Here is a 62,190-nt window from a genome sequence, read left to right on the forward strand (position 1 = left end):
GCGCCTGTAGTCCCAGCGACTCGGGAGGCTGAGGCAGGAGAATGGCGTGAACCCGGGAGGTGGAGCTTGCAGCGAGCTGAGATCGCGCCACTGCCCTGCAGCCTGGGCGACAGAGCGAGACTCCGTCTCAAAAAACAAAACAAAACAAAACAAAACAAAACAAAAATCGGAGGCCTGGGGATCTTAAATGGTTTGCCTGAGGACACTCAGGGGCAGTAAAAGCCAAAAGCATTAGCAAGTGGTAGGAGAAGGTGAGGGTCCTTCCAACCCCCCCGGAATCACATACCACACAGGTTTTTGGAGCCTCACTTTGGGGTCATTCTCTCCCACACAGGACCCAAGCCCTCAGAGCTGCTGGGGACCCGAGCCACATTCTTCCTCACCCGGGTCCGGCCCGGGAATGTCTGGAGCGCTTCCGATTTCACCATTGACTCCAACTCTCTCCACGTTTCCCTTTTCACACCAGCCAATGCAGTTATTGGCCATTACATTCTGAAGATAGAGATCTCTCAGGGCCAAGGTCACAGTGTGACTTACCCGCTGGGAACTTTCATCCTACTTTTTAACCCTTGGAGTCCAGGTAGGATGTGCTCACAGCTTGTAATGCTAACCTGATCCATTGGGAAGGCCCTGCGAGGTTCTTTGGAAAAAGCCCAGAAAATAAATCGCCACATAGCTATGCAATGTAGTACCATGTGCTCTACAAAAATCATCCTTACAAAGAATTTCTAATGGCATGAGGAAAGTATTCATGGTGTGATGTTAAGTGAAAACACTGGAACATTTCCTAATACGGTCCTAATTGTATTAAGTATGCAGGTACAGAAAGAGAGAGTGGCTAGAGCACACCAAAACATAATGGTGGGTGTCTCTGAGTAGTGGGAACATAATGGCGGGTGTCTCTGAGTAGTGGGAACATAATGGTGGGTGTCTCTGAGTAGTGGGAATGAGCAGTTTCCATTGTCTTCTTTCCATCCGTCTGGATTTTCTGAATCTCTACAAGAAACCAACCCTACAATCCGTCACTTTTACAATCAAGAAAAGATCGTTGTTTTTTAAAGTACGCATTGTATTTCTGGCTTCTAGAAAAGCATATAGTAGACCTTTAAGGGGGTCCAGTCTTAATTTCTGTTGCTATCAACCCATCAACTGCTCCTCCTGTTTTCCAGAAACACGTTGTCATTACTGTTTTTAAATTTTATTATTCTGTTTTTCGGTTTGGGGTTTGGGGTTTTGCCCCCTCCACTACTCTTAACTGCCCAGAGGACGATGTCTACCTGCCAAGTGAAATACTGCTGCAGGAGTATGTCATGCAAGATTATGGCTTTGTTTACAAGGGTCATGAAAGATTCATCACCTCCTGGCCCTGGAACTATGGGCAGGTAACACTGTCACCCAACGTGGGCCTGGGGTGGGCTCCTTAAGGCTGGTCCTTACACAGCCCTATTATGTAAGGCTGTTACATTACACCGCCCTCATGGAGGGCCACTAATACAGGTGAGGGTGTGAGGGGCTGGGCCAACTTCACATCCAGTGAGAGGGGCAAGGAAGGGGTAGATGTCTTTCCTTTTTAGCTTTTAACATTTTATTATGAAAACCTTGAAACATAATCAAAGTAGACAGGCTACTACAATGAGTCTGCCTGCACCCACCTCTCGGCTTCAGTAGTGATCGATGTATCATGAGTCTGTTTGATCAACACTGGGGGTTTGTAAACTACAGCCCACAGACCAAATGTGGCCTACTGCCTGTTTAACCCACGAGCTGAGAATAGTTTTCATATTTTTTAATTGTTGAAAAGGAATTTTAAAAGAATAATCTTTTGTGATGTGAACATTATATGAAGTTCAAATTTCAGTGTTCACAAATAGCATTTTATTGCAACATAGCCATGTTTATTCATTTAGATGTAGTCTGTGGCTGCTTGCATGCTGCACTGGCAGATCTGAGTTATTAAAACAGAGACCTTATGGCCTGCAAAGGCTAAAATATTTACTATTTGTTTTTTTACAGAAAAAGCTTGCCCTTCTTTGGTCTGTACTCCTCTGCCTCCACCCTCGCTCCCCACTCTACCACTAGATTTTTTTTTTTTTTTTTGAGGTGGAGTCTCGCTCTGTTGCCCAGGCTGGAGTGCAGTGGCATGATCTCGGCTCACTACAACCTCCACTATCTGGGTTCAAGCGATTCTCCCGCCTCAGCCTCCTGAGTAGCTAGGACTACAGGTGTGAGCCATAATGCCCAGCTAATTTTTGCATTTTTAGTAGGGACGGGGTTCACCATGTTGGCCAGGCTGGTCTCAACCTTCTGACCTCGGGTAATCCACCCGCCTCAGCCTCCCGAAGTACTGGGATTACAGCCACAGCTCCCGGCCAATTTTTTTCTTTTTTTTAAAGCAAATTACAGATACCATATCACTTAATCCAGTAACACTTCAGCATATTTAATCCAATAATACTTCAGAATATAGTCGTGTAAAAGCTTTCTGCAAAACTTAATCAGAATACATGATTGTAACTGAAAAAAAAAAAAAAGAACAGTAATTCTTTAATAACATCCAATATCCAGTCAGTGTACAGAGGGGGACCTTGGCTCTGGGCAACGTCTCCACTCTCAACCCCTGCAGGCGTGGTTTCTCTCTCCCTCCCACTGGCACCTCAGTCCTGCCCACAAACTCCAAAAGGGAAGAGGTGGGGGAAGCCTTGCTGAGGGAGAGCACGTTTTCCCCATTCTCCAACCGTGGCGACCTGTGACCCTCTTTGAAACTGAGACAAATACCTGTGCATTTGGCAGCCAAAGGGTTGTGGCAAACATTGTGCGCGTCTACCATGAGCCCACTCTGGCTCCTCCAGGGCCGCAGTGTCTGCTCTGAGCTCCTCTACCTGATTTCAAGACTGCCATGCCTGACCCTACATTGATCTCTAGACTTTTCTGCTCTGATCCCTTCCCTGCTCCTTCAAGTCCTCCAGATAGGAGTCTGTGTAAATCCTTGGTACCCACCATGCTCAAAGACCTCAGGTAAATGTGCCCACTCTCCTCTTCCTGTCCACCCAATCCGTCAAAGCCCATTGGCACCAAAGCCTTCTCTCATCTATTCAGCCAACGGGGATCTCTCACTCTCTGAATTCTGTTTCCATTTTTCATCAGAGCCACACAGTTTAGTTTTTCAGAATTTCAAACCTCATACATTCCCAATTTGATTTATAAGTTATTCAAAGGCAGGACCTTGTCTTATATTTAGCGCCCTCCCCCCGTCCCCACATCCCCATATACCTGCCATCCCCAAAAGTCTGTTAGTGACTTAAAGTTTCAGAAGTCTAGATATTTGCTCCTCTTTTTTCCTCCCTTAAAATCACTGGGAAGTTTGAAGAGGACATCATAGACATCTGCTTTGAGATCCTGAACAAGAGCCTGCATTACTTAAAGAACCCGGCCAAAGACTGTTCCCAGCGGAACGACGTGGTGTACGTGTGCAGGGTGGTGAGTGCCATGGTAAGGATGGATGCTTCCCGCCGTCTGAGGACAGTCTGAGCTTCCCCGGGAGCTGTGGAAATTCACCCATCTGTCCTCTGCAGATCAACAGCAACGATGACAACGGCGTGCTGCAGGGGAACTGGAGCGAGGACTACTCCGAAGGAGTCAGTCCTCTGGAGTGGAACGGTAGTGTGGCCATCCTACGGCAGTGGTCAGCCAGGGGCGGGCAGCCTGTGAAGTACGGACAGTGCTGGGTCTTTGCATCTGTTATGTGCACCGGTGAGCGAAAGATCACTCACTTAGGGGTGTGATTAACTTCATTTTCAGAGAAGTTAACTGTGACTCATAAAGGTTCCGTAGCTTGCCCATGGCCCCACAGCTGGGGGTGGTGGGCACCCAGGCCCTGAGCCAGCACACCATACAGTCTCAAGGGATCCTGTGCATTTATGTGAGAGGGGGGTTGACCTGTGGCAATCACCTCACAGTATCCTTGATGGGTCAGTCAGACTGTTATAACTGTCGTCTGGATAGACAGCTTGTGGTCCCAAAACAGAAACCCAGTGGCTTCTTTCTGCCGCCAGCTCAGGCATCTCAGCTCGAGATGAGCCTGGCACGGAGGGGCAAGTGGAAGTAGATGGTGTGAGAGAGCTGACCTCACCCACAGGCAGAGCTAGCAGCTCCCAAATGCTTCACTGAGAGATCCTTGAGCAGTTATCATTATAGACTTACCGCTTTGCTGACTACCCTTAAAGAACATCAGTGTTTTATGCAGTATCAGTTATTTACAATTCAGTGCAAAGTCGTTGAGCAGATCATCTGTGAAGATGAGAGAAAGATGGAGAGTACTTGTCTCACCCTTGCAAGGCCAGAATACCTTACACAGGCCTGTCCTGCTACATGATGGAGCTTGATAAACGTTTGCTGAACTAACAGGGTGACTCTGAGTTGGAGAAAGGAGAAGCAGAGAATGGGGAGGACAGAGACAGGAGCCAAAGACAAGGGCAGAGGCTTTTTGGAGAGGGGCAGCAGAGGCTGGCAGTTATATGCAGGTGCTGCAGACACAGAGGAGGTTTAAATCTGAGTGTTTGAATCCAGTGAGCTCACTTTGCTGAGGTGTGAAATGAGGCTAGGGCTACTCTGGCACTCAGTATTCTCGGTTGTTCCGTGGGCTGGGACGTCCCCAGGCTGTGGCTAGGTAGGTGTTGTGGAGGAGGCCTGGGATGAGCAGAAGGACAAGGTCCACCACCGTGCTCCATTTCCAAGCCTCTCCCCACTCCCAGGCCCTTGAGTTATGGGGCCACTGCACACTGGGGGAGCTGCCCCTGCCAAGCTTCCTCTGGCCGCTTCCAGCCCGGGTGTAGCTCCCACGCCTGCTAAGGATCTGTGACAAGCCAGGAGCTGTGCTGTGAGTGGGCAGGTGACGGTGGACAGGCGGCCCTCTTGGGGGCTCTTCAGTGAACCAAAACAAAAGCATTGGTCGCTCTCATTAGTCCTTTTACTTTTCAAAGCTGTGTAATCCTCCTGGCAGCCTCAGTAGGCACTGCCTGCCCCTTCTGGGAGGGAGAGGAGTGGGATAAACCTCTCTGAACTCCTCGCCGTGCCGGCAGATATCAGGACCCACGTCCCTTCAAGGTCACACCTGGCTCTTGCTGGCTCTTGGCTTGACTTCATCTGGCTCTGGGCAGGCAGGTGTGTGTGTGTGTGTGTGTGTGTGTGTGTGTTTGTGTGTGTGTGTGTTTTGGGGGTAATGTCTACACTGTGTGACTAGATTTGCAAAATCGTAACTCAGCTTTTAAAAGCCTTTGTAGCAGTATCACAAGAAGCCACAAGAGGGAGCTGCTACCTTATTAAAGACGGTTTCTGAGTCTGTGGTTTCCCTTTGTCTCTGCTGACGGTTTCCCCGGTCTCTAGAAGTCTATCTTGTCCCTCTATCCATTCTCTAATTTCTTTCATACCTCCCCCTACCTCTTGTCTTTAAGTAGAATTCCAGATCCCAAATTTCAGAACTAGGGTGGGAGGAGGGCGATAAAACAATCTGTACAACAATCCCTTGAGGCGTGTTTACCTATGTAACAAACCGTCACGTGTACCCTCAAACCTAACATAAAACTTAAAAAAAATTGTCAGAACTAAATTTTCAGCCTCCTGAGTAGCCGGGACTACAGGCACGTGCCACCACACCCAGCTAATTTTTTTTTGTATTTTTAGTAGAGATGGGTTTTCACCATGTTGGCCAGGCTGGCCAGGCTGGTCTCAAACCCCTGACCTCGTGATCCGCCTCTGCCTCCCAAAGTGCTGGGGTGACAGGTGTGAGCCACAGCGCCTGGCCCTCTGTTTTTAACTTGGAAAGTTGCTGAGTGGAAAGACTCCTGAATGATAAATTGGATTATTGTTAACTGTTGTTTTAAGTGATCCTCAAATGATTCCTTTCTCCTTGTGGGATGTTGACCACCGATGGGGCAGCAGGGCTCAGGGACTGGGTGTGGGGCTCTGGGAATAAAGGAGTTACTGGTGTGGTTCCCTAAGTGTCTTGGCTTTCTCTCCTCCAGCTTGAAAGTTACAAATTATCCATGGAAAACCAATAATTTTGCCTGAAATGAACTGAGCGATTCTCTATACTTTATTTTTCTCTTTAGTAATGAGATGCTTAGGTGTTCCAACCCGTGTTGTTTCCAATTTCCGTTCCGCGCACAACGTGGATAGGAACTTGACCATCGATACGTACTATGACCGAAATGCAGAGATGCTGTCAACTCAGAAACGAGACAAAATATGGTGAGAGGCACTGTCTTGAACCGCTCTCTGCTCTGTCCCAGGGAGGACAGGAAAACTTTGACCTGGTTCTCCCTGGCTCTTGAGGCAATGTTGCAAGATTGCCCTGAACATTGCTGCTAATGCTCAGAGAAGAAGAGAAGAATTCCCCAACCCAGGAGGCTGTTCTGGCTAATTAGGTCATCACATTTAACTCATTTCAGAGATAGAAAACAATGGGATAACATTCTGAGGCCTCAACCACATGACTAGCTGGGCATCTTCTGAACACTGACCTCAAAAATCTTTATTCATCTTCTTCTTCCTTCTCTGAGTCTCTGTTTGTACCGTTCTGTTTTCCCAGAAGTCAGACAGAACTTGGACTGACTGCTTCTGTAGACCTCTTCTTGTCTCTCTTGACTTCTTCCTCTCCCCACCCCACTCCCTGTCTGCGTACGTGTGTGTGTGTGTGTGTGTGTGTGTGTGTGTGTATCTCTGTGCATCCCTTTACTTGTGTCTCTCTGGTTTCTTCTCCTGGTTCCTTTGTTCTTCTCAGCTCTACCCTCAAAACTGGTTTCCTGTTTTTCCTTTTCTAGCCAGTTTCCAGATAAGACTCTATTTTTTTTTTTTTTTTTGAGATGGAGTCTCACTCTGTTGCCCAGGCTGGAGTGCAATGGTGCGACCTCAGCTCACTGTAACCTCCACCTCCTGGGTTCAAGTGATTCTCCTGCCTCAGGAGGCAGGAGTAGATGGGACTACAGACATGTACCACGATGCCCGGCTAATTTTTGTATTTTTAGTAGAGATGGGGTTTCGCCATGTTGGCCTCGAACTCTTGACCTCAGGTGATCCACTCGCCTCGGCCTCCCAAAGTGCTGGGGTTACAGGCCTGAGCCACCGCAGCTGGCCTCCAGGTAAGACTCTGAGTTGTGTGAGAACTGCCTGCTGTCCTAGGAGCCCCCTCCCTCTCTGAGCTTCGATTTTCTTGTCTGTAAAATGAAGATAACGTCTACTTCACAGGGTTGCTAGGGTGAGATGAGATCAATGCTGGTAAGGAGGGCTTTTCAGCCTGGAATCCACAGACAGACTCCTAGAGGTCTGAATCGTCTCTGATTCAGGAAGCAGTGGTGTATCTGAGGATATGTAACTTAGGTACAGTTCTGTCTTTGAATGCGTATCTTGAGTCTAATAATGAGAAAACATCAGGCAAGCCCAAAATGGGCGCTACTGTGGTTTTAAAAAATAGATAAATAACATAAAGACTGTTTTGATTAAAAGCCCAAACTTCACCACTAGGCGATATCTCCATGAAACAAAACTACATTTGTACACCTTAAATTTACGAGAGAGAGAGAGAGAGAGAGAGAGAGAGAGAGACTCTTTTCAAATCCCAATGTAACAAAAGAAAGAAAGGTGGAGGAACCGTTCCAAGGTCAAAGCAGACAGCACGCTGCGTAGCTGAATGCAGTGTGTGACCACAGATGGCACTGCGTACTGCGTGGGAGAAGGCGGCTCTAAACAACATCGTTAGAGCAACTGACAACATTAAAATATAGACAGTAAATTAGATAAAGGCATCACATCAATACCCAATGTGCTAGGGTTGATAAACTATACGATCCCTATTCTTAGGAAATACACACTGAAGTGTATATGTGTAGATATCTATTCATGTCCACACTGAAAGAAAGCAAATGGGGCAAAATGTTAACAACAGATGACTTGGGTAATGGGCGTTCTTTGTACTATTCTTTTTGTTTTTGTTTTTTTGAGACAGAGTCTCACTCTGTCACCCAGGCTGGAGTGCAGTGGCGCGATCTCAGCTCACTGCAAGCTCTGCCTCCCGGGTTCACGCCATTCTCCTGTCTCAGCCTCCTGAGTAGCTGGTACTACAGGTGCCCACCACCACGCCCGGCTAATTTTTTGTATTTTTAGTAGAGACGGGGTTTCACCATGTTAGCCAGGATGGTCTCGATCTCCTGACCTCGTGATCCACCCTCCTCGGCCTCCCAGAGTGCTGGGATTACAGGCGTGAGCCACCGCGCCGGCCTGTACTAATTCTTGTGACTTTTAGTATGAAATTACTTCCTAACAAAAAGTGAGAAAAAGAAACAATGATATAAATCACTCCATATAGTGCCTGGTATCTGGCAAAACCTCAGCTAACGTGAGTCCTTGTCTCCTTACTCCCTCCTGCAGGAACTTCCATGTCTGGAATGAGTGCTGGATGATCCGGAAAGATCTCCCACCAGGATACAACGGGTGGCAGGTTCTGGACCCCACTCCCCAGCAGACCAGCAGTGGTGAGTGAGGACCACTGCAACAGGCTCTGGCTCTGTGGGGAGGCAGATTAGGGTGACTGACCGTGGGAGCAGGAGACCAGGGAGGAGCAGCGTTTTCCACGGCACCCTCTTCCCGAGGTCCCAGCTGACACAGCTTCAGATCAGGAATCTAACTCTACCGTTGACAGCGGGGTCACCTGGATGGGTCACTGGGCCTCAGCTGTGTCCTTACCTGTAACGTGGAAAAGCTGATGATGAGCATTGCCACTTCACAGGGTGGCTGTGAGGGTCAGATGAATTAATGGGAACAAAAGTGCTTGGTAAACTGGAAGATATCCCATGGGTGAGAGTCAGCAGTACCACTGCCTGTCCCATCTCCACCTCCCACAGCCACAGCCAGCTGCCCCTTGCCCCCACGTCAGTAGCCTGTTGCCTCCACAGGGCTGTTCTGCTGTGGCCCTGCCTCTGTGAAGGCCATCAGGGAAGGGGATGTCCACCTGGCCTATGACACCCCTTTCGTGTATGCCGAGGTGAACGCCGATGAAGTCATTTGGCTCCTCAGGGATGGCCAGGCCCAGGAAATCCTGGCCCACAACACCAGTTCCATCGGGAAGGAGATCAGCACCAAGATGGTGGGGTCAGACCAGCACCAGAGCATCACCAGCTCCTACAAGTACCCAGAAGGTGCCGGGCTGGGTATTTGGGGAGAGGGCTGGTTTAAGCTTCTTTGTGATGCTCCCTAGCTGGGGTGGCTCCAAGTTGAAATCGTCAGCATCTAATCACCTTTATCCTCATGGCAAACTCCTAGGGGTCCTTCCTGGATCCCAGGCATGTGACCCTAAGTAGGGTTACCAGCAAATAAAAATATAGGATGCCCAGTTAAATATGAATTCCAGATAGATCCAAGTAAACAAATATTTTATTTGTGTAAGTATGGGACATACAGCATTTGGGACATACTTATTCTAAAAAGTATTCACTGTTTATCTGAAATTCAAACTGGGTATGATTTTTAACGTATAAGTATGTTCCAAATAGTGCATGGAACGTACTGTACTAAAAATCATTTGTTGTTTATCTGGAATTCAAATGTAGCTGGATGTCCCGTATTTTTTTTTTTTTTTTTTGAGATGGAGTCTCGCTCTGTCGTCCAGGCTGGAGTGCAGTGGCCGGATCTCAGCTCACTGCAAGCTCCACCTCCCGGGTTTACGCCATTCTCCTGGCTCAGCCTCCCGAGTAACTGGGACTACAGGCGCCCGCCACCTCGCCCGGCTAGTTTTTTTTGTATTTTTTAGTAGAGACGGGGTTTCACCGTGTTAGCCAGGATGGTCTCGATCTTCTGACCTCGCGATCCGCCCGTCTCGGCCTCCCAAAGTGCTGGGATTACAGGCTTGAGCCACCGCGCCCGGCCAGGATGTCCTGTATTTTAACTACACCCAGAGTGGTGCCACTGTCTCCCTACGTCCATGGCACGAGGGGTTGTAGCAAGGAGATCGGTGGAGTCAGGGAGATGGGCCCCTGGGCCTGTGGACGGGGTGGACACCCCCACGGAGGGCGCGTGTGTGGAGTCAGGCTGCCTGAGTACTGAACAGGGCTCTCCCGTACCCTGTGTAAGACTGGACACAGTTTACCACCCCTGTGCCTCCATTTCCTCATCTGTAAAACGGGATAACAGTCCCCTGGACGGCTGTTGAGAGGGTTAAATGAGTGTCCACAGAAAGTACTGGGAACCGTGCCTCTGGGACGTAGCAACTGCGCCAGAGAAGTCCACAGGTGGGGTAAGTGTGGGTTAAGCTGTTGGAGGCCACACAAATGTTTCTTATGATAATTGAAGCCTGTCAGTAACAATCTGAACCTGTGATCAATTAAGCAGCTGACTAATCGTTACCTCCTCCTCCTTGCTCTTGCTACCCAAATAAATATGAAGGGCGGTAGACGCTCAGCGGCTGCCTTTGCTCACTAGAAGCAGGGAGCTCTTTTCTTCTTTTCTTCTTCTCTCCTCTCCTTCTCTTTTATTCTTCCCCAGGCTAGCCTTTCTTTAAAACAGTTTCTTTTGTTTTTTACCATTTCTACGTTCATCCCTTCCTTCAGTCTTGTAATGATGGTCTCACGTAGTAACAGCTGTAACTGTGGTAATGATGGTCTCAAGCGGTAGCAGCGGCAGTCAGCCACATTAAGCCTTCACGTTGAGTAGCCCCCATGGGCAAGAGATGAAGCTTTTTTTTTTTTTTTTTTTTTGTAAAGATGGAGTTTCACTTTTGTTACCTAGGCTGGAGTGCAACGGCGAAATCTTGGCTCACCACAACTTCTACCTCCTGGGTTCAAGTGATTCTCCTGCCTCACCCTCCTGAATAGCTGGGATTACAGGCACCCATCACCATGCCCAGCTAATTTTTGTATTTTTAGTAGAGATGAGTTTCACCATGTTGGTCAGGCTGGTCTCAAACTCCTGACCTCAGGTGATCCACCCACCTCGGCGTCCCAAATTGCTGGGATTACAGGCATGAACCACTGTGCCTGACCGAACCTCTTTTTTATAAGTTTTGAGCATATATTTTAGCTGGAGGGATGCTGGTTGGGGAGAGAAGCCTCTGGCTTCATGACGGTGATGATAGTGATGCTTGGTGGTTGTAGCGATGGCAGAGAACAGTGCTGAGTGCTTGCAGCTGGCAACTCACTTAGCCTGACGTTTTTGGGATCCCTTATAAGGAAAGCAGATATCATCCCCCGGTTACAGACGACAGAACAGAACACTGAGAGATTAAAGCACTGTGACAGAGCAAGGATTTGAACCCAGCAAGTGGCACCTGAGCCGCACCACCTCCCTGTGCTGCTATTCCTGTGCCTTGGTGCCCCGGGAAAGTCACTGGTCCTCTCCACCCCTCCCCATGCGTGTCTCCCCCGCCTCTCCCTTCTGCAGGATCCCCTGAGGAGAGAGCTGTCTTCATGAAGGCTTCTCGGAAAATGCTAGCCCCCCAGAGAGCTTCTTCGCCCTTCCTGGATCTCCTGGAGTCCGGGGGTCTTCGGGATGAGCCAGCGCAGCTGCAGCTTCACCTGGCCAGGATACCGGAGTGGGGCCAGGACCTGCAGCTGCTGCTGCGTATCCGGAGGGTGCCGGACAGCACCCACCCTCAGGGGCCCATCGGACTGGTGGTGCGCTTCTGTGCACAGGCCCTGCTGCATGGGGGAGGCACCCGGAAGCCCCTCTGGAGGCACACGGTGCGGGTGAACCTGGACTTTGGGAAGGGTGAGTGTGAGGCAGGCGTAAGAAGGCACCTCCGGGGAGGGGAGCTGTGGGGCCGTGAACACAGTGGGGCGGGCCCAGCCAGATCACACAGAGACCCCGTCCTCCAACACACACACCTTCCGGGCAGTGAAGCTGCCAGCTGCTGCACCTCTGATGCCACCCCACCAGGCAAGACGCAGCAGTGAGCCCTGGGGGCAGTGTGTGCGTGGTGGGACACTGTCTGTCTGTCTCTCTCACACACAGTTTTACCTCTCACGTGAAAAATTCTAATTTTTCCTCTCTCACATCTACATGTCCCCCCTCTCTCTCTGGTCCATGTCCTGGACTCAAGGTATCTTTTGTATGTCCTTAGAGACACAGTGGCCACTCCTCCTGCCCTACAGCAATTACAGAAGCAAGCTAACGGACGAAAAGCTCATCCGTGTGTCTGGCATCGCCGAGGTTGAAGAGACAGGGAGGTCCATGCTGGTCCTAAAAGATATCTCTCTGGAGCCTCCCCACTTGTCGATCGAGGTAGGTGGGGGCTCTGAGGCTCTCTGACTCACCCAATCCAGGGGCTGGGGTGCAGCAGCCAACAAGACACTGTTCCCACCTCATCCCACACCGATGGCTCCAGCACAGTACGGTGTGGTCTTGTGCTCTGACCAGTGAGTGGGGGGAAAGGGCATGAAGGCTTCTCAAAGGAGGTACTGTTTTTCAGAGGATGCATAGGAAACTGTATAGAGAAATGAGATGGCTGTGAAGGCATTTTAAGTAAGGAAATCATTTTGCAAAGGCAAAGAGACAGGAAAGGCAGTGACTAGGAGATGAAGTAGAGAAGACAGATTTAGAGACTCCACAAAGTCAAATTCAAATGATGACCACTGGCTAAGCATGGTGGCTCACGCCTGTAATCCCAGTGCTTTGGGAGGCCAAGGTGGGAGGATCGCTTGAGCCCAGGAGTTCAAGACCAATCTGGGAAACATAGCCAGACCTTGTCACTACTTAAAAGTTTTTCAGAAGTTAGCTGGTGTGGTGGTGCATGCCTCTAGTCCCAGATACTCAGGAGGCTGAGGTGGGAGTCCAGGGAAATCAAGCCTGCAGTGAACTGAGATCGTGCCACTGCACTCCAGCCTGGACAGCAGAGTTAGACCTTGTCTCAAACAAAACAAAACAAAAAACAAAAGGTGAGTATTGACAAGATTGAGGTGACAAAGAGGGAAACAAATGAAAAGTGAACTTCGGATGCCTGAGGGGCCAGTGAGGCCACTGCACAAAGAAGGAGTTTCAGGCGAAGGAAGGGTGAATGGAAGAAGCGGGTGCGTTCCCCATCTCCTCTACCAGGGTTTTCCTTCCCTGAAGCCTCATTTCCCCACCTGCCCCTCCCACTCGAAAAGACTTGCCCACTGCCTAGTCTAAACCTGGCTCTGTACCTGGAGGCTTCTCCAACAGCACGCCCCTCCCCACCCCAAATGAGAACTGGGCAGCTCCAGACCATATATCCGCTGGCCTACCCCAGGGTTTTCACCCAGGCACACTGTCAGGCTGTCAGGCCGGCTGACGCCAGGCAGCCTCTGTGCTGGGGCAAACCGCGGGCAGAATTGCAAGTGCAGACAAAAGCCGGGGGCTGCGGCCAGGGCCCTGCCGTGTACCTGAGGCAAACATGGCAAATGCCAGGTAGGTTGCTAATTGGTCCCCATCAGTAAGGGACCCACAGATGATTCCACAGTTATTTTAACCTGTTCTACTTTGACACCCTCATGAGGGTACAAGGGACTTGGTATTTTTGTTTGGATCCCAGGTAAGTCAGGTGTGTTCTTCCTTTTCCCTGAGTCTCTGGCCCAGCCAGAACAAGCCCCTAGTATGATCTGGGTGGTCAGAGCTCATTTCAGTTCACCACGTGCTTACTGATGTCCATCATCTGGCCAGCACTGTTCTAGGAACAGGGGCTCCAGAAATGAGTAGGAAGGATGCCTGCCTCCCACTCACAGGCCACGGCTGTGCTGCCCCATGACACAGCACTGAGCACACCTGGAAGAACTCGAGTGCATGCCCTGCTGATGTTTGTGAAGACACAGCAGTATGGGGAAAGATCCTGGGCTGGGACACCCGGGTCAGGTCCTGGCTCTGCCACTAACACATCATGGGGCCTTGGCCTCATGGTTTCCTCGGTGATGAGTGTAAGGGCAGGATGACATCACTGATGGCACTTGGGTGGCACACATGACACCGCTTCCTTATCCCCCACCTGTGTTAGATAGGAATCAATTGGGATCCTTTGTCCTCAGGATCCTTTTTAACCCAGCCTTCCTGGTAGCCACCCACTGGAGCTGGCACTCCCATTGAAATCTTGTGGACATCTTGAACTAGATGGTGGGGAGGGAAACGGGTTTCAGCTTGGTGGCAATTGCTGATTGGTGGTGGCTCCTTGGAGTATTGTGACCTAAGACAGGCCTGTATATGTGTTAATCTCAAGTACTCTCAGCTCACATTCCTCTCTCCCCACTGTAGCACGTTAGCTCTAAGCTGCAGTTCGTGGTGGTGGCCAGGGACCTGGGGGTGGGGATAACTGAACCAGAGTGCAGAAACGAGGCCAGTTGCCCGTGGGATCACTGACCTCTCTCCACACAGGTGTCTGAGAGGGCTGAGGTGGGCAAGGCACTGAGAGTCCACGTCACCCTCACCAACACCTTGTTGGTGGCTCTGAGCAGCTGCACGATGGTGCTGGAGGGAAGCGGCCTCGTCAATGGGCAGATAACAAAGGAGTAAGTGATGCTTCTGCCTACCTCCCCCTTGCTGGTCTCAGAAAAGGGGCGCCCCATGGCATCACAGGACCCTCCTCAGTCTCCTGTGCGGTGCCTCTCTCCCCCCACTTTCTCACCCTCCTCAGGAAAGGCTGAGCTCAGTGGTGGTGGCGAGTGGGAGCTTCTCACCCACCCAGAGGGGAACCAGATCACCCCTCCTGCCAGCAGGGACTCCTTGAGGCTCTCACAGGCCCTTTCTGACTTTCAGCCTTGGGACTCTGGTGGCCGGACACACCCTCCAAATTCAACTGGACCTCTACCCGACCAAAGCTGGACCCCGCCAGCTCCAGGTTCTCATCAGCAGCAACGAGGTCAAGGAGATCAAAGGCTACAAGGACATCTTCGTCACTGCGGCTGGAGCTCCCTGAGTCCCGCCCTCCAGCTGCCCTGCCTGGCACCCCTGCTCCACCTGACTCCTTTCTACTCCTGACTATGTCATCTTGGCTCCACCTCTGTCCTCTCTCCAGCCTGCCTGGGAGTGAATGAAGCTCTGTTAGAAACATCGTGTGCTTTGGGAAGAGACAATAAAGACGTCTTTATTTATCACCAGCATTCTCAAGCCACTTATTGCTCCTGGCTGATCCTCTTGGCCTGGCTGCCAGCTCTGTGGCTGAACCCACCCTTCCCCTCCTGTCCTTTCTCTCCTCCCTTAAGAGCCTCAACCACAAAATAAGCCCACCACCATCCCCTCTAAAGCAGCCTCTCTGGAACTAAGGATCCCAGGTCTCTCCATTTACTGTCTTGGTGAGCCTGCAGGCAGACGATGGAGGGAGGCCTGGGGAGGGCAGCTTGGATGTGCTGGAGGACAGCAACCCTGCGCCGACTGGCCAGAAGCTGCCCAGCAGGACTACTCTGCCCCCAGTCTAGAGTATCCTGGGAGGCACAGGCAGCCACCTTTCCACACACGTTCGTTGACAGACAGGATGACTGGGAAGCACTGCATAGCTGGCTGCTGTCTAGCAACAGCCTCACCTGCTATTCCTGTCCCCGCCTTCGCCTCTCGCTCCCTCACCCTCATCTCGCGTTCTTCCCCATCATCCCAACTCTCAGCCTCTCTTCCTTTGTGTGTGTGGTGTGTGTGTGTGTGTGCTCTCTCTCTCTCTCTTTTTTTTATTTTTATTTTTTTTTTAAGACAGTTTCCCTCCTGTTGCCCAGGCTGGAGTGCAATGGCGCAATCTTGGCTCATTGCAATCTCCACCTCCCAGGTTCAAGCCATTCTCCTGCCTCAGCCTCCCGAGTAGCTGGGATTACAGACATGCCACCATGCTTGGCTAAATTTTTGTATTTTTAGTAGAGACGGTTTTTCCCTATGTTGGCCAGACTGGTCTCGACCTCCTGACCTCAGGTGATCCACCCACCTTGGCCTCCCAAAGTGCTGGGATTACAGGCGTGAGCCACCGCACCCGGCCTCCTTTGTCTTTTGTTTTTGTTATTTTAAGGACAGAGGGAGTCACTCTTTTGTATTTCTTTCTCCTGTGGTTACCAATATTATTCCTGCTCATTCTAGATGATTTGGAAAGTGAAAAAATAAAAATAAAAAACTAAAGAAAAATCACCAATAGCTCCCCCATCCCAGAGAAAATCTTTGCTAACATTTCTCAAGAGATCATTCTAGCTTTCAGCCTGGGACTCTGGTGGCTGGACACACCATCCAAATTCCCTTTTTCCCCTTTTATTATGTTGTTGAAAAGTCAGCATTACAAATGGATACGTCTCCGTCATAGATAATTTAGAACATTCAGAAATACAGGAAAAGAGAACGTCTTTCTGTAGGTCCGCAGGCACGTGCACGCCTCACCTGCTCCGCCACTCGACAGTTTTGACCCCTTTCCGTCTTCCCTTCCCTTCCCCTCCTCCTCTCCCTCTAGCTCCTCTTCTCCCTTTTCCTCCCTCTTCCTGCTCTCCCTCCCCCTCTTCCCCCTTCATGTATTTTTTTCTTTGTATGCCCCAAGTCCTCCTTCCCCCTTCTATTTTCTCTCTCTATCTCTCTCTCTCTCTTTTTTTTTTTTTTTTTTGAAACAGGGTCTCTCACTGTCGCCCGGGCTGGAGTGCACTGGTGCGATCTCGGCTCACGGCAACCTCCGCCTCCCGGGTTCAAGCAATTCTCCTGCCTCAGCCTCCCGAGTAGCTGGGACTACAGGCACCCGCCACCACGCCCAGCTAATTTTTGGAATTTCTTAGTAGAGACGGGGTTCCACTGTGTTGGCCAGGCTGGTCTCAAACTCCTGACCTTGTGATCCGCCCGCCTCACCTCTCAGAGTGCTGGGATTACAGGCATGAGCCACCGCACCCGGCTTATTTTTCCTCTTGGGGTGGCCCCCAGCCCTGCCTGCACGCAGCTGCTTGGGTCAGGAAGGGTAGGAGCCTACACGTCCTCACTCCGCCCCGTGTGTCAGCTGCACCCGTCCCCGTGAGGAGCCGTTGGGCATTTCCGTGGTGCCCTGTCACTGCCCTGTCATGCTGTGTTCCAGGTGGCTCCCTGCCATCAGGAGAGGGCCACCTGAGTTGCCCTTGCAGGAATGTGAAACCTCGCTTGTCTGCCAAGCACTAGGTCCTCATGTTTAGTCATGGCCGTCCTTCCCTGTCCCTGGCTGTGTCACTGGAGAAGAACAGCAGGCAGGCTTCCTACTGGCCTGGGAAAGGCCTCCCAGGGGGATGTGGATGTTGGTCATTTCTGTCTTTCCAGCCTACCTTTCAAATTATTTTTCCTGTCCCCAACTAAAAATTGGCTTTAAAAATTATTATACTCTGGGCCAAGCGTGGTGGCTCATGCCTGTTATCCCAGCACATTGGGAGGCTGAGGCAGGCTGATCACCTGACGTCAGGAGTTTGAGACCAGCCCAGCTAACGTGGCGAAGCCCCATCTCTACTAAAAATACAAAAATTAGCTGGGCGTGCTTGTGGCACCTGTAATCCCAGCTACTCGGGAGGCTGAGGCAGGAGAATCACTTGAACCCAGGAGGCAGAGTTTGTAGTGAGCTGAGATCCCACCATTGCACTCCAGCCTGGGGAACAAAAGTGAAACTTCGTCTCAAAAAGAAAAAAAAAAATTATACTATGTATCTTCCCCCCACCCCTTCCCCTCCTCCTCCTCCTCCTCCTCCTCCTCCTCCTCCTTCTTCTTTGTTTCACTTATGTAAGCCTGTCTGGCTTTCTTTCCCCACCTCAGTTGAATAAGCTAGATCATCTCAAAGCTCCTGTCCAGCTGGACATCCCCCAGGCCCTGGGACACTGGAATTCCTTCATGCCTGCTGCTATAGTGCCCCCTGAGACCAGCTTCTAAGCAAGCCTCCCCTGACCTCACAACACAGTGAGGCTGGCCACCCAGGCCAGGCAGTAGCTCCTACAGACAAACTGTGACTAAAGAAATGTTCCACTGTGGAGCAAGGAAGCAGCACTAGCCAGGCAGCACCCTTGGCTCCTGACTCCTGGTCTTCCCGTCCCCCCACAGTGTGCACAGAATCTGTCATCTTCAGATCCTTGTGGCTGATGGTTTTGGGGTTCACGACACCCAGCGTAGTTGTGTGATACAAAGCAAAGAGCCGTGGACTCCCTCATGGTGTGACCCTGGTTCCCCCAGGGGTAAAATGATAACATAATAATAAGAGTGTCAGCCCGACCTTCCCTCATAGGGTTGCTGTGAAGATCAAATGAGGAAACGTATTCTAAACTGCTTTGTGACTGGGCATGGTGGCTCACTCCTGTAATCCTAGCACTGTGGGAGGCCAAGGTAGGGGGGATCACCTGAGGTCAGGAGTTAGAGACCAGCCTGGCCAACATAGTGAAACCCTATCTTTGAAATACAAAAACTTAGCCAAAAAATTATACACAAAAAAATTATATACAAAAAATTGTATATAAATTGTATTATATTACAAAATATATAAATTAAATATTTATATATTTATTTATAAATAAATATAAAGTATTTGTATATATAAAGTATACATAAATAAGTATGTATATTTGTTTTACATAAAAATAAATATAAAGTATTTGTAAGCTGGAGTCATCACATTATTTAACTTCAAACTATACTACAGGGCAACAATAACCAAAACAGCATGGTACTGGTACAAAAACAGGCCTATAGACCAATGGAACAGAATAGAGAGCCCAGAAATAAGGCCCCACACCTACAACCATCTGATTTTCAACAACACTGACAAAAACAACCAATAGGGAAAGGACTCCCTATTCAGTATATGGTGCTGGGATAACTGGCTAACCATATCCAGAAGATTGATACTGGACCCCTTCTTTACATTGTATACAGAAATCAACTCGAGATGGATTAAAGACTTAAATGTAAAACGCAAAACTATAAAAACCCTGGAAGACAATCTAGGCAATACCATCCTAGACATAGTATTGGGCAAAGATTTCATGATGAAGATGCTGAAAGCAATCACGACAAAAGCAAAAATTGACAAATGGGATCTAATTAAACTTAAATGCTTCTGTACAGCAAAAGAAACTATCAACAGAGTAAACAGACAACCTACAGAATGGGAGGAAATATTTGCAAACTATGCATCTGACAAAGATCTAATATCCAGTCTCTATAAGGAACTTAAACAAATTTATAAGAGAAAAACAACCTCATTAAAAAGTGGGCAAAAGACATGAACAGACACTTTTCAAAAGAAGACATACATGTGGCCAACAAGCATGTGAATGAAAGTTCAATATCACTGATCATTAGAAAAATGTAAATCAAAACCACAATGAGATACCATCTTATACTAGTTAGAATGGCTATTATTAAAAAGTAAAAAAACAACAGATGCTGGCGAGGCTGTGGAGAAAAGGGAACACATATACACTGTTAGTGGGAGTGTAAATTAGTTCAACCATTGGGGAAAGCAGTATGGTGATTCCTCAAAGAGCTCAAAACAGAACTACCATTTGACCCAGCAATCCTATTACTGGGTATATACCCAGATGAATATAAATCATTCTATCATAAAGACAAATGCATGCAAATATTCATTGCAGCACTATTCACAATAGCGAAGACATGGAATCAACTAAATGCCCATCAATGACACATTGGATAAAGAAAATGTGGTACATATATACCATGGAATACTATGCAGCCATAAAAAAGAATGAGATCGTGTCTTTTGCAGGAATATGGATGGAGCTGGAGCCCATTATCTTTAACAAACTAACACAGGAACAGAAAACCAAATATGTCATGTTCTCACTTAGAAGTTGGAACTAAATGGTGAGAACTTAAGAACACAAAGAAGGAAACAACAGACACTTGGGTCTACTTGAGGGTGGAGAGGGTGGGAGGAGGGAGAGGAGCAGAAAAAAGAACTATTGGGTACTAGGCTTAGTATTCAGTGGTGAAATAATCAGTACAACAAATCCCCTTGACACGAGTTTACTTATGTGACAAATCTGCATATGTACCTCCGAACTTGAAATAAAAGTTAAAAAAAATTTTTTTTAAATTGAAATGCTTTGTAAATTGTGAAGCACACTCACAGAGACCCTCTACCAGTTTAACCCCTTCTCCAGGGTGACTGTCCCTGTTTCTAGGGGTGGAAAAGGAAGGGGAGAGAGGAATCCACTGGCGTCTGCCAGCTGTGGCTTCCCTGTGCAGTCATCTGTGGGGCACCTCCTCACCCTCCCTCAGACCCGGGCACCCAGCCCGTCATGGGCTCTGATTCTACAGGCAAAGAAACTGTCACCTGCTCAGGGGCACAATGGAAATTCATGGCAGGGCCGGAATCAGCACCCAAGTCTCTCTGGCTCTTAGAAAGGTCTGACTGCATCTGTAAAATTAGAGAATAAAAGGAGGTTCTGGAGGTTCTCCACCCCCACCCAGTGAGTACTGGCCTGCCCCATGCGGATGGCAGGTGTGTCCTCACTTCTCTGTTCAGGTGTCCCTCCCCTGTGGGCACAGCCCTGCTTCCTTCCAGACAGGAAGGTGCTCATCCACTCTGCTCAGCCTCCCTGTCTCTCCCTGTCCCCTCCCCTGGGCTGAGGAACAAGCTGCCGCATCGGAGCTGCCTCCCTCTCCCCAGCACCCTCACCCACTTGCCCTCTGACTAATGGCTCACAGGAATCGAATGAGGGGCTAAACCTACACATAGCTCCCTAGGCCCAGAGCCCAGGTCGCATTCAGCCCCAGGGTCCAGGCAGAGGAGCTGGCTGGGGTATTCCTGGCCCCGTGCATGGGCTTCGTGCTCCTGTGGTGCTTCTGCCTCCTCTCTCCCGTCCAGTGGCTACCTTAAACAAGCCTGCTCTAAGTGCGCCTGATCATGCGAGGTCCTCTGGGGGAGGCCCAGGCCCTCCAAGATGGGTGTGAGTTCCCTACCCTCTCCTCAAGGTTGGGGCGTGGGCAGAGCTGCCAAGCGTTCCAGCCACTCAGGCTGGCACAACTCAAGGGACTTTACTCAGAGTAACTGCCTTATTGATCCCAAATTCTCTCAACTGTTCCCAGCTGCTTTGGACTGGCCTCAGGGCACCACAAAACAGGCTGATGTCCAGCTGGTCATTGGGCACTTTCTCCTTTGGCCACCACAGTTACCCCAGCTGCACTTACCTTCCTGTTCCCCTCACACTTACACTCTCCTGCCTATGCCTCTTCCTCCTTCCCAGCTAACCCATCTCAGCATGTGGGTTCAGGCATTCATCCATTTGTCTATGTAGGGATCATTTTTTAATTCATTCACTCTATCAGGCAATAAATAGGAACTGGAAAACCAACTATGTTCCAGATATTGCAGCAGGCAAGCACTTATGAAGCACCCAGGCTCTGAAGTCTGACGGCTGCATTCAAAATCTGGCTCTACCAGTTCTTTGTGAATGATTTATTTAATGTCTTTAAGCCTCAATTTCCTCATCTGTAATGTAGGAACAATAACAGTAACTAACTATAGGGATGTTGTAAGACCAAGTGGGGTCATGCATATAAATACCTCAAAATAGTATCCGATATTAAAAGCTACTGCTGGTTGTATTAGTCGTTCTGCTACTATTAGCCACTGTCATTATTAAGCTCTGGGAACGCTGTTTTTTTTTTTTTTTTTTGAGACGGAGTCCTGCTCTGTCGTCGCCCAGGCTGGAGTGCAGTGGCTGGATCTCAGCTCATTGCAAGCTCCGCCTCCCGGGTTCACGCCATTCTCCTGCCTCAGCCTCCCGAGTAGCTGGGACTACAGGCGCTCGCCACCTCACCCGGCTAGTTTTTTGTATGTTTTAGTAGAGACGGGGTTTCACCGTGTTAGCCAGGATGGTCTTGATCTCCTGACCTCGTGATCTGCCCGTCTCGGCCTCCCAGAGTGCTGGGATTACAGGCTCGAGCCACCGCGCCCGGCCTGGGAACGCTGTTAATAACTCACAGTCCATGCCCTCCAGGGTGATTGGGGGAAAGACAGATAAGTATTTATAATGTTGAGGCATGAGTTGGCTAATAGGAAATGCAGGTGCAGCAGAGGAAGGGTGTCAGGAAGACTTCCTGAAGGGGGGATGCTTGAGCCTGGGTACTGGAGAAAATAGACAAGTGAGAGGAGGACATTTCAGAAAGAGAGAAGCTGATACATGCAAGAGAGAGGGAGGTGCGGGAGAGAGGGGGTCAGCCTGCTTGGCCTCCAGGTGGGCAGGAGAAGACCCTCCAGGCCTTGAGGGTGATGCTGAGAAGTCTGGACTCTACCCACTGTGGGATCTTAAGCAGGGGAGCAACCTACTGGAATTGGCACTTCAGAAAAATCACTGGTGACTCATTTGGAGAAAGGGTGAATGGGAAACTGGTTAGGAGTTGTCCAGGTAAGCAGGGGCTTCCATGAAGGCAGAGCAAGGGGCACAGTTTCAGGACAGCATCAGGAATTGGGCTGGACTGATGGGCTAAAGGGAGGTCAGGAAGCAGGGGAGTACAAGGTGGCATGCAGGTGTCCCCTGGAGTGATGGATGGACAGTGTCCTCACTCACCAAGACTAGACTTGCAAGAGGAAGGGCAGGTATTTTGAGAGGAAGGAGCAAGGGGAGGAGTTCCATTTGGGCTCCTCGCCTGTGAAGTGTCCAAGGTTCCCCCAGCAGAGCTGTCCAGCAGAAGGTGCCTCTGCAGTACACAGTTCTGGGGGTCCCCAGTGTCACGCGGGTGCCAGTAGAGTGAGAAGAGAGGAGATGGGGACAGATCCCTGGGAGGCACCAGTTCGAGGAGGGAAAGCTGTGACGGGGACTGAGAGGAAGAGGACAGTGTGGATGGGGAGACAGGCAGACAACCAAGAGAGAGAAGTCTCCTCAGCCCAGGAGGAGTGGTCAGTACCGGCAGGGCTGCAGGAGGCCTTGCAATGTAAGAGCAGGAAAGGTGCCCAGTGCCCAGCCTTCAGAGCGGGGAGTTGAGCGTGGTGTCGAGGCAGCCGTGAGACAGAAGGCAGCCCGCAGTGGGTGAGGGGTGGTGGGAGGCAAAGCAGTGGGCAAGGAGCTTGGCCAAGAAGTGGAGTTGAGAGAAAGGGCAGGGGCTGCTGGGGAACTGGGGATGAGAGTTGAAGGTGGATGTGCTGTGTTAAAATAGTGAACTGCATTTGTGCACATATACCCTGTAAGCTATAAGAGGTGAGTGGAGTGTGGACCATGGGCTGCCAGGGTTGGTGAAGGATACCAGGATGGCTGGGTGAAAACTTGCTCTAAAAACCATTGACTGGGTAGCTTTTGCAGAGACGATACCCCGAAACCAAAAGGCCACTGCAAATTCCCTGAAATCCTGGAATGAGACCTTCACCTCCAGGCTGGCTACTTTACCTGAGAATCCACCAGCCATTGACTGGGCTTACTATAAGGCCAATGTGGCCAAAGCAGGCTTGGTGGATGACTTTGAGAAGAAGTTTAATGCCCTGAAGTTTCCTGTACCAGAGGATAAATATACTGCCCAGGTGGATGCTGAAGAAAAAGAAGATGGGAAAACTTGTGCTGAGTGGGTGTCTCTCTCAAAGGCAGGATTGGAGAGTATGAGAAACAGCTGGAGAAGATGAGGAACTTAATTCCATTTGATCAGTCCACTAAGGACTTGAATGAAGCTTTCCCAGACACCAAATTAGACAAGAAAAAGTATCCCTATTGGTCTCACCAACCAATCAAGAATTTATAAAATTAAGTCCAGGAAGAAGCTCTGGCCCTTATATTACACATTCTGGACATTAAAAATAAAAATAATTATATAATTTTTTTTAAAAAAGCTGAGTGGAGACAGAGAGAATTGAAAATACAGAAGGGAGGACAATGCTGGTGAATGAGGTTCCCAAGAGAGAAGGACCCACAAAGCAGGGGATGTGGGGAGAAGTGCCCAGGGCACAGAAAGACAGGGTGGGCACGGGGGTCCCACCCACTCCACAGGCAGAGCCCTTCCCTCTCCTGTCCTCTCTCTCCTTCCACCTGTGCTTTTCTCCCTACGAAAGGGCTTGTGCCTTTCTTCCTAGGATCAAGGCCCTTGCTCGCCTGCATTCCCGCCCTCTCACCTATTTCCAAACCTCCTCCACAAATTTTCCCAATTTTTCTTCCTCTATTTTATTTGTGATTATTTGCTTTTGTTTGTGATTTGTCCTGGACCTGCCAGGTCTCACGCAAGACAATGCTACTGCCGAAGCTAAGTACAGTGAAATCATATTAAAGGAGATCCAGACAGAGTGGTTCTGTTTGCATTTAATGTTCAGGAAGTGACTTTTCAGGATAAGAGAAAGGCCTTGGTTACCTAGCAGGGTTCTCAGCTCAGTGAGGTGCTTTACGGTGTGAGCAGAGTCTTGGGACCCTGATGCTACTTCCAGCAACCCCCTGCATCCTTCTGGCAGTCCCATCAGCTCGCTTCTCCCTCCTGACTTCTCCACCACAGCACAGCACCTGCCTGGGAATGCCCTATTGCTCAAGAGCTATCAAAGGCCTACATGGCACAAGGCTGTGACAGTTCACCAGCTTCCACACCTCCACTCAATCCAGCAACACCGCCAAGAAAAACGCGAGGGCAAGTGAGCAAACCAGTTGTGATCTGCTTGGTAATCAGGTGGCAGTGCAGCAGTCCAGCCCCGCCTTCGGTTCTCCTGGAGTCTTCCAATGGAAGGGGAAGCAGACACTCTGGCACCAGTTTGCTGAAGCTCCAGACCGCCCAGCTGTTCTGTGGGGAGCATCCCAGGAACCGGAGGCAGCCACCATGGCCCAAGGTAGGGAAAGCCCCTGTGGCCACTGGAGTTCAGGGATAAAGAGGACAGAGAGAGACTGTAGGAAGTCAAGGGGTGGAGGGTGTATTCAGAGAAATAAAGAAGTAAATACAGAACTGAGTCAGGAAAAGCAAGAACCGCAGAAACCTCAGTATTCATCGGTGGCTTGAGAACCACCAGCGTAGAGGTTGACAGGTAAACACAGTCACACAGCTGCATGCTAACATGCCTGCCTCCATAGCCAGGTGGGACAGGGCAGGACCAGGGATGAGGGGGTCAGGGTTTCTGTCCTTCTCAGCTACTAGCTGACCCTTTGACATCGGACGGTCACTTTGCCTCTAGTTTCCAACCCCCTTGCCTGAAAAAGGAGAGATTGGATCAGACAATCTTGAAATTGTCTTCCAGCTCTTAAGTTCTCTGAATCTTCATATCTTCTCTTTCTCCTCCATTTCCAAGGGTCTATTTCTTATCTTAGCTAATCTTCCCATCGCCAGCCTTCTCGCTATATCATCCCCTTCTCTCTGGAAAGAGCTGCTATGAAGATTAAATCGTCAGTTGAAATCATTCAGAGGAATAAGCTTTCAACTTCCTCTACAACTGTAACAGCCTTACCTTTATTTATTACTTTTTTTTTTTTGAGACGGAGTCTCACTCTGTCGTCCAGGCTAGAGTGCAGTAGCGTGATCTCAGCTCACTGCAACCTCCGCCTCCCGGGTTCAAGCGATTCTCCTGCCTCAGCCTCCTGAGTAGCTGGGATTACAGGCGCGCGTCACCCCGCCCAGCTAATTTTTGCATTTTTAGTAGAGACGGGGTTTCATCATGTTTGTCAGGCTGGTCTCAAACTCCTGACCTTGTGATCCTCCTGCCTCGGCCTCCCAAAGTGCTGGGATTACAGGCGTGAGCCACTGCACCTGGCCCCATATTTATTACTTCTTGTGTTTAAATTTTTGTTTTAAAATTTTCATAACTTTTAATTGCACAACAAAGATGGGAATACATAGTTGGAGTAAAATAAATCAATAATTATAGATATAGTCTATCTATAGACTATAGACTATAGTCCTCTGCCTGCCATCCCCAATGGCAACCTCATCTCCAGAGTGAACACTGTTACCTGTCTTTTGTCTGCACATTTACATTCAGACATATATTTACTCAATGTAATACATAGGATTAGCATGTGTGGTCTTTTTTGGTATATCCATGGTATCATCATGTTGTATGTATATTTTTGCAACCTGATTTATTTCACTACACAGTATGTCTGGGAGCTCCGTCCATACCAGTCAGTACCTATAGATCTACCTCAACTTTTCCCATAGTATCAGTGCAAGTAATTTCTAATCCAGTCCCCTATTGATGGGCATTTAGGTTGCTTTCAATTTTCCAGTTACATGAGCAATATTGCAAGGAACATCCTTATCCATGCCTCTGTGTGCTCATGTAGGAGTGTCTTTCTAGGATAACTACGAAGATCACTTACTTTAAAAAGTTTTTCTACAATCTCTGTTTATTTCCTGATCATTTCACCCAATTCTCTTCTCACCTCAAGGAAAACAAATATGCCCAGTAGCCAATGAACCTCCTATTTGAATAGATGGCACCTGGGCTGAAGAGTCATCCCTGTCTTAGGCAGGGATTAACATGGCCCAGGATGTCTCTAGAGGATGGAATTCTGCCCCAGCACTTGCTGCCAGGCAGATGCTGCCATGCCTGCTGAGTAGCCTGAGTCATGTGCCCAACCTGAACTGCAGCCAGTTAGTGCTGTCTAATCAATTGGTCTCCAAAAGGGGTGAGCTTCTTTTTCCACTATTAGGTAAAAGCCAAGTGCTTTCTTAGCTGGCAGTGGGTGTGGACATTTTTTTGATCATGAGTGAAAGTCAACAGTGGGCAACAGCTGTTGGGTGATGGGAAGAGCACTGGACTGGGCTCAGGAATCTGGTTTAACCGTAGGCAAGATATTTAACCCACCTGAACCTTAGTCTTCTCATCTCCAAGTGTGGATGACATGACATTTTGTCCCTCCAAGGATGCGATGAAGATTAAATGAGATAACTGTCCTAGCATACCTGGCACAGTGCCTGGCACATAGTAGATAGGCCCTCAATAAGATGTTGATTAAATCTGAAATCTGAAATAAGTACAGGCTGATTTTGCAAAAGATAGAGAATTCTATTCAACCTCGCAAATCTGAGTACCTACAATATGCTGACCATTATGCTTAATTTCTTTATAATGAAAAACTAGTTTATGAAAAAGATGTGTGTTAAAGTAATCAAAAGCACTCAAAGAGATTTAAGACAAAGTTTAATACTTATTAGGGTATTTTGGTACAATTTGGTTCATATTTGTTTATAACAACTTTATTGAGATATAATTCATATACCATCAAGTTCACCTTTATAAAGTCCACAATTCAGTGGTTTTTCATATACTCACAAAGTTTTGCAAGCGTCGACACTATCTAGTTCCAGAACATTCCGTTACCTCAAAAAGAAATCCCATACACTTTGGCAGTCACATCCCATTCCACCTCTCTTTAGCCCCTAGCAAACCCTAATCTACTTTCTGTCTCTATGAATTTGCCTATTCTGGACATTTCATATAAATATAATCATATAATATGTGTCTTTTTATGTCTGACTGACTTCTTTCACTTAGCACAGTATTTTCAAGGTTCATCCATATTTGGTATGTTAAGCATTCTTTTTTTACAGCCAGATGACATTCCTTTGTATGACATATCATTTTGTTTATCTGTTCTTCAGTTGATGGACAATTGAGTTGTTTCTACTTTTTGGCTATTATGAATAATACTGCTATCATTATTCAGGTATTATGTGAACGTGTTTTCATTTGTCTTGGGTATATACCTGGGGATGGAATTGTTAGGTCATATGGTAACTCTTGTTGAATGTCTTGAGGAACTTCCAGACTGTTTTCCAAAGTGCTGCACCGTTTTACAACCCCATCAGCAATGTATGAGGATTCCACTTTCTCTGCATCTCCACTAACACTTGTTATTATAGTCATCCTAGTGGAGGCAAGATGGTATCTCATTTGTATTTCCCTAGGACTAATGATGTTGAGCATCTTTTCATGTACTTATTAGCGTTTTGCGTATCTCCTTTGGAGAAATGTGTGTTTAGGTCCGTTGCCCATTTTAAATTTGAGTTGTCTTTTATTGTAGAGTTATATGAATTTTTTTTAAAGTATTCTGGATATAAGTCCCTTACCAGATATATGATTTACAAATATTTCCTAACATTCTGTGGGTGTTCTTTTCACTTTCTTGACAATGTTCTCGAAGACAAACAATTATTATTTTGATGAGGTCCACTTCATTTGGTTTTTCTCTCACTGCTTGTACTTCTGCTGTCATATCTGAGAAACTGTTGCCTAGTCTAAGATCACGAAGACTTACATCTATGTTTTCTTCTAGGAGTTTCATAGCTTTAGCTTTTATGTTTAGGCCTTTGATCCATTGTGAGTTAATTTTTAATAAATGGTGTGAGTTATGCATCCAACTTCATTCTTTTGCATGTGGATATCCACTTGTCCCAGCACCACTTTTTGAAAAGAGCATTCTTTCCCCCATTGAATTGTCTTGGCACCCTTGTCAAAGATCAATTGCCTGTAAATGTGAGTTTCTTGCTAGACTCTCAGTTCTATTCCACTGATCTATATGTCTATCCTTATGCCACTACCACATTGCCTTGATCAAGAAATGCCACTCCTCTAATTTTGTTTTCACTTTTCAGTATTGTCTGGCTGGTATGGATCCCTTGTATTTCCATATGAATTTTAGGATCCACTTGTCAATTTCTACAAAATTGCTGTTGGGATTTTGTTAGGGGTTGTGTTGAATCTGTAGAAAAACTTGTTATTTTAATGATATTGCCTTCCAATCCATGAAGATGGAATGTCTTTTTATTTATTTAGATCTTCTTTAATTTCTTTCAATGATGTTTTGTGGTATAGGTTTTGCCCTTCTTTTGTTAAATTTACTAAGTCATTCTTTTTGATGCTGTTATAAACGGAATTGTTTTCTTAATTTTATTTTCAGGTTACTCTTTGCAAATGTATAAAAATACAATCGGTTTTTGTATATTGATATTGTGTCCTACAACCTTGCTGAATTCATTTATTAATTCTATTTTTTTTGGCGGGTTCCTTAGGATTTTCTATATACAAGATTATGTCACATGTAAATAGAAACAATTTTACTTCTTTCCAATCTGTTTGTCTTTGATTTCTTTTCCTTTTCTTTCTTTCTTTTTTTTTTTTCCTTTTTGCCTAATAGCCCTAGCTAGAACCTCTAGTAGAATGTTAAATAGATGTGACAACAGCAGACATTCTTGTCTTGTTCCTTATCTTAGCAAGAAAGCATCCAGTCTTTTACTATTAAGTATGGTATTGGCTGTGGGCTTTGGAGTGCAGTGGTGCGATCTTGGCTCACTGTAACCTCCACCTCCCGGGTTTAAGCAATTCTCTGCTTCAGCCTCCCGAGTAGCTGGAATTACAGGGACCCACCACCACTCCCAGCTAATTGTTGTATTTTTAGTAGAGATGGGGTTTCACCATCTTAGCCAGGCTGGTCTTGAACTCCTGACCTTGTGATCCACCCGCCTCAGCCTCCCAAAGTCCTGGAATTACAGGCGTGAGCCACTGCGCCTAGCTGGAAGTCCCCTTCTAGTTTGTTGAGTATTTTTATCATGAAAGAATGTTGGATTCTGTTGAAAGCATTGGCTCACTTTTAAAAAGTCTAAATACAACCAAGACAAAGCAGCTAAGTCTCTGTACTTATTGGCTTATATCTAGAGGCAAAAGACAGACACATAAAAAAGTAGCTAAGAAAAACATCTGGGGCCAGGTGTGGTGACTCATGCCTATAATCCCAGCACTTTGGGAGGGCGAGGCAGGCGGATCACAAGGTCAGTAGATCGAGACCATCCTGGCTAACACGGTGAAACCCTGTCTCTACTAAAAAATACAAAAAATTATCCAAGTGTGGTGGTGGGCGCCTGTAGTCCCAGCTACTTGGGAGGCTGAGGCAGGAGATGGTGTGAACCTGGGAGGCGGAGCTTGCAGTCAGCCGACATCATGCCACAGTACTCCAGCTTGGTCGGCAGAGTGAGACTCTGTCTCAAAAAAAAAAAAAAAGAAAAGGAAAACATCTGAACAGCTCATCCTAATCCTTACATGTTTATATAAATGAACACATGAGCCTGGCATGTAAATTAACTTGTCAATTAAGCAAATGAGTGATTCAGTTAAGTGTATAGCTCAGTAGGTGATGGAAAGAAGGGTTGGCCAATTGAGGCAGGCTTCATAGAGCAGGTGGGTGTTGGAGGAGAGTTGGAATTTGGTTAGAGAGTAAGGGGCCATTCTGAGTTGGGGCTATAACAGCAAATACAAAGACAGGGATTTGCTTGGGGATAGATTGGCTAGAGGAGAGGGCCAATGCTGGGAATGATGAGAAGTGAGAATGCAAGAATAAGCTAAGGCCAAGTATGAAAAGTCGTGTCAAGTTAAGGAATGAGCCTTTTATATGATAGACTGTAGGAGATCTCAGAACTTGTAAAGCAAAAGAATGGCATGATTAAATTGTCTTGAGGAAAGGTGATCTGATAATGCATTAAGAGATGGGAGATGGGGAGAGAGACAGGAGGCAGGAGACCTCATGGACGCTATTACGGTCACTAGGTATGAGAAGACATTGGAATTATGTGAATGTGGAAAGGGATGGATAGACACCAGAGATATTTTAATGGCAGGCATGAAGAGAGTTAGTGACATGTGAATGGGCATAGGCTGAGAAGGAGATGGGTGAGCCAATGGTGATTTAAAGGCTGTGAGCCCACCAGGTGACTGGGACTGTGGCAGAACCATGGTCAAACATGGAAAAATCAAAAACAGACCCTTCTGGCAGAGACTAGTGAGGTCAGTCTGTGTTTTAGCAGAGTCTCCAGAAGGTTAGGAATGGAACTTTCTTTGACTGTCATCAGCATCCAAGCTCCCAGGGCACTGAGCACACGGCCTGTGGTGGTCAGAGAGCCAGCAGATCGATGGTGGCTCAAGCCTGTAATCTCAGCACTTTGGGAGGCTGAGATGGGCTGTTCACGAGGTCAGGAGATCGAGACCATCCTGGCTAACACGGTGAAACCCCGTCTCTACTAAAAAAATACAAAAAAGCTAGCCGGGCGAGGTGGCGGGCGCCTGTAGTCCCAGCTACTCGGGGACTCCTGCTGAGGCAGGAGAATGGCGTGAACCCGGGAGGTGAAGCTTGCAGTGAGCCAAGATTGCGCCACTGCACTCCAGCCTGGGCGACAGAGTGAGACTCCGTCTCAAAAAAAAAAAAAAAAGAGAGCCAGCAGATGGCTAAAAGAAGAGCAGCTAGCGGCCGGGCACCATGGCTCACGCCTGCAATCCCAGCACTTTTGGAGGCCGAGGCAGGCGGATCACGAGGTCAGGAGATCGAGACCATCCTGGCTAACATGGTGAAACCCCGTCTCTACTAAAAATACAAAAAATTTAGCCGGGTGTGGTGGCGAGTGCCTGTAGTCCCAGCTACTCAGGAGGCTGAGGCAGGAGGAGAATGGCGTGAACCCGGGAGGCGGAGCTTGCAGTGAGCTGAGATCGCACCACTGCACTCCAGCCTGGGCGACGGTGTGAGACTCCGTCTCAAAAAAGAAAAAAAAAAAAAAGAAGAAGAGCAGCTAGTCCAAGGAAAGTTAACCCCAGGGCAGCTAAACCAAGGAGTAGCTCCCCAGACCTGGAGGCTAGTACAGGGGTAAGTGAGACTGTTAATTTGAGTCCAAGAAAGTAGATGCTGGGGTGAATCTGAAGCCATGTGAGGCTGAAGGGAGCAATCAGACTTGGCCAGGTCTACAGAAGGACTTGGACAGAAGCAGAAAACCACGCCCCTCCGGCGTGTGTAAGGGAGAAGATAGAGGGTCAGAGAGAGAGGAGAGGAAGGAAGAAAGAGAAACGTGCGTGCCTGGAACCTCATTAAATCCTCATCCTCATCCTGGCAGGCTGATCTTACGGACTCTATTTTACTGATGTGGAAACTGAGACTCAGGCTAAGTTACTTTCTCAAGTTTGCAGAACTAGTAAGTGGTAGGTAGGATTGGCTCCACAACCCCACTCTTTTGTCTAACCCTGGCTGCCCCATTGCAGGGCTAGAAGTGGCCCTCACAGACCTCCAGAGCTCCAGAAATAACGTGCGGCACCACACGGAAGAGATCGCTGTTGACCACCTCCTTGTTCGCCGGGGCCAGGCCTTCAACCTCACCCTGTACTTCAGGAACCGGGGCTTCCAGCCAGGCCTGGACAACATCATCTTCGTGGTTGAGACTGGTAAGAACCCCAGCTGGCTCGCAGGGGCTAACTGTGTGTGTCTGGGAGGGGATTTTCGGGGGTTTGGAGGTCGCCATAGAGGGCCTCAGCTCTACTTCCCTCCTAGGACCACTGCCAGACCTGGCCTTGGGTACTCGGGCTGTGTTCAGCCTGGCACGCCATCACAGCCCCAGTCCCTGGATCGCCTGGCTGGAGACCAATGGGGCCACCTCCACAGAAGTGAGCTTGTGCGCTCCTCCCACGGCGGCCGTGGGTCGGTACCTCTTGAAAATCCACATCGACTCCTTCCAGGGGTCTGTGACGGCCTACCAGCTCGGGGAGTTCATCCTGCTCTTCAATCCCTGGTGCCCGGGTAAGGCAGGGTGCCCATGCGGGGCCCTCCTTTCTCTTCTGTCAGTGCTGCCAGAGAGACAGGCTCAAGGATTTCTAGACCCGGCTCCCGGGCCACCCAGAGCCTCCCAAATTCCCTGCACTCAGCATCGGCCCCAACCACCATCAATTAGGGCGGAACCTTGCTATTCATTTACTTATTTAGAATTTTCAAGTTATAAACCAAATCATCTTTGCTTAAACAGAAAAACTGTTACAATTAAGTTTGATCATGAATAACATCTACCTTCATCATATATTTTTAAGTTAACTAGAGTTTTTTTCCTCGTTATAAAAGTAATGAATGTACTGCATTAAGTATTTATGGAATGAAGGAAAGGGTTTAAAGAAAAGAAAGAAAAGTATAAAGTAAAAAGTAAAGCCTCCCAGTCTCTAAGTTCCATTCAACAGCAGTTCTATTCTTCCAGATTCCATTCACCTTTAACATTCTCTTGTAGTTTTACAAAAGTGTTCTATGCTTAATCGAATACGTACGCCTCTGTGTGTGTGTGATTCTACAACACACAGGGTAAGTGAGATTATGTAATACATACCATTCTCCAGCTTCTTTTTTTTTTAATTTAACAATTCAACTTTGGGCACATTTTCCTATCGGAGCATTCTTCTTAACAGCTACAATTATTCCACTGTTTGAATGCACTAGATATTTTTAACTAGTCCTCTATGGGCATTTTGGCTGTTTCCAGTTTTTGTTTTTTTCTTCTTCTTCTTCTGTAAACAAAGTCACAGTGAATCTCTCAAACTACCTGTCTCTCAAGCCCTGACCTCTAAATCTAGTTGGGGACAGGGCTAGATACATAGGCAGACACAAGGACACGATGTGGGCAGAAGGGATCAGGGGTAGAGAATGGATCTGCTGTGCCTTTGAGCAGAGGCCAGACTTGCAAGTCTGGCTTCTGACTTTGGGGACGATCCCCTTCCCATCTTCCCTCTCTTTCTACCTTCTCCCCCAGCCTTATCCCAAGGAGGCCTCCTGGGTCACATCAGGACCCAGAGCCCTGGCTGGGTTCTAACGCCTCTAACCACTTCCCACTTCCCTGTCCCTGAATGGCTCAGAATGCTCACCCGTCAGCCAGGTGGAGAGACCCTGCCATGGGATCCAGGAGGGCCAGTCAACTGTTTTCCCTGTCTCTGTCTCTCTCTCTGTCTCTCTCTCTCTCTCTCTCTCTGAGGCCCTTCTGAGCAGTGGGGAGAAAAGCGTTAATGGTGGGGCCTTCTCTCTTGAGCTTGTGCCACACCCAGGCCCTGGGGAGACCCAACACTGGGCCTAGGGTTGGCGGGGGCTGAAGTGCCCTCTGGTGCTGCAGGACGGGAGGGTATTGGCTGGGAAACCTCACCCTGTAGCTCAAGCCACTGCTGGCCCTGGCTGAGAGGAGGGGGCTGTGTGGTCTCAACCATAAACCTGCAGCTTCTCGCCACACTGGCCCAAACCCTCAGTAAAATACATCTCAGCAACGAGGCCTCCTGCACCAGCCTCCTATCAGGCTGTGTCTGAGGCTGCCTCTGAGGAGGGCACCTTTCCCTCAGGGTCAGGCAGAACTTCCAGACAGTTCCAGAACCCTGTGAGGAGGACGTCTGTGCCCATGGCCTTTTGTTTGTTCTTAACTTTAAAAAGATAATTTTAAACATTTATTTTAGGTTCAGGGGTACATGTACAGGTTTGTTATGTAGGTAAACTGCACATCACAGAGGTTTGGTTTGATGTACGCATTATTTTGTTACCCAGGTAATCAGCATATTACCTAACAGGTAGTTTTTCAATCCTTACCTTCCTCCCACCCTCCACCCTCAGATAGGCCCCATTACTTTCAATGGCAAAAATCGCAATTACTTTTGCACCAACCTAATATTAAGATAGTTTTGAATCGGCTTCAAAACCCTCTGTTCATATGGGCAGCATGTGTATGTATGTGTATATATATACATTCGTGCTGTAAACATGGTTCATAGTCTGTAGAGACTTCATGTATCACATACAGATTTCCACGTCCATGTACACGATTTTGCTGCCTTACGTCTCTACAGTATGGAATTCCGCGGTGGAGCTGTACCGAAGCTAACTAACTATTCCCCAAGAATAGGGCGTGGGTGGTTTCCAGCTTCGCAGTATCACAAACGGCACTCAGACAAACAGCTTAGTGTCTAAATCTTTGTGCACATATGAAATGCTTTGCCCAGGTTAAATACCTACAAAAAGAATAACGAGGTCAAGGCCAACCCTTAAGGTCTGGTTTGCTCTCTTCCAACCAAGATTAGTGTAGCAGAAAGAGCACAGAATATGGAACCAGCGGGCTGTGTTCAATTTCCAGCTCTGTACTGATGTGTGATTTGGGCAATTTACTTAATCACTCTGAGCCTGTTTCCTCAACCTTAAAATGGGGATAGGATGTAAATGTGCTTTGTAAACCAAGAAATTCCACCAAAGGTGAATTTTTGTTATTCCACCTCGTGTTCATATTGAACCTGTTGGTGGTGTTGGGAGCGTGGACTCCCTAAGACCCACCGCCTCGTGCCCCTCTTGGTGTCGCCAGGGGCGCTTGCTCCAGAGCTGTTTCCTCTGGGACTATGGGGATGAGAATGGGGCAGGAAGGGAAAGGTGACTTTTCTGCTTCGTGCCCTCCCACTCTGGTTCCTAGAGGATGCTGTCTACTTGGACAGTGAGCCCCAGAGGCAGGAGTATGTCGTGAATGATTATGGCTTCATCTACCAAGGCAGCAAGAACTGGATCCGCCCGTGTCCCTGGAACTACGGACAGGTGAGTCTCAGCCCTGCTTATGGCCCATCCCGGCCCTGAGCTTGTGGGGAGAGGGAGCAAGGCGCACGTGAGGTTCACCTAGAACTGCTGACCAACGCTCACTAAATGGCACGAGGAAGATGTGTGTTGTGAGCCCAGGTTGCCCAAGGAGCAGCCACAGGGAGTGGGAGGGTCTGTCCTTTGCTGATCATGTCTGATTTGGACAACAGGAGCTAAGGGAAAGGGCAGTTAAAGGCCCCTTACCCAGGAATTCTACTGAGCATGAGAGTGAGGACGGAGGGCATGATAAGCACCACGTCAGTGATGATGGCATTTGGGTTCATTAAACTGTTTTTCCTTTGGGGTCCCATTTTCCACTCTCTCACTTCATCCTCACAACCCCTGGTGACTGACCCTAGCATCAATTCTGTCACACCAAGGACAACTTGCCCTTGAATGTTTCAGCCAGAAGCAGGACTGATGAGCAGCAATGCATCTCCCTCCCCGTGGCTATTGTCTCTCTATTTATGTGTCTTTTTGATGAGATATCTTTTTAATTATGAAAGTTAATACATGATTGTTTAAAAAGCTTTGCAAAGAGACATTACAAAAATGGATACATGAAGGTCATCCCAAGCACCGTCACCAGCTTGGTGTATGTTCCTCTACATTTTGTTTTCTACACACATTCTAAAATGCTACTTTATATGTAAAAATAACATCATATTAATTGCAATGCTCTGCACCTTCAGCCTTTCTAAAAGCCTGCCTCTCTTTTCAAATTCAGCCTGCAGCAGGGGCTTCAGGAAGTCCAGCGCCAGGCAAGGAAGAGAGCTCTCGAGGCTGAGCCCCACGCCAAGAGCACTGTGGGAGGGAGGGATCAGCTCTCGGCCACTCGGAAGGCTGTCAGCTGGGAAACCCTGGGGATCCTCATGGAGCCTTGTCTCAGCTTGATATGAATTTCTCCCCTGGACCTGCCCAAATAGAACTCCAACACATGTGTCCTTCCAGCCCCAGCCTGGGCCCAGGGTTGGCTATAGCCAAGACGAGAGATAGCGGTCCCAACTGGCCCCAACTCACACCCCCGGTCCTCACTCAACATGGGCAGATTGGGCATCATGGAGAGACCTGGACAGGAGTTGGCTGCCCTCTGTGAGAAACAGAAGTGAGGGGTTGCTGCTCTCTCAGCCCTGGGTCCCTCTGTTGCTGTCTTTCTTTTTTTGTTGTTGTCTTGTTTTTGTTTTTGAGACATCATCTTGCTCTGTCACCCAGGCTGGAGGGCAGTGGCGACATCATAGCTCGTTGCAGCCTTGACCTCCTGGACTCAAGTGATTCTCCTACCTCAGCCTCCTAAGTAGCTGGGACTAAAGGCATGCCCCACTACGCCTGGCTAATATTTTTAGGTTTTGCAGAGACGAGGTCTCACTATATTGCCCAGGCTGGTCTCAAACTCCCGGGCTCAAGTGATCCGCCCGTCTCGGCCTCCCAAAGTGTTGGGATTACAGGTGTGTGCCATCGCACCCGGCCTATTTCTGTCTTTCTTCTTCATTAAGTGTATATTGGTTGCCTGCTCAGTGTCAGGCAGGGTGCTAAGTGCTAGATATATGAAAATGAATACAACATTGTCCCTGATCTTACAGTGTAACGGGGACTCAGACACATAAACAGGTCGCTTTTCACACAGTGGAATATATAAAGACTGAGAGATGGGGCACAGTGTTTTGAGAGCCAAGGGAAGAGCTCTTGGTTGGGCATGGGAGTATCATGGACTCTTCCTGGGAGAGGAGATGTTTGAACTGAGTTAGCCAAGTGAAGGATGGTGGGAAAAACATCCCAGACAGAGGGAAGGCATGAGCAAAGACATGAGGGTGGGAAACGGTTCGGCCCAGTGCAGGAATTTGGTGTTGCTGAAGAAATAATGGTGGGGATGGAGGGGGTGGGGACGGCGATTATTGAGACCTGAGGCTGGAGAGGTAGGTTGGGGCCAGGTCTGGGAGGAACTTATGGGCCTACTGAAGGAGGTCAGAGCTTTGATTCTCTAAGCTGTAGGGGGCCTTTGAAAATTGTAAAACAGAAAAGTGAGCTGATCAGACTATCCTCTGGGGAAGATTGATCAGAGAAGCCTCCTAATTCTGCGTGTTGCCCAGTGTTGCACGGGAGTGAATGCATTCTTTTACACGCGTTCTACAAGGAGGTACAGAGTTCCTGTAATGTGCTGCGCACCGTGCCAGGCCCAAGGTCCAGAGCTGTGAAGGGAACTGGACTGGAACAGTGCCGAGACTCAGGCAGGAAAAGACAGACTTGACTATATCACATAGCCGAGTCTCATGAGGAGAGGGGACATACCCAGGGCTGTGGAGCTAAAGCAGGCTCAGGCTCAGGGAAGGCCTCAAACAGAGTGGCATTCACACCAAGTCTGAAGGACCAGGAGGAGCCAGCCTACCTTGAGTGGGAAATTCCCTAACTCACATGTAATTAGTCAGCCTAGAGCCCTAGTGAATCACGGGTGCCATGGCAGGTTGGCACCCTCACTTCAGCAGCAGCTGCCAATGCTAAGCTGGGTCAGCAGGTGAGTGTGGAAACAGGGGCAATGTGGATTTGGTAAGAATGCCCCCTGGGGCTCTAGGAGTGTGGGGATTGAGAGGAGTGAAGGAGCCTTTTCAATCGGTCAGACTTACTGGGGAAAACCCCAGAAAAACCCAGGAGTAGCAACAGTCATCTGGAGTGGAGAGGAGGGATTTGGTGTGCAGGGCATACACGCCAGCTGAATTGTGACCCTAGAGCTTTGAAACCCCACACCTGAATGGGAGGAGATTCATGGCTGTTCTGTTTGACACAGTTACCTTCCAAGTGAGTTTATATTCCACTGGGGTTGAGGGGGGAAGTCATTACTTTTTACATATTCCCATGTGACAAGCATGGGTGCCTTCCCTCTTGGCCTCTCCCCCTGAAGTTTGAAGAGAAAATCATAGACATCTGCCTGAAGCTGCTGGACAAGAGCCTGCACTTCCAGACTGACCCAGCCACAGACTGTGCCCTGCGGGGAAGCCCCGTCTACGTCAGCAGAGTGGTGTGTGCCATGGTGAGGTCCCTGGCGTGCCCGGGGAGGGGCAGCGGGAGCCCTGCCCACTCACAGTTGTCCCCTGCAGTGGGTGAAAGAGGGACCCTCTGGCAAAACCATCTTGGATGAGACTGACGCCAGAATGTGGGTGACAACTTTTCTCAACCGAGCTCTGAAATAGCTGGGTGTAAGTCCTCACCTCTATGAATTCCAAATTACCTGTTTTGAGAAAGGGTGAGTGTAGTTCTGGTTTGTGAAACGGTCTTGTTGTTTCTAAATTTCCTCTTTTCTGAAGTGTTTTTTAAAGGTCTCACAGGTAGGCTCCAGCTTTGCAGGGGATGGGAGGACACGGGTAAGGGGTAAATAGGAACAAAATAATAAACTAATTCACAGTGGAGCAAAAGTCAGAAGAGTCAACACCCATCCTCAGTTCTCCCCAGCAAGTCTGTAAGTCCGCAGCAAAATGCTGTTAAAGTGTCTCCTCTGTTTCTCAGGCCCATGGCTCTTCCAAGGCAGCCTACACATGACGTGTTGAGGAAATGGATGCTTCTAACACTTCACTATATGGCTTCTCTTCAGATCAACAGCAATGATGACAATGGAGTGCTCAATGGAAACTGGAGTGAGAATTACACAGATGGCGCCAACCCTGCGGAGTGGACGGGCAGCGTGGCCATCCTGAAGCAGTGGTATGCCACAGGCTGCCAGCCTGTGCGCTATGGGCAGTGCTGGGTCTTTGCTGCCGTCATGTGCACAGGTAGGAGGTAGAAAGGACCCCATGAAAAGGTCAGAGGTATAGCAGCTCATGTATGAGCCTTCTGAACCATTCCCATCCCAGTCCCACACGGTTCACACCAAGGGACATTTTCCCCTCTGAAATGTGTCGGCCAGGCATGGTGGCTCACACCTGTAATCCCAGCACTTTGGGAGCCTGAGGCAGGTGGATCCCAAGGTCTGGATTTCAAGACCAGCCTGGTCAAGATAGTGAAACCCCAGCTCTACTAAAAATACAAAAATTAGCAGGGCATGGTGGCAGTCACCTGTAATCCCAGCTACTCGGGAGGCTGAGGCAGGAGAATCGCTTGAACCCAGGGGGTGGAGGTTGCAATGAGCTAAGATCATGCCACTGCACTCCAGCCTGGGTGACAACAGTGAAACTCCCTCTCAAAAAATAAATAAACAAAATAAAAAATAAAATGTCTTATCACGGACCTCAGACTGCACATGTCTGGGCTTATGTCAGACTATGGTTCTGAAGTGACAGTCACATGTCCCAGGATGCCTGACACCCTTGCTTCTTCTGAGCTTAGGCAACCTACCAGCATATTCCTAAGAGCCTGGCTGGGAACGGTCTAGGTTCAAGACAGAAATGAGATGAGAAGCTAAATAATTAGGAAACTACAAACTGATTAGTGTCCTTTCTGAGCACAGAGAATGGGCTCAATGAAGACGTGTACATGGAAGGGAAACGTGAGTCAGGGCTGTGGTGTGGGCCATGGGGCCAGAGCAAGATGGCAGCCCAAGCAATGACCTTGAATTTGGAGTTGTTGAGGGCCTGATAGCCCTACTCCGGCCAGAGGGTTAGGGGAAGGGAGAAAATGTGAGGTCAGCGTTTCAGATAAAGAATGGATACTACATTAGCAGAGGAAAAACTGAAAAATACATATGGGGAAAAGACGGCAAATGGAAGTTGGTTTGTGGGTGACAAGAGGAGGAGATAAGGAGGAAATCATGAGGGGGGTGATATTGGAAATGAGTCACACACTGGAGGTGAAAGGAGGAGGCCTTCTGCCTCACCCAGGGCCAAGTGCTTGCTCCGGGTCCTCACCCTTGCCCTGTCCCACACCCAGGCCAGCTCTGGGCCTCTTGGCTTGCGCATCCTGATTAGGGTGGCAATCAGAAGGTTATTTGTTGTGTTAAGCTGGGGAGAGAGGCCAAGCAAGGTTTTCGCTCACAGGACTCTTTAGGGGAATCCAGGAGTGCCAGATCTGCCCATAACTTGGTGTTTATTGGGGGCTCAGGCCTTCTGGGCGGAATTTCGTGTGTGACAAGGTTTAGTGCATTTCGTGTGCTTGTATGTACTGGGCTCATCTCTGGGCTGCTGGAAGAATGCAACTTCCCTGAAGGAAGCTCAGAGAGCCCCAGGCATCTGTCCAAGGGCACGAGGAGGCGTTGCCACTGAGAGAGAGTGACTTTGCACAGTTGATGAGAATGATCAGTAAGTCCCAAGCTTACTCCTCTGCAGCTGCAGAGCCAGCTCTTGAGTTGATTGAGTTGAGTTGGATGAGTTGAGTGCCCAGGTGTAAGAAACAAGGAATTCCACAGCTTTGAAACTCCAAGTTATGAAGATTTTGGTGAAGTGAGAGGTCTGAGTCCTTCAGGAAGCAGGCACAAGACTGACAGGTAGAGACTAGATCTTGTATAAGATAGAGAGGGAACCTTCCAGTGTGTGGAAAAGCCTAGCATCTAATGGGCCAGGTATGTGTGTGTAGAAGGAGTGAGCCAGGTTTGGTCGGGTGTGGTTGTCTGGAACTGCTTGATGAGAGAAGTGGAGCCAGTGAATGGAGATTATGCAATGACAGTAGACCAATTAACATGTTTGTGAGAATCATGGCCCTTTAGTGGCCTGGAAAACAAAGGATTGGTCAAAGTAGGTCAAACGTGGCCCGGTCCCCTGTAGCTCAATCAGCACCAACCTTCCCCAAAAGGGTTACCGTGTTATATATGAATAAATACAGCAGTTTGAAAAACTCATTCCTTCATCCAGCAATACTTATTGAGTCCTTATTCTACACCAGGGACTCACTGTGTTCCAAGAGCTCTTGGATACAAGATGGGTAAGACCCAGCTTCTGTCTTCAACTAAAGTTAAAGTTAAAGATTTAGTCAAACTCCTTAACCTCAAACAGTTCCCAAAGCATGTTTTTTGAAAATATATATGTTATTATTTCATAGCCACAGTAACTAATGTTTACTAGGGACTTCCTTTGTGTCAGCAGACACTGTGCTAAAACCCTGATGGCCTAGGGTAGCAGAGAAGCATGTGGACTCTGGAGGCAAGATGCATGAGGTTGCATACCAGCACTACCATTAATCGGCTGAGTAACCTTGGTCAAGTCATTTAACTTGTGCCTCAGTTTCCTCAGATGTACGGTGGGGAAAGTAATGGTACCTACCTCATAGGATTATTGAAGGGATTGAGTGACTTCATACTGGAGAGTGCTTAGAATAGTGCCTGGCTATAGTGAGTGCTCAGGAAGCATCAGTTAGGGTCATCTTGTCTGATCACCTAAATGACCTTATGAGATGGGACCTACCATCTCCATTTTTCAGAAGAGGAGATTGAGTGGCGGAGCCGGTCTCATACCCGAGTCTGGCTGGCTCTTCAAGCCATGTGCTAACCATCAGGCCTTACCACCTCATGAGCATTGCTAGCAGCTGCCATTAATCCAGCACTAAGTCCCGCAGGAACACACTGGGCACTTCTGCTTTTACTAATCCTGACCACCACCTGCAAAGTCGATATCATTATAGCCGTTTCACAGATGAGGAAGCAGGCTTAAAGTGACCTGGGGACTCTGGTCTGACTCAGATGTGCATCTCCCCTCTACGGCCCTGCCTCCCCGGGTGGCCTTTCTACGTGTTGACACATTGACTTCAACTTCCCATAGAAAAACCACAAAAGGAGGCTTTGTATGCATCAAAGATGAGGTTATAATTTTTGGCGATGTGCTGTGTCCTTGGCATCCATTTAGTTGCCTGTTACTTGAGAATTTTAGAGAACTCCCTGGCCTACCCTTCCTGTGCCCAGGGCCAGGCACCCTAGAGCTCTAGGCTCTCAGGCTCTTCCCTTTCTGGCGGTTCACTCTCTGACAAGGTTGGAACCCTCAGCCCTTGGCTGAGGTCTGGGAAGTAGCCTGGATGCCTTGCATGATAGCAAGAGAACAGAGGGAACAGTGATGTTCTGTTGCCTGAAAACTCCCCAAAAACCAGGTGTGAAAAAGCCACCTAGTGTATAATTTCATACATATGAAATGTCCAGAGCAGGCAAATTCATAGAGATAGAAAGTAGAGTGTGGTTGCTTAGGGCTGGGAGGAGGGGATAGTTGGGAGTGACTGCTACTGTAATGAGGTTTCCTTCTGAGGTGAAAATGTTTTGGAGTTAGACAGTAGAGATTGTTGCACAACCTGTGACTATATTACAAACCACTGAACTGTACACTTTACAAGAGTGAATTTTACGGCATGCGAATTATATCTCAAGAAAGTTGTTTGAGAAGAAGCCAGGCATCCTGGGAATATGCCTGGTCTATTCTCGCCCATAACTGCGTGGGGTTGGAAGTGGGGTAGGGGAGAGCAATGACTTGGGCTGAGGGTTGGGAGGTACTAATGTGTGACTATAAGCAGATGTACAGCACCATCCCTCTTCTGTAAAATAGGGTCCAAGGTCCCAGGGGCTGTAAGGGGAAGGGGAGGTGGGAAAGGGTGTGGGAGATGGGAGGCTGCCTGGTTGGGACTGCGACTGGGTCCTCCCCTTAAACTAAAGCAACCCAACTTGCATGTCTTTGATACATCAAATCCTCACTTATGATGGGCTTGCATACAAGGCCTTCTGCTTAACGCTCTTTTGAAAACCCCTGAGCTAGATATTATCTAAGATTTTTCTAACTCAGTTATGTAGGGGCCTTTATAAAGTATCTCATCTTCATTTCAACACAGTAACTCTTGTTCTTATTGTTTTTACCCTTACGTCTTAAAGAAGGAACCGCAGCCAAGGCCCTGGTGCATTATTTTACCGCAGCCTTTTCTTAGATCCCAGTTCAATCTCTTTTGTGCAATGTCCTGGACTAAACACAAACCTGCCTTATTTTCCATTGATTTCCATTGACATAAGATAGCATGGAATGTTCCCTCGTAAGGTTGTTGACTAATACATGGAGAGTAGATAGAAAGATGTCTGGCACATAGTTTTATCTAAATGTTAGCTATTATAATTAGTCTGGTACTGTTTTAATCTCTGCCTCTTGGGCTCCAGGGGTTTGACTGGGTCTTATTCAAAAGTTGTTTCGGCCGGGCACGGTGGCTCACACCTGTAATCCCAGCCCTCTGGGAGGCCGAGGCGGGCAGATCACGAGGTCAGGAGATTGAGACCATCCTGGCTAACATGGTAAAACCCTGTCTCTACTAAAAATACAAAAATTAGCCAGGCGAGGTGGCGGGCGCCTGTAGTCCCAGCTACTCGGGAGGCTGAGGCAGGAGAATGACGTGAATTTGGGAAGCGGAGCTTGCAGTGAGCCAAGATCACACCACTGCACTCTAGCCTGGGCAACAGAGCCAGACTCTGTCTCAAAAATAAAAATAAATAAATAAGTTGTTTCTAGCTATCTCTGAAACTTCAGTTCCCCTCTCTCCCACTTTTTTCCCCTTTTATTTCCTTTCTTCCTTGGAACGTTTAGAGTTAACTATATTCCTCATTTCATGGCACTTACCATAATTGGTCTGCTCAGGCCCCTCTTTGTAAAAGGCTCTTCTTATTAAAATTAATTAATTAATTTCCCCCTTGTATGTCATAGCCCACTTCTATTCGCCTCTCTGCATGATAGGGAAACATTTTCATGTGTTTAATGTGTAGCACTGTAGTTGGATGTGTTTTCACAAAAAAACATATTATTATCTTTGTGCAGTGTTTTATTCAGTATGGTGCTGGTTTCATGTATTGTATTTGTCTTTTATATACATATGTATATAGTTTTATTTTTATTTATTTTTTTAAGGCCAGTGTGTATTTTTTATCCTTAGAAGTTCTACTGAGTCTTTTTTTTACCTCCCGTTTCTCTCCTCATTATGTTCTTGTTTTTCTATAACTCCTCTCGAGCACTTTGAGCATATTTATAATATATAAAATAGCTCTTTGAGGTCCTTGTCTCCTTTTTTTTGAGATCAGCTTTTTAAAAAATAATTTCAACTTTTATTTTAGATTCAGGGGGTACCTGTGCAGGTTTGTTATGTGGGTATATTACATGATGCTGAGGTTTGGAGTATGAATGATTCATCGCTTTGTGCTAATTTCATGATCTCTGGCATTTCTGAATCTGGTTCTATTGATTGATTTTTTTTACAGGCTATGGGTCATATTTTCCTGTTTCTTTGCATGCTTGCCCATTTTTTATTGTGTTATGCTGTTAAGAACTGAATTTTGTTTTAAAGGACTTTGTGTGGTACAGCAATAATAAATTCCTTGCAGATTAATTTGAGCCTTTGAAGGTTTTTTGTTTTTTGTTTTTGAGACAGGGTATCTCTGTTGTCGCCCAGGCTGGAGTGGAGTGGCGCACTCTCGGCTCACTGCAAACTCCGACTCCCGGGTTCAAGCTATTCTCCTGCCTCAGCCTCCTGAGTAGCTGGGACTACAGATGCCCATCACCATGCCTAGCTAATTTTTGCACTTTTAGTTGAGGCAGAGTTTCGCCATGTTGACCAGGCTGGTCTCGAACTCCTTGAGGTTTGCTTTTAAGCTTTGTCTTAATGGCTCCAGAGCGGTCTTTACCCTAAGCTTAATTTAGCCCCACTACTAAGTCATGCCTCTTCTGAAGACTCTTATCAAATGCCCAATGTATTATGAGGCCTCTCCGCTCTATTGCTTTATCTGGTCTCCTGGAATTTCATCCCCATGCTTGCACAGATCACCACTCAGCCAAAGACTTGAAAGACCCCTCTGCAGATCTCTGGAATACTCTCTCTGTTCAGCTCTCTCCCCTGCATACACTCCACCCTGCAAATTTCAGCCCTCTAAGCTTCCCTCAATTGTGATCTCATCTCGTTAACTCGATAAGACTGCTGAGTTCTTTTTGGGCTTCCTGTGCCTGTGTGGTGGCCTGGACGCTGCTCTGGAAAGTCCTTCAATTGCGATTTGTCTGTTATTGTTCTCATGATCATACTAGAAGTGTGTATTTTGGGAAGGAAGACAACAAAAGTAGTGCTTCCTGTTCACATAATATCAGGGGTACCTGCCGTCGATACGACTTATCACGGTTGACATTGACCTTGATGCCTGGCTGAGATGGTTCAGTCTTTGTCAGCATGAAGTGGTGGGGGCAAGGCTACAGTTTGTGTCTGTACAGTCAGTTTGACCAAACCAGGATCTAATGAGGAACCAAACATCGCACCTGGTTGCAATGCCCTCTGTGTCTCCTTTAATATCAAAGAGATCCTTTAATTCAATATGTGACTTGGTTGAAGACACTGAGGCAGTTGTCCTGCACAACTCTACCTTTCAGACTTACCTGAGGGCTTCACTGTGTTGTTGGTCTTCTTATGCCTCTGTTCTTTGTATTTTGCAACTGGAAGTTAGATACAAAATATTCATATTAAACATTTGGACTAGAGGCCTTTTAAAGCAGTCTTCTGATTGTCCATCCCCGCATAAGCAGCTGACATTTTTGTCTTTTCTCTACTGGTCCAGGAGACTGACTTGTGTGAGGATGGAGGGAGTGATTGTACTGCTCACTGTGAAGGGGACTTTTTTGCCATTTAAGACCCTCCCCCCGCCACACACACCCAGATAACCCTTACAAATGTGCCACAGAGCCACAGAGCAGGTCTCCCAGCTCCATGGTAACTGCCCACTGCCGCCTTCTGCGCTGCCATTTTCAGCTAATACATGACCCAGGTCCTACATGCTGCGCTTTGCTCCTTCAAGGTTGATATCCTTGTTTCCATGTCCTATTTCTCTGTAAACAGTGCTCATTTGTACTTCTTGAGTAACAGGTTATTGCACTTTGATGACTAGGGTTTAGTTCTTAATTGCCCCCAACCCCTTATCAAAAAATAATTTTGGTAGGGCCTTGTCTTAGTGCAGGCTAGAAGACCGGAGATTATCGTGGAAAACAGATGGTATACCTTTGCATACTTAAGGTACTGTTAAGGAAACAAATAAGATTTCATTTCCTTCCCATTACAGGTGAGAGAGAGAACAGTTCAAATATGATCTAGTGATGGCAAATCTGAAAGACCAAAGCAATATGATCATCTTGGTTATAAGGAATGATTAAAGGCATGGGATAAAGAGCAGAAAGTGATATATTTATCATTTGGAAGCTTAATGCATTCAGGGAGAAACTAAAAGGTGATAAAAGTCATCACATTTACACTCAATTACTTGGGCTCTATGAGCTGAAGTTTTGGCCACATTTCTCAATAAAAGCCTTGGGATTGTGGCAGTAAAGCTAACTGAATGCATTTCAATAAACTGAACTCTAACTTTCCACTGAATTTTTCTTGTAAAATTAGGGCCACATTTCCACATGGGAGCAAAAAGAACTTTACAGCCAGTCCTGAAACATACTAGATATTTTATTTTATTTTAGACAGGATCTTACTCTGTCACCCGGGCTGGAGCACCCAGGCTGCAGTGCAGTGGCGCCATTATGGCTCACTGCAGCCTCAACTTCCTGAGCTCAAGCAATCCTCCTGCCTCAGCCTCCTGAGTAGCTGGGACCACAGCGCCATCATACCCAGCTATTTTTTTTATTTTTATAGAGGTGAGGTCTCACTACGTTGCCCAGGCTGGTCTCGAACTCCTGGGCTCAAGCGATCCTCCCTCTTTGGCCTCTCCAAGTGCTGGGATTACCAGCCTAAGCCACTGTGCCTGGCCCCATCCTCATCATTTTAATACACCATTAGGACATGGTCCACTACCAGTCAAGTGGAGTTATCTTCCCTGAAGGCAGGAATGTCTTTCATTTTTGTATCCTCTTCATCTAATTGACTACCTGGTCTCATCACTTATCACTGAATGACTACTAAATGGCTGAATGAAGAAATGTAATTGCTGATGCTGAGAATGCAGAGTGATATACCTTGATAACTCTGTGGCCCCTTCCCAACTCTGAGATCTCATTCACCTTTGCCCACTTGTCACTGCATCAGTGCATGTGCATGTAGTGTATGCATGTCCATAAGCACAGATTCCCCATGTGGGTTTCTCTTTTACGAGGGACTCAGGGACTCAGAGCCCTCAAAATCATCAGTGACAGGTCACCTAAATCTCACGTCAAGCTGTGAGTCATCAGGACTGAGAGTCTGCAGGAACAGGTTAAAGGTGCCTTACTTTAACAGGAATATAATGAGCACCTACCCTATGCCCAGCCTTGTACTAGGAATGTAGAAATGCAAGAAAAGTCTTATATGAGCTCAACTCTAGGGGGATGTGTAATTTGGCAGACAAGATAAGACAGACACATTAAATTACAGACAACCAAATCCAGTGCTGAAATGTGTGACACAGGCGATCAGGGTTATGTGAGGGCACGAGAAGGGATGAGTGTGGTGTGGAGTCATTGGTGAAAACTTCACAGAGGAAGGTGCATTGAGACTGAGGTGTGGCTGGGATGTCCAGTGGAGTTGCAGTGTTGTGGCCTGCAGTTAAAAGCATGAGAGGCTTTGAGATCAGAGAAACGTGGGTTTATGTCCTGCCCTGGCTTTTCTCTTTCTGCCATGTGACCTTACGTCTCTAAGCTCCAGGTGTCTCATCTTTAAAGTTGGGATAATCATATGGGCATGAAGAGAACTAAGGGAGATAATCCCTGCACCGTGCTTGGAACCATGTCTGGTACCTATGATGATGATGTCCTTGACTAGAAAGGCTGGAAGACAGTAAGTTCAGTGAGGGATGTGTTCAGTGACAGCAAGGTCTCCAGACAGGCTCAAGATTCAAATTCAAGAGTCCTGGGCACACAAGTGGGAGAGAAAGCCATGGTCGGGATGAGCTCTTTGTAGGAGGACAGAACCAGAAGGACAGAGGGAGCAAGGCCCCTGGAAACATGTGTGTGCACGGCTTCTGCTGCACAGATCTGAGTGCCTTGAAGCTGATGCCTTCGCTTCACCCCCTATGTAAGAAACCATTCTTGCCCCTCTGGAACTTCATTCTGTTCTACTGTGACAATCTGCTCCCCATCCAAGTCCTCTCACAAGCCATGATGAGCAAAGGGTGAGACTGGATCAGTGCAAATCCATCACCACTCAAAGCTTATGCTCTATGGACAGTTGAGCTTGGTACCCAAAGCATCACATGGCCATTAGGATAGTGGTGTGTTGAACTCAGAAATCACCAGAACAGGCAAAAGATTCACAAGACACCATTCATCCATCCATCCATCCATCCAGCAAAGATGCAGCAAGATGCAAAATGGGCCTTGCCCTGTATTATTAATAGCTGAGTAATGAGAAAGATGAATAACACACAATCCCTGCCCTTAGGAAGACAGACTTGTAAACAGTTCATCACAAGCCTCGTACTCTGGTCTCAGAGAACTTCAAAGTGCTTCAGGATCGGTTGCTTGTGTTAGGGTGGGACAGTGCTCATCAAGTCATGTTTAGCAGGAGTTGACACCACTCCTGACCCTTCAGGTGGCCACTCATGAACTCGTCCATCCGGGTGAAGGGCAAGGGAGGCTTGCTCCCTGCTCTGCCTCCCTGCCCTCCTCCTTGGCACATTTTCTTGTTACTGTGAGCATCATCCACCCTCCTGACTACTTTTAGCATAAATGTGCCTCTGCAATGCTGCTCTCTTGTCTCCCTGCTGTCTCAGGGTCCTTCAGTGACAGCTTTTCAACCTTCAGCCTCACCTCTGCAGCTGTCCTGTGTCACCTCCACCTACAACCCACTTAGTCAGCTCTACCCACTGCCTGCCCTAGTTCTTCAGCCCTGTTCAGACCTGCCACGCGAGCTCAAGGCTCCCTTTGGGCTTCTCCCCTCCCTTTTCTGGTCCCATCCAGAGGCCTGTTGCCACCCTGGCCTGGAGAGGCTCTGTGTCAAAGTGCAGAATAAGAAGAGGGTGAGCTAAAATCTGTATGCAATTAAATGTTCAAACTAAAAATTATAGGTTTTTATGAAATGACAGTAGTGTGTGTGAAGAACCCTTAGAAATAACCATATTTTTGACTCGGTCATTTTACCCCTTAGGATATGTGCCAGAGGAAGGGAGATATTGATCTACAAAGGTATTTATCACAGTATTTACAACAGGGGGAAAACTGAAAACCAACTAAATGTTTCAAAATAATCACCACTGAAATCTTGCTTTGGGCAAATATTTGATAATAGAGGAAAATGCTTGGGATATAAAATTAGGTGGAAACACTAAGATGCTGAACTGCATGCATACTACTGAGAGCTGGACTCGGTATTGACTGCAAGCTTAGCAGTGAAACCAGGATGTTAGTGGTAGCTCTGCCTCTTCTTAGCTGTGTGACCTTGGTCAAGGTAGCAAACTTTCTTAGCCTCTGATTCTCTGTCTTCAAAATGGAGATAATAATAGTAGCGGTCATATAGCGTTGTCTTGAGGATAGTGTGTGTGAAGCATTTAGCACTATGCCCAGCCGGTAGATACTATTATTGTCATTATTAAATTGAGTGGGCTGTCATTGCTGGACATGAAGGGACAGGGATCCCCACAGCATTTCATGGTGGGATTTTCTTGTGCTTAAAAGAGCACAGAGGCCAGACGCAATGGTTCACGCCTGTAATCCCAGCACTTTGGGAGGCCGAGGCAGGCAGATAACTTGAGGTCAGGAGTTCGAGACCAGCCTGGCCAACATGGTGAAACCCCATCTCTACTAAAAATCAAAAAAAAAAAAAAATTAGCCGGGCGTGGTGGTGTGCGCCTGTAATCCCAGCTACTCAGGGAGCCGAGGCAGGAGAATCACTTGAACCCGGGAGGCGGAGGTTGCAGTGAGCCGAGATTCCCTGGGGAACTAGGGCTGGAGTGTGATTTTTTTACTTCAAAAAAAAAAAAAAGCACAGAATGGAAATACGGCAGAGGATAAAGAAAGGGAGTTGGCTGGCAAACAGAACGCATGGCCCCAGGAATAAAGACAGCACTCTGCCTTCTTTCAATAATGTCTCTACGAGGTGGAAACGCTCACTTTTCTAAGCTCTTGTTACGTGGTTTTCTTTCCTGGTTGGCTTGATCTGTGATGCTTTCCTAGAGAGGCTTCCAAGATCATACACCCAGGAAAAATCATACAGAATGTTTTGCTTGAGAATCTGATGGTCTCGGGCAATCATCCTAATCACAGAAAGGAATAGAATTCCAGCTGTAGCTTGAAGATGGAGATTCAGGGCCAGAAGAGAAGTGCAGTTGAGTCGGGCCTCTGAGTTTTGCCAAAGGAAAGGCATGCCTGTCTCACTCTCGTGGCATAAGCAGAGCTCACAGCTTGCTAGACTTCATTGGCTCAGGCAGTGCCTGTCTGAGCAGTCAGCATCCCGACCTTTGCATAGAATCTCTCCCATGAGCTCCAGAAGTGGGGAGGGAAGTTGGAAATATCACTATTCCAGTGTTCCAAACAGCTCCAGCACGGTCCTACAGATGACGGACGGAAGATTTCTCCAGGTCCAGGCCCCAAAGTCCGGGAATACACGGGTCTGGAATCTACAGCTCACAGGTGACTTTTTTCTGCCCTTTTGCAGTGATGAGGTGCCTGGGGATCCCCACCCGTGTGATCACCAACTTCGACTCTGGCCACGACACAGATGGAAACCTGATCATAGACGAGTATTATGACAACACGGGCCGGATTTTGGGGAATAAGAAGAAGGATACTATCTGGTGAGAAACAACCTCTCAACCTATTTCTAGGGCCACACATCAGAGCCAAGCCCCATGGCAGGAGGAAGGGCAGGACGATGTCCGTGAGTCTGCTCCCTCCCTTTCACCTCCTCCACCCCGCCCCCCCAACGCCAAGGCTGCGCCCACACCTCTTGCCAATCTTCAGCTGGGAGACAGCTGAACAAAGCCCATTTGGGGTTTAGAAGTCTCACAATCATAAGAACGTTCTGCCCCGGGTTGAGGTTTTCATCTTTGTCACCTCCTTCGCAGAACCTCCTGGTTCTGTGGGGCCTGGAGAAAATTTCCCCACTGCCCTCTGAAGGTTTGTTAAAAAAAAAATAGATCAACTCACAAAATCAGATCAATAAGAGAAAAGGCATACGCATTTATTAACGTATACACAGGAGCCTTCGGAATGAAGACCCAAAGATACAGGGGAAATTGTCCATTTTTATGCTTAGTCCAACAGAGTATGGACAGCCACGTAGAAATATGCTTGGACAAATGGTATGACCTAATACTAATAGACTGAGCGGGGAAACCCGCCCTGTCTGTCTACATTCTGATTGGCCTCTCTGAGCATGAGTTCCTTCCTTCCCAACATGGGGCAGAACCCTCTCTAGAATGAGGGTCTTTTGACCTACAGTCAAACAAGGTAGGTCAGATAAAATTTTTATGGCCAATTCTTATACACAAAGGCAGAGGGAAAGCCAGGGCAATATTTTTAGGTTTTAAGACTGCCTTTGGGGAAAAGGGGTTCTGGTTTCCATGACCTTCCCACCTTGGGGAAGAGAGATTTTAATTTCTATGGTTAGCCATGGGGGTAAATGAGACTGAGAGACAGGAAGACAGGAAGACAGGAAAAGGTCCAAAAAAACACTTCTGCTTCTGAGCCCTTCATTTTGGAGTATTGTTTCCTGAGTGCCAACAGTTCTGACCACAGGACAGCCTTACCTCCTAATACAAAGACGGCAACTGCCTCTGTGAGTCAGCAACACACACAAAGGGGCCACGAAGACTGTTTGATGAGACAGTGAAGGATTTTTAACTTCAGTGGACTCTGGAAGCCTTCACTTTCTGTTCACAAGCTGAGTCCGCAGAGGGAAACTCTTTTCTGGGAGGCAAACAGAGGTCCACGAGAGGAAGACCTGTCACTAATTAGTCATTTTTTTGAGCCAGGGTCTGGCTTTGCTGCCCAGGCTGGAGCGCAGTGGTCTGATCAAGGTCAATGCGGCCTTGATCTCCCAGGCTCCACTGATCCTCCACCTCAGCCTCCCAAGTAGCTGGGACTATAGGCACACGCCACGATGCCTAGTTAATTATTTTTTTTTTAATGAGACAAGGTCTTCCTTTATTGCCCAAGTTAATCTTGAACTCCTGAGCTCAAGCAATCCTGTCACTTCAGACTCTCAAACTACTAAGATTACCGGCATGAGCCATCGTGCCTGGCTATCCACAGAGGTTTCAAGCCCTGTGTGTGTGCTAAGTCTCTCTTTCTATCCAACAGTTCATTTGCTCGTCCATCCCTTGCCTTGTTCTAGAAAGACCAAGCAGTACAACGTCTCCCTTGGCTCTGTTTGGCACAGGAACTTCCATGTCTGGAATGAGTGCTGGATGGCCCGGAAGGATCTGCCCCCTGGATATGGAGGCTGGCAGGTGCTGGACGCCACACCTCAGGAGATGAGCAACGGTGAGGCTCTCCAGAAGAAAGGCAGGACCCGCTCCCATGGGAAGTGCCCCACCCCTGCCCAGCCCTGCAACAAACGGCCCACCGAGGCTCCCCTGTTCTCCTTCAGGCGTCTACTGCTGCGGCCCTGCCTCTGTCAGAGCCATCAAAGAAGGAGAAGTGGACCTGAACTACGACACGCCCTTTGTGTTTTCGATGGTGAATGCTGACTGCATGTCCTGGCTCGTCCAGGGAGGGAAGGAGCAGAAACTTCACCAGGACACGAGTTCTGTTGGCAATTTTATCAGCACAAAGAGCATCCAGAGTGATGAGCGGGATGACATCACAGAGAACTACAAGTACGAAGAAGGTAAGTAAGTAAGCCAGCCCTACTCACAGCCCCAGTCCTGCAGGAACCTTCCCCTACCCCGGGGAGCCAGAGAGCATCTGAGAGGCAGGACCCAGCCCCACGGTCGCCTCAGCCGTTCAGTTTTGAGGCCCTAGTTGGGGTGGCCCCACGGCCTCGCTTCTTCATCACACCCCCACCCCACATCCTGCAGGCCAGCGAGCTCCCGCCACAAGGCGCTTGCATGGACTGTGGAGCCCAAACAGAATATGAATCCTTCACCCCTGCTTCCCGCCCCAAAATCAGCCTCCCACTGAAGACGGCAGGGAATTTAGTAAACACTATGCCATTCATTTATTTTATTTAGGGTATTGTTTAATTCATTGTGTTTCACTGAGTCTTTGGAGGACAGGCTGAGGCGAGCCCAGATGTTCACTCCCACCCTCCTCCCTGCGGGGCTGGCAGGACCAGAGGCTGACTCTGAGGTGACAGCCCTGGCAGCAGGGCCACAGGGAGGCTGTGTTAATCCGGTATAGATGAATGCCTGGGGAAACTGAGAAACGCCAGCCACTAGGTTCAACTACCAGGGAACCAGGCAAAAATATCCAGTCCATGGGGGCCAGAGGCAGGGTGAGGGCCAGAGGCGTGATCTGGCTGGGGAGGATCTGAGCAGGCGCAAGGCAGGGTGGGTAGAGGGCGGCAGGGAGGGCTGAGCAGTTGCTGGGAGTACTGATGAGTGGGTGTCTGTGGTTCGTCTACATGGACCTCGGGGACAGACATAGGGAGGCTCCAGAATTCCCCACCTGGAAAGGGGATTCGCAGTAGGGAGCGAGTGTTGAACGCAGCCCAGCAGTGCCATCACCACCCTCTCCCTGTGGCCTTTGGCCTCATCTTGGCTGGGTTGCCCCAGAAATGGATCCTGAGGCAAGCATTCAAATACAAGTGGTTTATTTTTGAGGCTATCCTGGAAATGCTGGTAGCAGAGTGAGGAAGGGAGACAGGGAAGGGGAGGAAATGGATGTAAGGGTACATTTTCAAGCCTGTTAGCACAGTGACAGCTGGCTGGGAGCTCTGGGCGTGGGGTTGCCAGGAAAAATACAGGACAAATAATGCTTTAGTGTAAGTATGTCCCAGGCCAGGAGCTGTAGCTCACACCTGCAATCCCAGCACTTTGGGAGGCTGAGATGGGAGGATCTCTTTAGCCTTGGAATTTGAGGCTGCAGTGAGCTATGATGGCAACACTGCACTCCAGTCTAGGCAATAGAGTGAGACTCCATTTCTTAAAAAAAAAAAAAAGATGTCCCAAATTTTTTATTGTTTGTTTCAAATTAAATTGCCTTGTATTTTTGTTTGCTAAATCTGGCAACCCTATCACTGATTCGGTGTGAAGTGCTGAACAACACTGCAGATTTATCGCACCAGACAGGCACAGGGTCTAGGGTGTTTATCCATCAATTCCTGTCGGTCATGAGTTGAGGGCTGTTCCTAGGGGATGTAAATTCTCTCGCACTTCTGGCCCGCCCCATGCATGAGCTGAGTCTGCTCTGGTAGCAGAGAAAGACTCAGACAGAGTTGCAGGGGCTGTAATTTGAGAAGCAGGGTCTGTGGGCACTGAAATGGCAAGTGCCAAGGGGATATGGGCGGGGCTGTGACCGCATTTGCTACAGAGGCCCACAGGGTCCCCTGTGGACTCAGGGGGATTGGAGCCATACCCCGGTGGGCCTGGGTGTCCTGCTCAGGTGCTCCTTGGGCCAGCAGTATTCAGTCTCCTCCCACCCAGCCTGGCAGGGTCTGGGGTCGCACAGACCGCAGATGCGCTAAATCGGATTCCCATCTATCAGGGCCCACACTTTTTAAATTTAATTTAATTTTATTTTATTTTTGAGACAGAGTCTTGCTTTGTCGCCCAGACTGGAAGGGTAATGGCGTGATCTTGGCTCACCGCAACCTCCACTTCCCAGGTTCAAGCAATTCTCCTGTCTCAGCCTCCCGAGTAGCTGGGATTATAGGTGTCTGCCACCACGCCTGGCTAATTTTTTTTTTATTTTTATTTTTAGTAGAAACAGGGTTTCACCATGTTGGTCAGGCTGGTCTCAAACTCCGGACCTCAAGTGGTCAACCCTCCTTGGCCTCCCAAAGTGGTGGGATTACAGGTGTGAGCCACTGCACTCAGCCTTTGGGCCCATTCTTACTGAAGCAAATGTCTTCAGGTTCTCTTTTGTCTGGAACTGGGCTTAGAACGACCCGCAGAGCAAGGGTATAAAAGTGGCCTCTGCTTCAGGATGTTGTGGCAAATGCATTGAAGGGGTAGAACTGGTCCCTGGGGAGAGTAAGTACTCAACAAAGGCAGCTTCTGGAATTATAAGGGAGGCGTGGGCAAGTATTCCTGCACATGCGGCCCACAGGGACCCCCGGGATAGAGCGGGGAGGCTGAGGCCACTCTGGGAACTCCGCACACCTAGACCTCCTTTCATACGTATTTACTTATTTACTGTGCTGCTCCTTTCTCTCAGTTTCCAGGAATTAGTCTATCCCTGAACAATAATCTGGCTCTGGAGCCAGAAATCACACCATGCCCTGCTGTCTTTAAGAGGTTTATTTCTCTGCGTTTGTGGGCCTTTGTCTTTCCCTTGAGGACATCAGGATAGAGTTGAGCGGTCACAAGCACAGGTTTTAGAGTTGGGCAGGTTTGGCTCCCGCCTGGGCTCTGCTCCTTACTAGTTGTGTGACTCGGGCAGGTGACATGACTTCTGTTAGCCTCCTTTTCTTTATCTGTGTATGGAAGAATAATAAGAAGAAAAATGGTAATGGTAATACACCTTGCTTGTGGTTGATACGGGAGGATGGGTGTGAAGTGGCCAGCAGAGCCTGCCTGGGAAAGCACATGAGGAGTGGAGGGAGTGCTTGTTACTGGGAGTGAAGGCCTGAAGTTGGTGGTGGAGATACTGGGTGGGGGATGGTGCTCAGCCTCGGTGTACCCTGGTCAGCCTGGCTCACAGCTGGTGCTGCGCTCTCCCCACCTTCAGGTTCCCTCCAGGAGAGGCAGGTGTTTCTGAAGGCTCTGCAGAAGCTGAAGGCTGGAAGGTTCCATAGCTCCCGAAGAGGAGCAGAGTTGCAACCTTCCAGGCCCACCCCACTGAGCCGGGACAGCCCTCGGAGCCTGCATACACCTTCCCTTCGACCCAGTGATGTGGTCCAAGTCTCCCTGAAATTCAAGCTGCTCGACCCGCCCAACATGGGCCAAGATATATGCTTTGTCCTGCTGGCCCTCAACATGTCCTCTCAGTTCAAGGACCTCAAAGTGAACCTGAGTGCCCAGTCTCTGCTGCACGATGGCAGTCCCCTGTCCCCATTCTGGCAGGACACAGCGTTCATCACACTCTCTCCTAAAGAAGGTATGCGTGTGCACAGTTTGTGTCCGCAGAGTCGGTTTTGGCAACGTCGGTGCGGTCAAGCCAGCCAACAGGGTTCTGGGGACAGACCCCTGAGACACTGTGATTCCTACTGTCCCCTCTGGCATGATCCCCCTCCTTCCCTCTTTTCTTTCCTCCTTCTTTCCTTCCTTCCTTCCTTCCTTCCTTCCTTCCTTCCTAGTATCTCCTCTCTGCCTCCTTTCTCTTCCTCCTCCTTTCCCACCCCAACAAAAGTAGCCGGTTTTGCAGGAAAAACCTGAGATTTTGAGTCTCTGAGACCTTGGTTGGAGCCTTAGCTCTCCCATTTCCTAGCAGAATGGCCTTGGGCAGCTATTTTGGCTCTTTCCAGCACATTTCCTCATCTGAAAAGCTGCCACCTGCTTCCCCGGGACTTGGTACTTGTTGACTCTCTCTTCTCTGTGGAAGAGAGACCCCAGGTCCAACCCAGGTCTGGCTGATTTTCTCAGCTTCTCTCACCCCATCCTTGTGTTCTTTCTCTAGCAAAGACCTACCCCTGCAAAATCTCCTATTCCCAGTACAGCCAGTACCTGTCAACAGACAAGCTGATCCGCATCAGTGCCTTGGGTGAAGAGAAAAGCAGTCCCGAGAAAATCCTGGTGAACAAGATCATCACCTTATCTTATCCGAGCATCACGATTAATGTAGGCAGGAGTCCTGCAAATGGCTTGTGGGGCCCCTTGGATCTGGTGGGAAGCGGGTGAAGCCCTGTGAGAGGGCAGCCTGGGCCTGCTTAGGAGAGCATCCTCTTCCTCCTTTGCCTCTTCTGGTGCCCCAGGAGGGAAACGTTTGTCTGAGAGATCTTCATCCTCTTGTACCACCCACTAGAGGCCCTATGGATGGGTCCTTGAACAGGTGCCATGGACAACAGAAGAGATCCCTCTTGTGCCACTCCTGCTGTTGGCCTTCCCCACGGTTCAACATAAGGAAAGTGAGCACAGATGGGAGGGTCTCTGGTCGGGGGAGAGCCCTGTCTGAAAGTCAGTTCAGATTTGCCATTTTTTGGCTGTGCATCCTCAGACAAGGCCTTGGGCCTCTGCTTCTTGAACTGTCAGAGAGGGGATTAGAGTAGGTGGCCTCTGAGGACCCCTCCTGCTGACATTCTGTGATCTTCCAAGTGAGATTTCAAGGGCTCCCTTCCTTCCCGTGCTGTCTCCCTAAGGCCAACCAGCCTCCTAGACCCTGTTAAGTAAGCCCATGGAGCCCCCTCTGGTGGGGAAACATGAAGGTTTGGCTGGAACTTGGGCTTTTATGGCATCTTAGCAAAGAAGCAATATGTTTTCAGAGAAGTGACAAGAGAAAGGGAAAGGACCTTGAATCTGAAGGGGTGGTGAATTTGGGAATACATGGGAAACTCATGGTAGATACAACTTAGTTAGGAAGTCTGTTGTGTAGATTCCTCTGGTGCCCTCTACAGGCTCATAAAGGTCTGAAGTCATCTCTGGTGATCAGCCTTTGTCCTTCTTGGTAGAGAGGGGAGGGGGGACACCTTTGTAAATTTATGTCCTGCTTTTAGGCAAATAAGGGGCAACCAGAGAGCTTTTCTTATATCTGCTTCTTCTCAATTGTCTTCAGCTCAAAGTAATTCTTATGCCAAAGTGGCATATTCGGGGATGGCGTATCCTGCCACCTTACAGAACAGTGCCCTTCGTAAATGTCTCATAAGTTGGTGAATGAGAACTAATTCTCCTTCCCCTCCTGGTCTGTTTAGGTTCTAGGAGCAGCCATTATGAACCAGCCACTCTCCATACAGGTGATATTTTCAAACCCCCTCTCGGAGCAGGTTGAGGACTGTGTGCTGACCGTGGAAGGAAGTGGCCTCTTCAAGAAACAGCAGAAAGTCCTGTAAGTGCTGCAAGTGCTCAGCCTTCTCTTCTGTTTTCCCCTCCGTGAGATTAGCACTATCCTTCTCCCTGGACATGGGCTCCTGGGCCAGACTCACGACACTGGGGAAGGGAAAGCGGAAGCACTCCCTCGCACTCAGGAAGCTGGGTGGAAAAGGGCTCTGGGGTCATCATCATGCCTGTGGTTTTCTGGCATGCTGCATTCTCTGTTGCAGCCTTGGAGTCCTCAAACCCCAACATCAAGCGAGCATCATTCTGGAGACCGTCCCCTTCAAGAGTGGCCAAAGGCAGATCCAAGCTAATATGAGAAGCAACAAGTTTAAGGACATCAAGGGTTACAGGAATGTTTATGTAGACTTTGCATTATAAATTCTGGAGCAACGCGCCGGACATGTGCCTTTCAAGCTTCAGGAAAAGGAGCAAGTTCAAATGCGAGCTGCGCCATTCCCCACCACAACAGAGGCTTCACAGGGCTCCAGCGAGAGCAGCAGAGGGGATGGCGTGTTCATTGTCTGTCTCCCCTGTCTCCACTAGAAATGTAAGCTCCATGAGGGCAGTGACTTTGCTTTATTTACCTTGTGCCCCTACACTCAGAACCATTTCTGGCTATGCTAGGCACTCAATAAATATTTTTTGAATGAATGAGTAGGGTACTCTAGCATCCAGAGAACAGGTAGGAAATGTCTATGGATGGATATTTCCCTGGACCATTTGCACAGCTCCCCTGGACTCTTTTTAGGGCCCAGGGATTTCACCGTGTCCCGTCCAGAGATTCCAGGGATTCCGCAGTCTCCTATCCAGAAGCGTGATTTGGCACAAAGGTCAGAGGATACTGGTAGGACTTGGCCATGACTTACTGCCCCCTGCCCCAGATATCCAGGAAAGAAAAAGACAGGCTGAACAGCTCACTGTCGTTGTGTTGTTGCAATAGCTAACTCCCTAGTATGAATAAACTTCAGACCTTGCTCTCCTTTGCCCCATGTAATCATCACTTTCCTATCTGTTCCCTGGATGCTGGAGTCTCCTATTCATTCATTCAAAAAAGTATTTATCAAGTACCTAGCATATGCCAGAAATGGTTCTGAGTGTAGGGGTACAAAGTAAACAAAGCAAAGTCCCTGCCCTCATGGAGCTTACATTTCTAGTGGAGGCAGCGGAGATAAACAATGGACACATCAACAAATAAGTGAGATACCCACAGGTGGTGTATCAGCTACGATCCAGTTAGAAAAGCCAAAAACTCACAGGTATTTCTACCTACTACCTACCTACCATCTTTGTGTCTTGGTGAAAAGAAAAAAGCCTGGGAGACCTTTCAACCTTGGCCTTCCTTTGAATCCTTTCCCACATCACATCCAAGAGGTCCCTCAGTCCTAACAGTACCAGCCTATTCACTCAAAACTCACCGATGCACTGTGGTCCTGGATGGCCTTGCGTTGGCTGGGGAGATAAAACCAGCTGAATAACACAGTGAGGTAGACTTTGAGTGGGGAATGGAATACTCTCAGAGTTTTCTATTAGTTGCAGCCTGTATTTGTGGTCACGCAAACTCCACCCTTTCTGGGTCCTACTGAACACAAAACAATTCTGAGCATTATCTCCTCTTGTGTCACTGCACAAAGTTCTGCACAAAGAAAGATAAGATGCACTTGCTCTCTCAGTACTGGCTACGTGACTGAGACAGCTGTCCCATTAAATACACTCACAGTAAATAAAGAAGATAAAGACTTCCAGTATGTATAAACCAAAGGGTATGTGTAGTTAATCAGAGGGATAGAAGGGCATGTGGTAAGAACTAGGGAAAGTAGGGAAATAGTCCTGTGAGAGAGTGGGCTGAGAACCAGGAGCTACTGGCAGGGAACTGGAAGTAACTTAAAATTATTTCATCTTATAATTATTACCTGACAATCATGAGAAATAGTTTAAGGAAAACACCAGAAAGAGCAACATCTTACAGACACAATGACCTCTGAAGCACATGGAAGGTTTCAGGAACTGCACCCTAGGACTCTTTAATGAGTCCTGGTTTTAACACTACATTCATGAATTCTTTCATTCAACAAAGATTTACTGAGTTTCTACTAGGGGCCAGTCCTCTGTATGCTGAGCGCCGGTCCCCTGGGCCCACTTTTCTTTCTCTATACTTTGTCTCTGTGTCTCTTTCTTTTCTCAGTCTCTCGTTTCTCACCTGACGAGAAACGCCCACAGGTGTGGAGGGCTGGCCCCCTTCAGCAAAGGTTGTCTTTCGTTCATTCGTTTAACATTTTTTGAGTTCCTAATGTGCTGAATGTTCTAGGTGTAGGGAATAGACCAATAAACAGGGTAAATAAGGTTCTCCTCAACCCATTCCCAACGGACAACCTCACAACCCCTCATACCCCACCCCTAGTGGAACTCAGTCTTTCTCTCTCTCTCTCTCTCTCTCTCTCTCTCTCTCTCTCTCTCTCTTTCTTTCTTTCTTTCTTGATAGAATCTCACTCTGTCGCCCAGGCTGGAGTGCAGTCGCCCCATCTAGGTTCACTGCAAGCTCCACCTTCCGGGTTCTCACCATTCTCGTGCCTCAGCCTCCCGAGTAGCTGGGACTACAGGCGCCTGCCACCACGCCTGGCTAATTTTTTGTATTTTTAGTAGAGATGGGGTTTCACCATGTCAGCCAGGATGGTCTCGTTCTCCTGACCTTGTGATCCGCCCGCCTCGGCTTCCCAAAGTGCTGGGATTACAGGCGTGAGCCGCTGCGTCCGGCCCTCAGTATAATTTTCTTCTGACAACATTCAGCTCAGCTCCAGGCAAAAAGGGGTTCTGAAGGAATTTCTTTTTCCTTATTGTGTGTATCCTTGGTGGATCTGCCAGTGAAGAAACTCTGCCCACCCATGGCCAAGAGGTGGGCATGCGACTTATGCTGGAACAATCAGACACTTCTCCCAGGACTTCGACTGCAGAGTGAAGTGGGTTAGAGAAAGGAGAAACCTGGAGTCCATCCGTCTCGGCAGCAAAGACCCAGAGACAGACCAGCTTCTGTTCCTGCTGCCTAGTCCCTCCAGCTGCCCTGGAGTCCATCCTTCTCCTAGTCCCGAGTCTAGGAGACTGGTCTCCCGAGTCTGGTTCTCTCCCGTCAATCTAGGAGCTCCTTCATACTCTTGTTTTTTTAAGTTGACCAAAACTAATTTTGGCTTTGCTTGCATTCAAAGGACAATCATGAGATAAAAGGACTTTGTCTAGTTCAGAGAAATTGGGTAATTAGTTTAAGACCACACAGCAAAGTCTGTCTGATTCCAAATTCCCACCATGTCACACTGCCCAGTTCTCCCATAGGCATGTACTTGGGTCCTACAGGTGTCTTTGTTAGTGTCATACGTTAGCCTGAAGTTCAAGGAAGTGTCAGAAGTTCTCATTCACCCCAACCTGGTGAATAACTGGAGAGGTGGGAGGTGGCTGTGTGGAAAGGGCAGGCAGCAGCAAGAGCCACACTTTGTTTCCCAGAGCCCGCTCCTCCTTTAGTCCCTGACCCTCCAAGCCCCACTGTTCAGTTTTTCTTCCTCACCATCTGCCCGCTGACCAGCATTCAACCAACTAATGCGCAGCTGGTACCACCTCTCTACCTGTCCCTGAGACCCGATTTTCTAGTATCCAGGAACCACTTGGTGCCAGCTTTGGGGCTGCTGCCTTTTCAGGAGTACAGACAAAAAGAACTTGATTGCAGAGCGCTGATCTCAGACATATTCAGCTTTCCTCCAACCCCAGGGGATAGGCTTGGCTTCAGCCTCCATGAGAGCCTGGAGCTTCCTGAGGGGCAGCAGGTCATGTGCCTGGCATAGCATGTTAGCAGAAGGTCTGAGCTGGGATGCTGAATGAATCTGTGGGAATGTGAGAAAGAACTCTGTGATCACAGATAATGTCAGGCTCTGGATAATGCTAATACCCTCCAGAGAATTTTCTTTCTGGTAGGACGTTAGGATAGTGGGAGAGTGCCATAACGGAGATATATATAAAACCAGGCTTCAGCCTTTTTTTTTTTTTTTTTTTTTTTTGAGAACTAACCATTTGACATAGGAGATGGGG

At 48.2% G+C, this 62,190-nt stretch overlaps 2 protein-coding genes and 1 pseudogene across 3 annotated transcripts in view; all 3 read left to right on the plus strand.

The window, feature by feature from the left end:
- TGM7 (transglutaminase 7) overlaps positions 1-15,080 on the plus strand; it is a 44,068-nt gene extending 28,988 nt beyond the window's left edge. The window contains exons 3-13 of the mRNA XM_011989332.1: positions 294-580; positions 1,264-1,382; positions 3,361-3,489; positions 3,573-3,750; positions 6,108-6,246; positions 8,422-8,525; positions 8,946-9,188; positions 11,425-11,751; positions 12,104-12,264; positions 14,362-14,495; positions 14,743-15,080. Coding sequence (XP_011844722.1) covers positions 294-580; positions 1,264-1,382; positions 3,361-3,489; positions 3,573-3,750; positions 6,108-6,246; positions 8,422-8,525; positions 8,946-9,188; positions 11,425-11,751; positions 12,104-12,264; positions 14,362-14,495; positions 14,743-14,902 — 1,981 coding nt within the window. The 3' untranslated portion in view covers positions 14,903-15,080. The remainder of the gene's footprint in view (positions 1-293; positions 581-1,263; positions 1,383-3,360; positions 3,490-3,572; positions 3,751-6,107; positions 6,247-8,421; positions 8,526-8,945; positions 9,189-11,424; positions 11,752-12,103; positions 12,265-14,361; positions 14,496-14,742) is intronic.
- Positions 15,081-23,152: 8,072 nt separating this feature from the next.
- LOC105546128 lies at positions 23,153-23,634 on the plus strand (annotated as a pseudogene).
- A 1,051-nt stretch (positions 23,635-24,685) lies between these two features.
- TGM5 (transglutaminase 5) lies at positions 24,686-59,101 on the plus strand. Of its 2 annotated transcripts, XM_011989220.1 has the most exons (13): positions 24,686-24,697; positions 31,877-32,056; positions 32,163-32,408; positions 35,083-35,201; positions 38,134-38,262; positions 38,821-38,998; positions 50,706-50,844; positions 52,431-52,534; positions 52,641-52,880; positions 55,883-56,251; positions 56,771-56,931; positions 57,999-58,132; positions 58,347-59,101. In XM_011989220.1, exons 1-13 carry the CDS (start codon positions 24,688-24,690, stop codon positions 58,498-58,500), a joined length of 2,163 nt encoding a protein of 720 aa, XP_011844610.1. In that variant the 5' UTR covers positions 24,686-24,687; the 3' UTR covers positions 58,501-59,101. The 2 variants fall into 2 exon arrangements, with proteins under 2 accessions (XP_011844610.1, XP_011844611.1); XM_011989221.1 differs by lacking the exon at positions 32,163-32,408.
- The last annotated feature ends 3,089 nt before the right edge of the window (positions 59,102-62,190 follow it).

This window comes from Mandrillus leucophaeus, unplaced genomic scaffold (genome assembly GCF_000951045.1).
Source record: "Mandrillus leucophaeus isolate KB7577 unplaced genomic scaffold, Mleu.le_1.0 Scaffold35, whole genome shotgun sequence".
NCBI lineage: Eukaryota > Metazoa > Chordata > Mammalia > Primates > Cercopithecidae > Mandrillus > Mandrillus leucophaeus.

Coding starts and splice junctions, on each gene's coding strand:
- TGM5 (XM_011989220.1), top strand. Junction 32,409..35,082: donor CTTCAATCCCTGGTGCCCGG/GTAAGGCAGGGT, acceptor TCTGGTTCCTAG/AGGATGCTGTCTACTTGGAC. Junction 50,845..52,430: donor AAGAAGAAGGATACTATCTG/GTGAGAAACAAC, acceptor TGTTTGGCACAG/GAACTTCCATGTCTGGAATG.